Source organism: Marmota monax, unplaced genomic scaffold, assembly GCF_021218885.2.
Source record: "Marmota monax isolate L192 unplaced genomic scaffold, Marmota_monax_Labrador192_F-V1.1 WCK01_AAM20220418_F8-fsc00017, whole genome shotgun sequence".
NCBI classification, from domain to species: domain Eukaryota; kingdom Metazoa; phylum Chordata; class Mammalia; order Rodentia; family Sciuridae; genus Marmota; species Marmota monax.
Window position 1 is genome coordinate 12,471,160 of NW_026695241.1, and position 72,089 is coordinate 12,543,248.

Sequence of the window (72,089 nt, forward strand, 5' to 3'; positions counted from 1 at the left end):
AAAAAGAATAGTTAACGAAGGATTCATGTTAGGAAACTTTTGAAATGAAAAGTCATTGAGAAAACATGGACAACTGAACCAGGAAGAGATGTACCCAAAGACGTACAGTTTGAAAAACTTCTCACCCAAATATGGATTTGCAACATTGGACTATGTTCTCTTGATTTATAGGTAATTCTAGTCTAATGAGTAAATTCTCTATCACTTTTAAATATCTGGAATAGCTGAGGGATATATTGCTGTTGACTACTGGGAATGATTTTTTTAAAAGGTTAGTTGGTAAGGAAAAAATAAAAATGCACTGATCAGGTATACAAAAATAAATTATATTATAAAACCTCTTAAAGGGATAATTATAGTCCTAATATTAATATATTTCCAGGGAATGTTTGAGATATATTATTCTTCATTCTTGGCAATTATCATGTGTATTAAGGCACCTCCAAATTCTCAACTACTCTGTGAGCTCACTTTCCCTTTACACAATTTCAAACATGATAAATGTAAATAAATTAATATTCAGATAAACCCGCATATTTTTATCAAAGGAAGTACAAATATTCATTTCTAAATATCATATGCTTATTTCCCATGCATTCAATATCAGCAAGACATCAAATATTTCTGAGGGCTTATAATTTTATTTGGGGGCATAATCTCAGCTGTAAAAGTTTTTAGCATCACAGTCACTAGAATGCCTGTGAGAAATATGGTTTCCTGAGCATGGCCTCATGCTTGGTAAGTCTATATTATAAGAGACTGGAACTATAACAATTATGACTAGAGATTTGTTGTTTGATTTGCTTTTTGTCTTTGTTTCTGTGATGCTAAATCACCTGCTTGACTAAAGCATTCTATTTGTAGCTGTGATTTTCAAACTCCATCATGTATCAAAATTTCTTGGGGAGACAACTGTGATTTTTAAAAGTTATTTACCATTCTATATATGAACACAGAAAATTTCATCATTCCAGAATAGTATGCATTTCCATTTGCAATCAATCAATCTCCACCAGAGATATCCACTATTAGTTTTACCCATTCTAAACTTCATATAATTCTACTCCATGCATAGGTTTGCAAACTACCAAGGGAAAAAAAAGATTTTTTTTCCATACCTAAATTATTAGAGGGTTTCAAAATCAGGTGAACAGCTATCTTGTGGGATCTTTTAAAAATAAAAGTTGCCTATCCTTAAATCTCAATTATTTGGCAGCATTTTTATGTGGATTCAAGTACTATATTAATCTCTTTTGAGAAATTAACCATAAATCTGAATGCACCCAACTTATGAACATTTCGAAGAACAGATGAACCTTTGTGAAAAAAAATTGCCAATTCAAAAACTCTATTCAAATATAAAGAACTATTAGAATGTGCTTATTACATGAGTCTCTTTGTAATAATGAAACTCTTATCCTTTCACTTTATAGGGAGGTAAAAGTTATTCAGAATAACTTCAGAATAAGTCTTCAGAATCCCTGGGCACATGCTAAATTCAATGGACCCTTTATGTCAAGTACCTTTATGTTTCAAAGTCTTACTAGACAGAAGAAAAGAACATTTGCCCCCTGCCTTCTTGTCCAGTTCCACCTCCTGTCTAATTTATTTTCTGATTGCCGTTTGTGCCCCCAGGGACTTCACACACCGATCTACCTTGAAATGTCCCACTCCTTCTTTTTTGGAAAACCAACATCTCATTTTCCCAGTATCTGTATTCACATCATCTCTTAGAGAAGCCTGTCCTGACCATTCTCACTTCTATTTTTTACTCTTTTAGACTCCCCTCATGACTTAATTCATAAAGCCACCCTAATGTCTCTTGGTCCATACCCTTTATTAGACCATGAACTCCATGAGGCTAATGACAACAGGCTTCCTGCTTACTTTCATATGTTCAAAGTCTAACATTTTGACTGAAATATTTAAAATCCTCAAAGAAATGAAGGCTTTTCCAAGTAAGAGAACAGCAAGCTTTATTTACTAAACATTACTTGATTGCAGTGCAGTCTGAGTTCCTAGACTCTTCTCCCATGTATCATCTGCTCTAGGTTCAGAGTCATGGGGTTTCTGTGGAAGATCGAAACTGCTTATTGAAGCATTTCTTATACATTAACTCTAACATCATGGTAATGATGAGGCTCGCAGTAGTATTTATGTTGTCATGCTATAAGGGGACTGAGAAAAACACCATCTAATTTCTCCCATTAAATACAAGAAAGTATTTCTTCAGCAAGAGGAAATTACCCAAGCATTTGGGAGCTGTTTTCTCCTCAATTTTCGACCCCTGTGGATGTCAGCTTTTACTCCATTTTCTTCAGGTGTTTTATCTCTCTCATATCAATTAATCTGAATGAAGAAATGAAGAAAGGGGCCCTTGTTCTTTTAAAGAAATGAATTTTAAAAACCTGTAAAACTATCAATACTATCTTAAACTCAGCTTCATAATATGTCAATTGCCTTCACTATGGTGGAGCACAAAAATCCATCTCTTGGCCACTTTTCAAGTTTGTACATGTGCCTAAGTTCAGGAGACCTTTGACACCATGGACAGAAGCACAACAGGACAAGCAGTATGAGAGGTCCACTGAAGGAGGATGTTCCTTGCAAGTATTGCTCATTTTTATTTCATCGCATGACATGAGACAATCAAGCACTCTAATGCACTAAATTAGAAACAGAAGGCAGAGGAAAGATCTACAGTTTTTTTCTTAATTCCTTAAAAATTGGAAGAGAAACATACTTGGGCCATTTTATTCAATGAGAAGGCTGTTCTTTCAGTGACTGTATTGTGGTTCTTAGCCCAGAAGTACTACAGCCAGTGGTGGAGTGACTACTGCTATATTAGTTATAAAATACCTATGAGAACTCCAGATGTTGCCTATGAGGCCAGTGGTTAATGGGGCAAGAGAGGATTCATTCCATGCCCATTTTCTACTCTGGTGCTGAAATGCGAGCTAGTCTAAGGTCTAGATCCCACCCACATGCCAACATGCACCTGCAAAAGTCTTCAATTTGAGGGCTTTTAAATCACAAACAGACACACTGATTTAGCCTTTCATATTAAAAATTCCAATAGCAGAGAAAAATACTCCAAAAACTCACAGCTCTAATTCCTTAATGAATTATATTCATGGTGAGGGCTGTACAGACAGACATGACTTGATTTCCTGTTCAGAATACTGGAGAGCACATTGGAACGTGGACCAAGTCTACTTTGGGGATAGTATTTCAGTCCCACTAGTGAGTAAAGCAAAATGTTATCAAGATTTGTTTTAATTGAGGAAATGGGGAATTTCAAACTATTAATAAAATATCTCTGAGAACACATAAGCTCAAGATGAAAATGCACTGCTCTCTATATATTGACTCTGTGGGTCTTCGGAGACAGAGTATATGTGAATAAACAGGCACAGACTGACGGCCATATCTGTACAGATTCTGCAAGGCTTTCCTTCCCATATACATAGAGGCATCTCCTGAAATCACAAAGTTCCATTTTAGACTCCCAGTGAACCAGAAACCCAAAGCTAAAGTCATCTATAGTCACCAGCTTTCTTATGCTTTTCACCTGGAGTCATAAATCTTTCCTTTATATCCTTTGGGAGGGAGAGTGAGTTTCCCTGGAACTTAGGCCAAGTTTACCTGACACTTCTCATGAGCCCCATTAAGGATTTACCTAGAAGAAAGAAAAAAAAAAGTCAAACCAAAATGATTTTTACCAGTTTTAGATTTCATTTGGAAAACACATAGACACATGTGCAGTATCCCAAGTCACTTATTTTAACACTAATCTGGAAGACAGTAATGACATCAGTTTGGACTGACAGGACTTTTCTGAGAAACACACATAAGACTAATCCATCTCCCTAGCCCTATGTTATCTCTGAGAATGAGGCCAAAGGACATTTTATGGTAGGACTTAAAAGCACATGTGGGCACTTAGTAATCAGTTATGTCATTATTATTCACCTTCATGTAAGCACCATTAAACCTGATATTTTCAGTCCATATAAGCACAAAAAACAGTAATTGTACTGACTATGATTATCAAAGGTTGGTTTCAGGGTACTATGACTCTGAGATCAGTGAAAGCTCACAGCCATAGGGCAGGGACTTGGTCAAGGACCCTCCAGTAGAGGGCCCCAAAGGCAAGCATTATCTAAGAAATGGTCCTCTAATTCCTAGAGAGGTTATCATCATTGTTCTTCCTTTGAACCTCAACTTCCCATCCACCTCCACTGAAAACTGATACCATTGATAGATAAAATGTTAAAAGAGAGAATTGAGAAGCCACACCTCTGTTTATTACCTATATCAGATTAAGTTAAGATCTCTCTGGGGAGGAAGGTGTGGTTGGTAGCTAGGTAAGGGCACAAAATTTAAAGGTAATATCCTATTTTTCATCTGGTTTGTAGTCATGTGGGTGTTTTCAATTTATGATGATTTATCAGCTTGATTCATGTGTGATCTTCTATGTCTGCTATACTTTTAAAAATGTTCACTGAAAGTATGTATTTTTGAATCAAATGTATTGAGTTCCACACTATATCTAAGTGGAAAAGCAACACAAAGATGGTGGACAGGGTTAATTTGTAGACCCAGAGAAAACTAGGTGTGGCACTATGCAGAGCAGGACATGAATTAAAGTGAGATGGAGTCAGAAATGGGAAACATCCCATGAAAATGAAGAAATTGACTAAAGCCATGCTCACTGCATGACATTTGGGATGGGGAAAAGGCTGAAAACTGTTCCCTCTCTCTGGATCCACAGTCTATGTAAAATTGTTTACCAGGGAGGCAAGAAGAGAAAGACAAGCTCCCTAGCCAAGGCCTGCATTACAGTGCTTACATCTCATAGGTGGAATCTACTCTACTCCAGTAACATCAATAAAGTAGCCCAAACCTGCAAAATACAGTCTGGGTCTTTACTTAGAACTACAGTTGCAGAAACTGAAAATCTGAAGGGAGTAGTATGATGATAGACCAAAGACAACAAAATTGACCTTTACAGCTAGCAACAACAGCTCACTGAAAGTGCATCTGAACTAATAGCCAATAAACAAACAAGTCTATACTGATTCTTCCCTTAATGAAACATCAGAGCGAAAAGATCAAACATAACTGAGCAATAATTAGACAAGATCTTTTCTCCCCAGGAATAATACAAAGAAGATAAAGGACATCTTTTCAAAGTGTTTATGGAAAATTGTTGTCCCAAAAGAGTATACTAAAGAAAGAATATTTTTTTTTCATTATGTATACATATTAAGAGATTTTTTTTTCTATCTGGATAAATGTTGCTGAACAGCTAATAGAGAGCTACTGAAGCAAAAAAAAATAACTGAATCTTAAGGAAAGCAGAGCAAAAAATAAACAGGTTATATCTTTCAATTAAACATTGTAGTATACTAGAAGGATCTCCAATTCTTATTTAATAAAATTTTGAAATTCAGTTTTCAGACTCCACTAATAAGTGGTAGACCTAATGTTTTAGTTAGCTTTTCCCCACTATGACTGAAAATCTGAGAAGAGCAATTTTACTTTACTTTGGGGCTCATAGTTCCAGAGGTCTCAGTTCATAGATGTCCAACTCAGTTACTTTAGGCCTGAGGTAAGGCAGAACATTTTGAAGGAGGAGAAAAGCAACTCAGGACATGACAATTAGAAAGCCTAGAGAGCTCTCCCTCACCAGGGACAAAACATACCTTGAAGACTCACCCCAAAGACCTCCTCCTGTTACACCCTTCCTTCCTACACTTACCACCCAGTTAATCCCTATTAGTGAATTAATCCACTGATTAGATTAAGGCTGTCATAACCCAATCATTTCACCTCTACACTTTCTTGCCCTTTCTCACACATGAGCTTTTGTGGACACCTCAGATCTAAACCATAACATGTAACTTTGATAAGTAGTTAGATTATATAAGAGCTTTAATTTGTTTGAGAGAAGGATGAGTAAAAGACTAAACAACTATAAACTTTATTAGAAAAAAAATGTATGTCCCATCAATCAACAAAAATTTACTAAGCACTATGGAAGGTGCTGAAAGTTTGTCTGAATAGTTCAAAACATCTGCAGGCCATTGTGGGCTTAACAGATTAGGTGCTGGGAGGTAGTAGTAAAGGCAGTTTGAGAACATCTCAGAGAACCAGCCCCTGGGGAAGATAGAAGCATATTCTTCTTAAGATGAAGAATGAAGAGTCTGGCTGAATATTTTTTTTTTTTAAATACTGAGGACTGGACCCAAGGGTGTTTTATCATGGTGTTATGGTCCATTTTATATTTTTATTTTGAGACAGGGTCTAAAGTTTCCCAGACTGGCCTCAAACTTACAGATCTCCTGCCTCAGCTTCATGACTTCCTGGAATTATAGACCAGCACTACAATATCCAGTGTGACTCCATTTTTGATGTTTGACTGTTGTGAGCTTTATGCCTTACCTTTGCTTCATTCCTTTCTGCCCCACATCTGGACAACGTGATAACAAAACTCTGGTGGATCATTTTTTGGCTGGTAGTAATTTCAAACTTCACAAATTCTCCCCAAAACAAAACCTTAAAGCCCAGTCCTATATCCAATCAGGTCTTGTCTATCTGCACTCCCATTGGATATACTTAAAGTGATAGTGTATATTATTTTATACTTCTTTTATGTTTGTGTTTATATTTTCAATGATTTTTAAAGTCTTATGATTATCATTCTATTACATGAGCATTATTTTATAATGAGAAAGTTATTATAATTTTAAAAGATTATTATGACCTGGCAAAAGTAATTGAAAAAAATTTACTTTGTGATTAAGCATATAGCAAATTATTTATCAAAAAGCTGCTGAGTAAGTTATTATAATATCCTGTTAATGACTATATTAGTTTTCTAATAAATTCATCATAAACTTTTTAACTTAAAACAGCACAAGTTTGTTTTCTTATGATTCTGGAGATTAGACATGTGTATGGATCTCACAGGGCCACAATCTAGTTGCTCTCAGGGATGGATTCTTTGGGAAGGCACTAGGGGTAAATCCTTGTCCTTGCTTTATCCAACGTCTGGAGGCCTGTGCACATTTCTTGGCTCATGGATTCAAAGCCAACAGTTGCCAAACCTATCTCATGGCACCATCCTATACTGACTCTTTTGACCCTCTCCACATTTCAGAATCCCGTGATCACTTGTGCTTATTCAGATAGTCTTCTTATTTCAATGTCTTTTGATTATAAAGCATTTGTGCATGCTATCTTAATTCTTATTTGCTGTGAAACACAAAATATTCACAGGTGAGGGAGGCAGATGTGTGAGAGACCATTATTCTCCCTATCCCCATAATAGTTTGGTTTGATTTTGCATTTTTTTCATGATAATCATTGTGTCATAAGAAGGAACTTGAAGTTTGTAAGTATATTACAGGTAATTCATCATTGCGCTACAAATTATGAACGGAAGGTTGTACACTTATGATTGATCTCAAATAAATGTGGCTTTTGGACTATAAATTAGATGTTAAATTATTCTTAAAATTTGGAAAGAAAGGAATATTAATTTCTGAAGTCCTATATCCTTTTGTATATTTCTAAAATAGAAATTTGTCGAGAATGGAGCATCAATTTCAGTAATATTTATTCCAGTTTCTGAAATAAATTTATAGGAGAAAATTTAAATTTTAGGACAGGAAGTACAATCTGACCAGACACCAAATAAAACAGTATGTGAGCTTGGACTTCCAGGTCTCCAGAACTGTGACATGAAAAATAAATATTTGTCATTTATACAACCTAGTCTGTAGAATTTTTTATTACATTAGCCTGAACAGACAGAAACAATATTGTACTAAATCAAAATGGAAAATATATATGCAATAAGTAGTATGCTTGAGTATATAATCAACATAATTTACATGGGATATTTTAAAGTAAATGTGTGAAATACATTTAGCACTGAAACTATAAGAAAAAAAGTAAGTAAAATCCAGGTGATTTTCTATCTTACAAGGTTAAATACCTAAAAAAGGGATTAGTTTCCTAGTATAGGTCTCTTATTAATTTTAAGCAAGATCATATTGACCAGCTAACACTACATGGTAGGCAAGAGTTCTTCACTGCAGTCTTAAATTGTCTAGCCATTGCTTGCGATGTTACTTTAATGTGAAATCAATTATCGCACATTAGAATTTACTACACAAAATCCAATTATAGATGACAAAAAGAAAAAAAAAGCAGTCTTAATATTTTTCTTCTATCAGGACAATCATTAAACAGATTCAAAAAAAACCCAGATGATTCTATAATAGCCATTCTGTCTGGCTCCACAAAATAGCTATTTGTGTGTGTGTGTGTGTGTGTGTGTGTGTGTGTGGTGCCAGGGATGGAACCCAAGGCCTTGTATATGCGAGACAAGCACTCTATCAACTGAGCTATATCCCCAGCCTGCCATTTAATACCTATCTGAACATACCATTGGATTCTACCCCAGATGCCATCACATTTTGAGTGTGAACACAGAATGAGCCATCACAGTTCACTTGACTCATCAACAGAAAGTTTAATGATTTCTTCAAGTTCATAACCAAAATTTTTAGCCTTGAGAAAAAACTTTGAAATATAATATAAGGTTTGTACAAAACAAACTTATGAAGTAACACTAGCTCATATTTAAAAATACGTATCAGTACAGGGGGATGAAATATTTATCATTGGCTTTTGTTTTGTTTTTTAGTACAAAATATAGGCTGGACTACATTTGGACTTCAATTTCATGAGTTACTTTTCTCCATGCCTTTTCTTGGCATCATGAGCTTAAGAAACCAACCAGCTGCTCTCAGTGTTATTGTTTAAGATTTAGAGAATGAGGCAGAGTTGTTACTGAAAAATACATGAATCCATGTTGAAAAACATGGAGCATTTAATATACTTGCAAACTTTATTTAAAAATAGGACAAGACTACAAAAATATTAACAATTATTACAACAGGATAAGTTAAATGGGGAATTGGTAACAGACATAGTGGGGTCATCTACAGCAATTTGAGGGATATGGTCATGCTACCAGCCAAAGATATCAAATCAGTGGAATAAAAGGCTCTAGAAACATTTTTGTACAAACCTGTGTTCAGGCTCTGGTGTGTCACTTACAATATTTTACATAAGATGTCATTTATAGCATTAAATAATAGTGTCATTAAAGGTAAAATTGTAATCATAACATAATATATTTATATTATATATAATGCAGTTTTAGTACTATTGATATCAAGTGTATACTCAGAAAGGGTAATTATAAGTACTGATACTAAGAAGTTTTGGGTTTTCTTTTTTTTTTTTCTTTTTCTTTTTTTCAAATTAGAAGAACAAGTACTTAAATGAGAGGCAAATAACCTGGATAAGAAGATTTTGAGAAATACCTCTCTGGCACAATGAGAATACCTATCTCAGCAAAATTTGCTATTAAAAATTGATAAGTATTTATTCATTCCCGTTATATTTTTTCTCTTTTTAAATGCCAATAATTCTGGGAAAGATAGGAGGTTTGAAGCATTTTCTAGGTCTTTAACTTAATCATAAGTTGTTAACTAAGTATGGCATTAAAATAGCAGATTATATTTTGTTTAGAGTTTGAAAGATTCCTGAGCAACTTCGCACATATCATCACAATGATTTTTTTGCATATCAGCAGACACTGTCATTACCCTTACTTTTCAGCAGAGGAAGCAAAATAAAATATTCAAACCCGGAGAGTAAGCAGTAAAACTTGACTTGAACACAAGGTTGCGGGTTCCAATATCTAGAACTCAGACTCATCAGGACTAGTAAGAACTTATTTTTGGGATGCAGAGGCTGGAAAAGACAGGCCCAATGTAAGAAAATGACATGAGGGATGATATTTGGTATTTGAGTAGCTATTTCTGGCAAATGGCACTGAGTGATAAATAGAAAGGAATGGAAGGAAAAGGACACACTGAAAAATGCGGATTCAGATCATAAATGAAAGACAACTATTCCAAGTCATTTCCAATCCTTTTGGCCTTGCCTCCTGCTGTCACCAGGGCTGCAGTGACCCTTTCCTTAGAAGAGTTATGCTTGTTTCCTTCCCAGGCCTTCTCTGAAGCTGCCGCAAGGAAAACTCAATTGAAACATCTTCAACACCTGCATATGCAGAACTCAGAACCCTAAGGATGCTTAGACTAGTGGGGTCTTCATTTACACCTATGGGAAAAAAGAAAAAAAGTCACTGATTTCCTTGACTGAAAAGATTTGAGATGCTTGGTTGCACAAGGTGATTTCAGAGGTCACATGGATTGAGCTTAGCTTGGCTTTTCTTCTTTCTCCATTTCCCTTTTTCCCCCATCACTCCTCTTGCAAGATGCCAATCTAGCAGAAAATATGGTCTCTTCTCTGACAGGAAATTATTCATGCACTGAAAAAAATTATAAGACCACCAATAGGTGTCAGAAAGAAACAAAAAAAGGTGCAGTGAGTCTTGTGGGTACTGTTCCAGGGGGTCCAAGTATAATCGGGGAGTTATTGGACTAGAAGCACTTGGGACCTGTCTTTGATGGGATATAGTTTCACAGCATGGACACAGCAACTGTCTAAAGTGTCATTATAAACCAGTAGCATGAGTTTCGCCCAGCAGCCGCTTACAAAACAGTTCCATTAGGTGTATTTAATCAAAATCTCTAATTTACCATGACCTCAGATGATGTGCATATTTAAGTTTAACATACCCTGGCCAACTAAAAATGAAATACAAATGGTTTAATAGAGTATTGAGGAAGGAATTAGAGGAATCAAAAATAAAAAGAAATGACTCCCCTGAAAGAAAGAATAGTCATGTGGGGAAGAAGTCATGTATTTTCTCATCCATCACCAGGTTCATGTCTGAAAGCTCTGTGACAAAAGATAAGTAAGAGGAAACCACAACACATTTATTTAATACAAGTTTTATATAACAAGGGAGCTTTCAGAATTAAAGATCCAAATGCAAATGAAAAACTTGTGGACAGTTATGCAGCAGTGTGATTGGAAGACAAAGCAGTATGATGGCATGGTGATAAAATGAAGAAGGAAATGAACAGGGCCTGTTGGTTCAGATTCTTCTTGTCATTGCTGTCTTCATTCCTTTCCTCTTTGGATAGAGAGTAGTTCTCTGGAAGAGGGTCTTATGGCTTATTTTAGAGGAAGGTCAGAAATGTCTTCTTTGGACTGCTTGAGGGGAAATTGGTGGAGAAACCTTCCTAATTCTCATGTTTTCCCACACACCAAGTTACCATTTTGAGGTAACATTTGCTTAATTCTCTCAGTCAAATAAAAACCAAATTTGACTTGGGTAATGAGAAATTTTATTTAAAAATACTAGTGTGGTAGGGAGACTAACTATCCTTTTATCATGTTGGTGGGAATTTGTTCAGGTAGGTGAGTGGGGACAAGCAATTCAGTTAATCACGTTGAGAGAAAGGGTGCACATTTGGAGGGTCTGTGTCTGGCCACATCATAGGTAAATGAAGTCAGTTGTTCAGGATCTTACCTGGGTCATACCAGGATGGTTGTTTGAAGTAAGCCCTTTCCTACAACACAAAGTGGAGATTTTTTGACAATTGCTGTCCACCAAGAGCACAGGGCTCATGTTCAGTCCAACATCATCAATGGTCAATGCATGGTAGAAATGTATCCTTAAATTGCCTTTCTTTTTTTCTTCTTTTTCATGATCCTTATCTCACTCCTGCTCCTTTTAGTTACTTTCTAAGTAAAATTCCTGCATGAAAACTTTCTTGGGCTGATTCTTATTTTGTTTTGTTTTAACTAGGCTGAAAAGATATGTCAGCAAAAGCAATCCTCATAGCAATCCTTATATTAATGTTAAATAAAGAGTCAATGTTATAATAGGATCAGCTAGACTAGACTAGGCTTGGGGAGAACTGGTTTGCTTTAAAATACTCCTTGGTGCTAGAGAGCTTTGTCAATAAAGAAATGCCAGCTCCCTGAGGACCTTAAGACCTGCATTTGAACTACTTATAAGTTGTCAGAGTTAAGAAAAAAATGTTCAAACTTTCAGTGTTCCAAATGTTCATCTAGTGAAGTACAAGCAACAACAACTGATTCACAGGTTATCATTAAAATTAAATGTTCTAAATTAGAGAAATGGTCCTTGACTTTCTTTTTTGTAGAAGTCATCATTTGTTCCTAAACCAGTTCCTCTCTTTAATTGTTTAATATTCATACTTCATGACTAAAGAGGTGGTAAAATAAGGTAAAGACTGAGAAGCTAGCAAAACAAAGAAAATTAACTTTGATGAAAGGAATACCACGTAGTTGGGCACTACCAGCTAATAGTATGTGGCCCATAATGGTGCAAGATTATATATATATATATATATATATATATATATATATATATATATATATCCAAAAAAATTTGAAACTGGCATTCCTAAGGCAGTTCTAGAACCAGCCTCAACATGACCCTTGGTAGCAGTATACCACCTGGCATTGCCACCTCTGCAGCATCCTAGCTCTACAGGTTCCTTTCTCTGAGCTCCTAAATTGCAGTATCAGTTACAAAATTCCCAGCTGTAGACTTGTGTCTCTGATCAAGGATTCCTTCTTCCATAACAACTAGGTCCTTATTTGTTCAAGTTTTCTTCCATCCATCAAGCTACTGTGATTGTTCATACCACTATCTATCTCCTCCAGCCACCCCCTACCACTTCAGTTACCACTTAGATAACCCCTATCATGGGATTAATTCACTGATTGGGGTAAGCCTCTGACAGCTCAATCACTTCTCCTCCGAACTTTCTTGCATTGTCTCAAAATCTCAATGTGAGATTTTGGGGGACACCTCACATCGAAACCCTAACAACTTTTTAGCTACATTTTACTGTTCCCTTCATTTTCCTGCTTAAGTTAGTAGTCACTTACTTTCAATGAGAATAAAAATCTTTGGCTATCTGAATATCACTCCTTTCCATAGGAATGAATGCTCCTTCAGAAAGAAGATACTTTATTTTTAAAATTTGTCTCACATGCTCTGCTTGTTGAATCTGTATTTTGTTTATTGAAGGATTAAATACATTCATGAAGAATGTTTCATGCCTTTCTGGAAATTTGGTCTTCCTACTTTGTATTTTTTGGAGGAAAAGTTGCTTTCTCTTGTGATCTGGGACGTAAAAGACAAAGAAAATCATTTGCCAGTTGGATTGCTTTTACTATTGCTGTTGTTTTCTAGGTAATATTCACTAAAATTTGAAGCTGTGTAATATCATTTTAGGGAAAGACAACCAGATTCAGAGCCAACATTTTGTGGGGGAAAAAAAAAGGAGAAAAACTGAAATCCCTTATTTTATACATATTAACTATTTCAAAATAAATACCTGATTAAAGAAAAGACTCTTCAAACCAATTAGGCCAAATAAAACATATTATCTGAATTATCTGCATCACATTAGGATCTCAACTTGAAGACTATCTTCTTTAAATTTGTACTAATAACATTTGTACCATTTTGTAGCTGCTTCTGCCAGCATCCTCAATACTTCAAAAATACATTCAGTTGCTTCATTTCCATGTTACAAAAACATTTCTGTGAAGTTATTTACTTATTGACTTTGAGACAGGAAATATTATCCTAATAATATCATCACTAAAAATAGTTTATTTTTTTAATAAAAACTAAAAAGAAAAGCACCTGATGCCACTGGCTCAGTTTAAAATTCCAGACCCTGTATTTTATTTAGTGATGAAATATCTCAAACTTTTCTTTTGCTTTTTTCTGTGCCAGATGTATGAGCTTTAAATATTATATTGGTGTTTTTCACTGCTGTTAGGTCATAGCTGTCATTAGCTAAGAAATCCTGGAGAAAAAAAATAAAACTTATCAAGGGAAAACTAAAAAACTTAACTGCAAATGCTGTCCAAATATTCAGTTTGCTCAGGTAGTCTTTCCTATGAAAACAGGTTCCAGGTTTTGGGGGAAAAAAGCCAAATACTAAGAGACTGGTCTGAACATTGCATACTGAACCAAAAAGCCACAGATGTTTCCAGGTTTAGTTCTGAAAATCTGGAAAGATGAATGATTTATATATTTTCATTTTTATGATGGGGAGAGTCAAGTGAATTGTGCTATGAGTAACAAGTCATGAGATGTTGGAACATATGTTGAAAAGCTCAGTGAGTTAGACTCTGAAGTTGGCTACCCTGCTTTATCTTCACAACTATACAGATTAACTTCTAGGTGATGCATTTCCAATACTTGATACCATTTTCGATATTTTCAGACAATAGACACATGACGAGTAGCTGTGACCATATATTACTAAATTGAGAGTACATTTAGGGACTGTTCCTAGTTGAAAATATTATGTATACAGATAAAATTAGATTTATAATAAAAAATTTCAATATATAGTTTTTGAAAATGTCTTTAAACTATTTATAAGGAAAGGTAAATACAAGGCAATGACACTACTTCATCTCTGATTATTTTCTCCACTTAAATTTGACAATGTAAAATGAAATTCTTAAGCTCTCTTGACAGCTGCTCTATCTGAAGGCTGTTTTTGATGTTCATGGTGAATTGTCTCACGGATCAATAAATATAATCATTATATCACAATATATAATCATTAAAATCACTATAATATTCCTTTAACATGTCTCAAAAGTGTTTCTGTATTGAACTCATTGACCTACTTTGGGGGATTACTTTTTCCTAATTTCTTTCCTTATAAGTATGCTTTCCCATCTCTTTGTTTCACATCCAAATTAGGCGAGCTGCTTACTTCAGCACTACTCAGTTCCTAAAGACACACCTGAAAAATCCATCCACTCTAAAACGTCTTCCACAAGGGTGGTGGCCTTAATATCTATCCAGGGTTTACCAAAGATAAATTCATCTCCAAATACGGATTAATTATTTGGTATGGCTAATTTTATAGAAGTATTATGTTACCAATAGGGGATAGTCACAGCTGCAGAAATCTACCAGGGTTCTGTCTTCAGTCTTTCTCTCACTGTATACAATTCCTCATTTTAAACACACATTTAAATACCACCTGTGCTACAGTCCTGCTCGGAATTCCAAACCTCACCATTGCTATTTTTTTTTTAATAAAGAGAAGTTACTATGAAGAATTTGTTAATTAAATGCAAAATTGTTAAATAGGTAAATGAAAGCACAAAAAAATCATGAATTAGTTATTTCAGGAAGTTGCAATCCGTCTATATCTAAAATGTTAAATGTTTTATATGAAAAAATTGTCAATGATCTTCAGCTTACTTTGCAGTTGTCTCCCCTTTGTGGGAGCTAGCTCATCTAGAGTTCTATGTAAACCTTAATATGTATGTATATACATTTAAAAAATCTTACCTAGCCTTTTCTAATAGATGAGAATAAGCATCAGTCTACCATGATACAGTTTTCTGTTTTTCGTTTTTGGTGAGAAGAGCAAGCTGATACCCTCCTAATGACATCCTTTAGCACAAAATAGGCATAGTACTAAAAGTATATGCTATTTGTATATTAAATAGGTTTACATGTCACATACATACATATTAACTTCATATGAATATTTTATTCCATATTTCTTATGGGCTGGATATGGGATAGAACACCAGCATAGAGTTAATATAAATCACACAGAGTTGACATGAACCTCTAGACAAGATATCCACTTGACAAGTTCTGATCTGTTTTGATTTTCTGAACAATAAACCTGACTGGTCTCCACTCCTGTTTGATTATCTCATAGGCATCAAAAGTGCAATAACTTCAGAAGTAAATTCTCTCTTTCAATTTGACCCATTTAAAGTACTACATTTTTCTTAGAATAAAGACAAAAATGCTTAGTAAGGTATATAACCCCTCCATTAGTCCATCCTTGCTGCTCTGCACCTGCCTCATCACCAACACCAACCCATCTGTGTTAGCTACAGGGACACAAGTTTCCCACTGTGTGTTTCGATGGCCATACCAACATTTCTTCAGTTTATCATGTTGACTTGGGGATAGTTTCCACCTATTTTTATGAGAATATTTTCCATATCTCCATAAAATAGAACACATCTTTTTGATATGTGTTTATTTGACATAACCAGGCATTGATATACTGTAGTTTGCAATAGGAAATTTACTCTTTATTATTTTATTATTATTATCATCATCATCATCACCATTATCATTTGTTTCTTCTATAAAGTGGAACTTTTTTTTCTTTTTCTGAAAGTGGGCACCTCTTTTTGGTTTTGTTTTGTTGGTGGTGCTTTCTTATAATATTGCTTAAAACAATGCCAAGGCATTTATACACACTCAGCAGACATTTGTTGAAGGAAAAAAGACAGAGAAGGAAGGAAAATGGATCAGTAAATTGCCGTTTATTATGATTTGAATGTGACTTCAGTGCATCAGTCTTAGTAGGTCATGAGAGATCTGCCCTCACATGCAGATCAACGCCATTGTTACAAGATTGCAAGAGGAAGCTTGTTTTCTTTCTTTCTTTAATCATGAGAGTAGGTTCCTAATAAAAAGAGGAGTTCCCCGACTTCCCTGCTCTTCTACCTGTCCTCAAGGCATGATGCACTGAGACAGATATAAGCCTTTAACTTTCTACACTATGAATCGTACGAAATAAGTCTCTATTTTTTTAAAGTAACTTAGACCTAAGCATTCTGTTATTGCAGCAGAAAACATATTAAGCCAACAAGAAAAACATTCTTCACTAGAAAACATCTAGTAAAATTTAGAACATTTAAATAATTTCAAACTTCTGTCAATATTAAGAAATTATAACCTGAAAGATTGTATTCTAATTTTACTGTAATAAATAATAGCCATGTTCTAATGAAGATTGATTGAAATAGTTCAAAGAATAATAGAAACTAATTTCATGACTTCTAAATATTTGATAATTTTTACACAAAGTTTTGTATATCTTCCCATACTTTTATCACAAGATTTCCTAATTTATATTGGCAGTTATTTATGAATTTTGGAAATATAACCTACTTTCTATAAATTTAAATGTTATTTTTAAAATCTCAACCAAAACAATGATCTGCTTTAAGGCAAATTGTATTCATCTAACTTAAAATTTCTTAAAATATGTGCCATTTTGAAGAAATAATATGGCACTTAAAATCTAATTATAGTTCTTTGAGACCTAATTATATTTTGGCTATTCATCTTCACATGCAAAGGTTTAAGTCTGCTCCTATAGAGGATCACATGATTATTTTCTATAGACAAACTGTACTTCAGTGGGAACTAGACTTATATCACAAATAAGTAACTATCTTTCATAGACATGGTCCCTTATCTATCTCTTTGAAAAATATTTATCAACATGACTTTTTAAAAAAATAATACAATTCATATTAGAGTTTATAGATAAGTATTTTCCTCTTCTAGGCTGGCCCCATTTATCACAGTGCATAGACTATATACAACAATTTCTCTTTATAAAATAGATGACTGTATTATCGTCAAAGCTATGGTCTCTCGTGTTCTATAAATAGGTTTTGATTGTTACTAAGACCTTATATTTAGAGTTCTGAAGAAGTAAGTTGCCTATGTGAAAGTAGTGATTACAAAATCTGTCCTTAGAAAGCTAAGATATACTTCTTAAAATAATTTAATTCTATCTTTACATTTCTTTTTTTTTGGTGGGGGGTGGGGAGAGAGAGGAGGTACAGGTACCAGATGATAGAATCAAGGGCATTTAAGCAATGAGCCATCCCCAGCCCTTTTTATTTTTTTTCATTTGGAGACAGGGTCTCTCTAAGTTGCTTAGGGCCTTGTTAAATTGCTAAGGCTGGCTTTGAAATTGCAATCCTCCTGTCTCAGCCTTCAGAGCCAATGGGATTATAGGCATGTGCCACAGTGCCCGGCCCACATTCTTATTTCATCCAATTATCATGTTTACATTTTTGCACACTGTGGGATTGTGTAATATATCATTATTTTGACCCTCTTTCCTTTTTTGTTCTATTATTCTACTTTATTACCAGGTTTTCCTATAAACACTTCTTAATAAATGGATCTCAAATAAGTTCTGTTCTTACAAACTGCTTCTGGGAAACTTGATGTGAAAAAAAAGAGTATTAGTAACAAAAATTAATAAACTGGTTAAAAAAAACTTTTTTAATCTCAAAATTAAAAGAAATCTTATGGAGGTTGTTCATAGTTTCCAGGTTAGGTTTAGCTAAAAGTGGTAGTTATGGCAACTTTGGATGGAACAGTGAAGCAGCCACCATTAATCTCTGAATACTATTAGAATCAATGCAGAGGTGTATGGCAACTTTCTACTTCTCCTCACACTCCTCTGTTTCTCATTTCGTTCTTCTGTCCAACTGGTAGCACAGTTGACCACAGCAAGTCCAGGAGATTCACTAAGAAGTTGACTAGACCCACAAAAATCATAGATATAAAAGATCATCAGTTCCCACAACCTGCTACAAGATTTTTTTCTCTACCACTTTGGAAGCTACAAGACTTTAGTTTCTCTGAATCATTGACATCTCTCATTCTCTTCCTCCTTTAGACTATCACTTCTTCTGATCCTTTTGTAATTGTTCATAATCTAATTTTTATTTACTAAATACATCTGATGACTTACTCATATTAGTCATGTTATAAATAATTAATAAATTACGATGGTGATTTCTTTGGAAAAGGTAATTTAAAAGGCAATTGAGAAATTATCTTTTCCAAATATCACACACTTCCTTATCAATGATAAGATTAATTTAACCATAAGCTCTGAAGATAATTCACTAAGCTTAAATATTCTTAAGATGTTCAGAGAATTCAGAGTAATTATTTTTTAAACTGAGAAAACTGAAAACCTAACGAAATGGATAGAAGCAAAATATTCGCATCCCCAGTTGATAACCCAAATTGATCATTTAGCATGGAAATCATTATCAGTCTAATTGGTATATAGATAAATGAATACAAAGAAAACACAATTTGATGTCTCTACAAATAAATTGTACCATTGGAAATTTCTTTTTTTCTGCTTTTGTAGCAGAAAAAAAGAAATGTATTTCCAGATACATATACAGGAAACACTGTGTAAGTAATCTGTGGTTAAATATTTAAAATTTTGTTCATGGAAAACAAAAATTAAGCCTTTAAAAACAGAAGAGTTTGGGTACTGTATTTGCTTAGAAAAATTCACAAGTACCACTTGTTTTATTCAGGTTTGAAATGAAGAACTGAAGTAGAAATCACAATGAATTTTAATGTAGGGCTTCAAGTAGCCAAGGTGTGTAACAATGGAAAAATTGAAAATAAACAATCAGGCTGGAGCCAATGATTTACAGTATATGTAAGAAACTTTTTAATGTAATGAAAACTCATAAAAATAATTATTTTAAGGCAAATTCTTAAACTATTTATATATCAACTGTTAATACTGTCCTCGTCATTCATTCACAAAGTGTGATAAATTTTAGTGGACACATTAAACATACTATTTCCAACTCACAATAGCTTTTGCTTTTGTTATTTTAATTACACTGCCAAGGTTTACTCCTACTGCACATCTCCCACCTCTAATAATGTTATTTCTAAATTTGTTTTTTTTCAGGAATAAAAATAAATTATTGTATGTTTATGTACTAAAATATTGTTATAAACTCTTATTTGATTAAGCGGTCAAAAATTCTGAATCACGCACTTGAGGGCCTCAATGTGACCGGCAAAGAGACTTCAGATATTAAGATTTATGGGTGATTCTGAGATGAAGTCAGTATTTCAAATTATCTTTTGATTACCATAGAGTGTTCTGTAGATATGGATAGGTATAGATAACTACCTCATAAGCACTCAAACAAGAAATAAAAATCTTTTAAGAGTTAAGCAGTAGTTAATAATATTTCCACATGAAGTAAATTCTAGGAAATTCCAGCTTCATCACCTACTAAATGTGTGACTTTAACTTAATTTCTTCTAAGACATGAGTTTTCATAGACATAAATCAGAGAAATTATTTGCCAAGTTTACCTCAAAAGCAGTCTTGAATTTCCATGATCTTGAATTTTCCATGATTTATAAATCCTAAGCCTTGTGAAAAAATAGACTGTTATAAGCACAGCTAAAAAACAAGCAAATATTGTGAATTATACCAAGTGTGTGTGTTCCTTTATCTTCCTTTTAGAGTTCCCCACTCTTGCAATATTATGGAGCTCTTGTGCCTTCTCTCACACTCTCCCACCACACTTTGAATAGAATCAGGCATTTTTCACCTATTTGGGACACACTGATATACCAATAGTATCCATCTCAAGAAACGATTGTGTATGCAACACCTTTGTGGATAATGGATTTTGATACAGAAAACAAGAAATTGTGCACAATGGCAAAGGCCACCAGAGGGAGAAAAGTGTGCATATGAAACAAAAATGGAAATAACATATGATAGGTCTCCAGAAAACAGAGATTTGTTTATCAAACAAGAAGTTGCTATCGATATGGATGTGGCAGAAACTGCTGGGAGGCAGGAAAAAGGACCATAGGGTTGGCAAGACCCTCTTGAAATGATTGACAACATTAGTAGTAATTTTTGTTTCAGCCTTATTTATTTATGAAAAGAAAACTATTTACAGTTTGGTCATTATTTACCAATTATGCTTAAGGGGTTCATGATGTGTTGTGGCAATTATCTGAAATATTAACTTTCTGTAATATACTGTGGAAGTTGTAAATGTGTATATTTCACACAAAAAATATTATGGGGGAATGGAAGAAAAAGTAATCATATTTTGTTTCTCCTTTTAGCAAATAAACTGTCTTTGTGGTGTGCTAGGTGGTATGGACTTGCCGCTTAAGGAAGGCCCTAGTCATTGTTGCTCACAGGCTAGCAGGTAGGCCTGCCCATAGACTTAAAGTTGAAAGTCCTGGACCATTTGCTTCTGGTTAGAGGGAGAAATCTGTAAGGGTTGAGAAAGTGAAAAGAGAAAAGTTTGGGCTGCTTTGCTCGTGGTTCTCCCCATGCCAGACCAGGTGCCTCCCTCTCTAGCACCCCTTGGCTCCCAACCACAGCCATTCCCTGTAAGTGTAAATCACCCTATGTCCCTCTACCTCATCAAGAACTCTTTCTCGGGCTTCTTCCTGCTGAATCAGGTCAGGGTTTTCTATTTTCTTTAACAATTGAATTATTCTACTATTTCCTAATAGCTTTAATAAAATTCCCTTTACTAAAATTGTTTTGCAACATGTATGATTTTCTGAGTCCCTTAAAACACATATAGTACATAAAATACATGATGAGGTTTGCTCGTTATTCCTAATTGTTCCTTATTAATACTAAATACTTTTAATTTTGAAAATAAAAAAGGCAAATAAGAAAAACCAACAAACTGAAAGATTTATTATTTACAGAAGGGAAAATAACCTAACCAGCACAATTTTCATTCTCTCTTAGTGAAAAGAAAAATAATATGTTTTCTATGTCCTCTGATTTTTACAATAAAATCAGCTGAATAGCCATAGAAAGGGTACAGTCTTTGAAATCAGAAAAACCTTTGCTGGACAGAGAACTGTTTTTCTCTATTTTATTAACTGTTACGTCTTATTATATTCATTTTTCTCATTTGAAAATAATAATTGCTTGAGGTTGACCATTGGAAATTTTTAGGGCCGGCTAACAGGAAAGATACCCCAACAAGTGTAGGTGCTGCAGGCTTGAGTCTGAAGGCAGCCTGGGGGCAGAAAACCCCACTTGCATGAGACTAGTTCTGCACTAAAGGCCTTCAACTCATTGGACAAGGCCCACCCACATTATATAAAGTAATCCGTTTTACTCAAAATCTACTGACATACATTAATCACATCTAAAGAGAATACCTCCTGGCCACATCAAGACTAGCATTTGACCAAAAAACTGGCCACCAAATCCCAGTTGACACATGAAATTAGCCATTACAATAGAATTTCAATAAATATAGCTCAGTTGGTAGAGTGCTTGCCTTGCATACACAAGGCCCTGAGTTCAATCCCCAGCACAACAACAATAAGAGAGAGAGAGAGAGAGAGAGAGAGAGAGAGAGAGAGAGAGAGAGAGAGATTCAATAAATAAAAAAAAATGCCACAAACCGGAAAAGGGACAGTTAGAATTATCACAAGAACCCGTCCAATAAACAAAGTGTTCACACAGAGAATGAAGAAAATTAAAATGATCATTAAAAGGTAAGGAAGTATTGTGAACTGTTCATCTGACATGAAATTTATGTTTATAGTATATAAGCAATTAACAGAAAAAATAATAATTTGACTGAATTATGGAAATATTTTGAATAGGTATTTCTCAAAAGAACACATAGAAATGACCAGTAAAAAAAAATAATCAACATTACAATTCATCAAGAAAATGCAAAATAAAACCCCAATGAGCTATCATCTTCCCCCAGCTGGAATGGTCGCTATCAAAAAGACAAGGATGGCTGGGCCCTTGGCGCACACCTGTAATCTCAGCAGTTTGGGAGGCTGAAGAAGGAGGGTCATGAGTTCAAAGCCACTATCTGCAATGGTGAAGCATTAAGCAACTCAGTGAGACCCTGTCTCTAAATAAAATACAAAATAGGGCTGGGGATGTGGCTCAGTGGTCAAGTGCCCCTGAATTCAATCTCTAGTAACCAAGAAAAAAAAATGACAAAAGATAAAAATTCCCAGCAAACGTGCCGAAAAAGAGGCATTGTTATCACTTTGATGGGAATGTGAATTATAGCAAAGGCATTATGGAAAATAGGGTTCCTCAAATCAAAAAGTAGAATGACTATAAGATCCAGCAAACTCACTACTGCATGTACAAGGAAAAGGAAATCACAAAGTCAAAGAGAAATCTGCACTCTCACATTTATTTTTGCACTATTCACATTCTTCAATGTATGGAATAAGCACGAGTGTGCATCAACTGACAAATGGAAAAATAACAAGTAGTATGTATATACAATGGAATATTATCCAGCCATAAAATATCTGTGGTGACTTGTATAAACCTAGACAGTATAGGAAGTGAAATAAGACACACACAGAAAGAAAAATATGACATGTTCTAACTTGTATGTGGAAAGTAAAAAAGTTGTTCTCATAAATATAGAGAGACTGGGAAGGATGGGGAAAGGATAAAGAGAGGTTGATTAACATGTCCAAAAGTACACTTAGGAAAAAGGAAATTTTTCTAGTGTTCTATAACACTATGGGGTGACCACAATTAACAATGCTTTTTTTGGCTTTATTGTCTATTTCAAAATAGCTAGAAAAAAATGAATGTACCCTACATAAATAAATGATAAATATTTGAGATAATGAGTATGCTCATTAACCTGATTTGATCACCACACACTTAAAAGTATGTATCAGAATGTCATACTCTTCCCCATAAATACACACAAATAGCATTTACCACCCAAATATCAGAAAAACAAAAACTTAAGAAAACATTGTTCATTTCTCTAATGTAGGAGAATAAGGAAAAAAAACTATGAAATCAGTATTTAAGAATAATAGATGTGGTCATTTGCAAATTATTTCAAAGAAGGAAGATGAAGAAAGCCTGTAAGCTAGGGGCCAAGTAACATCTCACCCAGCCTATGTACACTGTACCTTGAAAGAGGAGGTTTTTTGAAACACCTGGGTATTATCTGGGTCCTTTATGTTAATTATGCTGAGATCAGCAAAGAGGAAATTCTCAAGAGAGCTCAGTTCAGAAGACAGGACATCCAGATGTTCATTAGATGAAAGTTGGAGGTTATCACAATTAAGTGATTTTTTTTTAATTTTAAAAACACAGTTTGGAAATCTTGCTACTAATATGTCATTGCAAAAGTCTACATTATCTTACAGCAAAAATTAGGATCTATAAAGGGCTTAGGACAACTGTTCAGGATAGAAAAACTGGAAGACTCTCTAGCTTTTAGAATTGGGAACAGGTAATTCTTTATTATAATCCATCCAAAAGTTTTCCCTAGAAAATTAGGAAAAAAAAAAAAAAAAACCTTTCCAGATGCATTATTTCTATTGGTCTTCCTTCACATTTCCATTTTAAATATAAAATGCTAAGTGAAGAGAGGGAGTTTCTTCTATTGTCGTTGTTACTCTAAAAAGCAGGAAAGGGACAAAGAGGGAAATTGGGATCCATGTTGCACTTTTTCTTAGTTTTGAAAGTATAGAATATGCTTATGAAGTTTAAAAAAAAAATATCCTAAAACTTTTATATGTCATAATAAAATATATTGTTTGCATTATTTCTTCATCAACAAATTGGAACATATTATCTCTAGCCTTAACATACTGATATTACATGAAATTTAATGTCATAAAGTCATGCATACTTTATTCATCTGGTATGTGCCATTCTCACAAAGGGCAGAGTAGTTGGAAAATGCCAGCTCTGAGCCAGGAAATTAATGTAAAAGAAGAAAAACAAAAGCACCAGCACATGGACTCTTAAATCAGCTGCTGTCGGGAGTGTGACAGTCCACTTTTTCCTCTTCTTGGGGTTTTGGCTTGCAGATGAACACCAAGTTACATTTGTGGACCATGAGGTTTCAGTTAAATAAGGAAAGAAATGAAGTTGGAGCACACATTTTAAAAAGTACAAGGAGAGCATGAACAAATGAGAATGGTCCTGGTCTATCTTTTATTAGATTCATCATTTGGTGATAATTTCTCCTTGTCTGAGCATCCATGTTTAGCCCTCTGAAAATTTTAAGCTCTGTTCTTTAGAGAAGAACTAGAATTGTGCTTCCAGTCAGGGTAGGAAAAAAAAAAAAGATGTATTGGTTCAGATTTCATTTATCCTTTTTTTTTATGATTGAGCATAATCTCTTGTCAATTTTCAATTTCAGAGAATATTTTAGAGTTATTTTCAAAATTATTGACCTTATAAAAATAAATCTGTGCAATAGTCAAGAGCAATAGTCAGGCACATTGGCACATGCCTGTAATCCCAGTGGCTCAGGAGGCCAAGGCAGGAGAATCTGGAGTTCAAAACCAGCCTTAGCAACAGCAAGGTGCTAAGCAAATCAGTGAGCCTCTGTCTTTAAATGAAATATAAATTAAGGCTAGGGATGTGGCTCAATGTATGAGTGTCTCTAGATTCAATCCCTGGTACCAAAAAAAAAAAAAAAAAAAAAAAAAATTCCTACAAGCTGTAGGAATTTTAGAAAGATTTAAAGTTGTTAGAATTTACAGTGGCCACAAGACTTGCCAGAAACTCCAAACAGTGAATTCAGTTTAAGACAACAAGTGAAAACACCATGGTTTCCATAAATTGAAAGAAATTTCAATGTCTTGCCATAGTGATAACAAAATTGAATACATGCAAATACCACATCCAAATTATTTCACACTTAATACCAAGAAATCATCCTGGAAGTGTTTTAAATGTGGCAGTTTCCACCACTTGGACACAAGTTTATGCACTCATTTTTCCTAGGCTAGCATTCTGGCTTTGGAAAGAATCAAAATACAGTATTTAGAAGAAACAAAACTTGTTTTAAAAAATCCCATTGATAACGTTTTTTAGCCTCTTCAGGCTATTATACAAACTTACCTTAGACTTAAGAAATCTTAATTTCCCACAATTTTGAACCTTGGGAAGCCCAAGATCAAGGTGTACTAATTCCATGGTGGTTAGGACCCCTCTTCTGACTTCTGCCATCTTCTCATCCTGCTCAAGGGGTACAAGAGGCAAGAGCTCCATGGGGTCTTTATAAGGTCTACATCTTATTCATGAGGGCTCACTTATTTTGACCTCATCACCTCCTGAAGTGCTATCTGTGGTAGCCCATTGCATTAGGGTTAGTTGCCAACATATGACTTTAATTGGGGAAGATATAAATACTCAGTCTATAGTGCATAGGGATCTTTTAATTTTTCTATATTTCTCTTCTTTCAGATTTTTTTCTTCCTATATTAATAATATACATGATTGCAATAACTTACAGTGACATCAAGTTTCATCCTGGGAAAAATATATATGTACATAATTCCCACAAGAACCACATGAGAGGAAAAGAGAGAGAGAAAGTATGAGCACATTGAGGAAGCCTTATTCTATGAAGAAGTCCCCCACCATAATTTTAAAACATGACTATTGCTGGTTTAAAGTATCAATGAATTCCATGCCCAAAATACTTTCATAAAGACGAAAGTTTTATATATTATATTTTAAAACCTACCACTGAATTTATACTATGAAAATAATGAAAGATATTGTTTCTCACTAGAGAAGTATTTATTTGACACTCCAACATTTGCAAAGAATGCTGTGAAATCTCTGTATCTCTATATCCACTTTACTATTAAGGCAATGTGGATCTGGAACTTAGTGAGACGAATAGAATAATCAGGTATTACTCTATTATCTATTTGGGTTTATCAAGTATCTATGTGGCTTAGAGTTGGAAACAGTTTCATGAAGATATGTGACTTGATATATGACAGAGGTACCATTGAGAATAAATGTAGAATTAACGGATAATTCAGTAGATTTTTTTTTCTTTCATAACCAACTAAACATGAGTTCTAAGGTGAGACCCTGAAAGACTCCAGAGTAAAGGAGTTATTTTCCTACTGTCACTTCACACTAAAGAGAAAAAGAACCACACAGACATCTACCCTACATCTTTGAGAAATCTAGATAAAGCAAAAACATAGAAAAGGTGCTAAAAACAATGAACAGGGTTGTGGAAGGAAGTGAGGGAGATCACACCTAGTTACAGAAACCAGAAAAGGGCGGACAAAGTACATGTCTTCAAAGTACAAAGGAAGAGAGATGGCCTGATAGATAAAAGCAAAATTCCTGCCTTTGAACTTCCGAAAGGAAGCAGGAAACATGGGCTGGTACCAGGAGTTTCCCAAAACAATTATGGTTTCAAGAATCAACCAGCACAGCTGATTCTACAGTCATTCTACCCACATCATCCTCTGTGTCAGAAATTCTGTCCCACCCATGCATCAGGAAATGGTGGATTAAATGACTTTTTGTTTGCTAATACAAATTTTAAAAGATATGAAAAGTTGCAAAATGTTTACCTTTTCTTAAAAATGGATGGATTTGAGCCTATGGACAATCATATTACTCTCTCACTGGAAACTGAACAAGACTGGGTGATGTTCTGCACATGTGAGTTCTCAGCCACCTGTGTCAGAGCGTAACAAATGATGGAAACCCATCACCCAGGGCTACTTTGCCTTTTATGTTCAGGGTATTAATGCCAGATGGCTTTCTAAGCAGACGTACATTCTGCAGGGTTCTACACCCATACATACCAGACTGTCTAAATGGACTTTAATCCTTTTTCCTCCAAGACTGTACCATGCAGGAGTGACCTTCTGAGAAGACTGGGAAATATCCCTGGCAATGACTCCTTTTGCAGAGGCTCAGCAGGAAAGCTGGGCATGTGTGTCCCTAACTTATTTCAAGAATATCCACAGGACCGGAAAAAATGCAAATTACTGAAAAAGGCTTTATTATTATTATTTCTTTTATTCTCTTGAAGTCTTCCTTTATGTCTGTGGCCTTGTGCCATGTTCCCCTGGGAGGAGACAGGCAGCTGTAGGGAAAAGTTAGCAGCCAAAGAATCATTTCTACAAAATGTCTCTCTGTCAACACTTTGATTCCAGCAGAGACAATTTCTGTTCCTCAAATCAGTGCCAGAGTTTGTGAGCCAAACCTAATAGTTGGACACCCAGTGCTACACACCTGAAAGGAAACCTTTGTCTTTGCTAAAAGAAAGGGGGGGGGAGAGAAAGAGAGAGAGAGAGAGAGAGAGAGAGAGAGAGAGAGAGAGAGAGAGAGAGAGAGAGAAAAAAAAAGAAAACAAATCAGGAATGTTTTCATTACATCTCACTGGGTTCCTTTAATTGGTTTATTGCTCACTCTTTTTCCATTGCTCTATTTAGTGTAGAAGGGAAAATTCTGGCAGGGCTGGTGGAAGCATTAATCTTTCATATCCATTCTAAGCGGCTGCCTTGTCTGACAAAAGGGTTTTATTCTGGGGAGGGGTGATGTTTTTGGTGTTTTGCTATTTGCTGATGTTCTTTTGTCTTTAGAAGACACTAACAGATTTCAGCAATTTCTCCAGCCACCTGAAACTCTTTTCATTATTTTTCTGCATTTGGTCTTCTTTTATGATTCTATGCTTCATGAAGAAATTTTGATATTGTGATTTTAATTTTGCCACTAGAATTTAACATAGCGGTGCTGCTTTGCTGTTCTTGAAGGAAAAATTATTTTTCAAAAAAAGATAAAAAATGATTCCTGCTAAGAATATCAGCCAAGCATATTTTTTATGCTCATTCATTTTATTTATTCATTTATTCATTTGAGTACTAGGATTAAACCCAGGATGCCCACCCACTAAGCTTCCCAGCCCTTTCTATTTGTCAATTTTAAGAGAGGGTCTTACTAAGTAGCCCAGGTTGTCCTCAAATTTGCAATACTCCTGCTTCAGCCCTCTGAGTATCTGGGATAAAAGGCATATGCCACAGTGCTCCACTGCTTTTTTCTATTTTTGTGTATTCTACAAATAATGTTCAGCTATGTCATAGAATTGAATGTATGAGAAGTCATTTTCTCATGCAAGTGCTTAAAATACTGGTAATGAGAGAGATGTATAATGTGTATACCTAATAAATTCAAAATAATAAGCCTAGAATAGGTGGGGGAAAAAGCCAAATAGTGGTGGAGATTCAAGATATCAAAAGACAACATTTCATTAGGTGGCTGTCATTGAAGGATACCATCAGGATGAGGAACCACAGGACAAGAAGTAGTTTTATGAGTTTATAAAATATGTAACTATAGATTCAAATGTCAACTATCTGCTGACTTGTTACAGTATCACAATTAAAGCTAGATACTTTAAAAACATGTCATTTACACAGCAGATTTGGAAGGAAGAATGCAATCATTTTTTAAAAAGCATTTCATAACTGAAAATAAACATATTTTCCATGGAAGAAATTGATAAAAATAGATACAAATCTGGAAATAACTTCAAAATAAAATAATACAATAATAAAAATAATGACAATGGTAATGAACATGACAAATTAATATTATGTCATGTTCCTGTATAACCTCATACCTTATAAAGGAGTTTTATTTTCACTTATTCTAGGTTTGGAGCCAAAGAAGGCCTTTCTTGGCTGACATCAACTCTCAGAGCCCTTTTTCCTTTTCTCCAGCTACCATAAACACAGGCATGGGAGTTAGACTCAGCATCCATAGCAACTAGCAGTGGCTGTGACGCATTGCTCATCCACGAGGAATTAATGGAAGCAGGCTGCAGTTATAGGTATAGGGGGAAACACAGATTTTCCTGGTAAAATGCAGTAGGAACCTCGGCAATATACCCCAGTTTCTCCCCTGCCTCAGTTGTGAACATGATGCTTGATGTAAAAGCACCTTGTAAAATCTTGCAAGAATGAAAAAGTGCAGGAGAATCTTAGTATCTCCAAGCTTGACAGTTGGGCTGCTGGACCAATGGGAGAAACAGCCCATTCTCATTTGAGCAAAATAAGTTGGGCTCAACTACTCTAAGTTATGTTTTTGATTATTTTAGTCATTGATGCAGAAGTGGAGACATGGGAGGGTTGCTTCAAGCGGACATTTATGGTCTCAGAACTGAGTATATTGGTATCTTGTGGCTAGTGGTAAAGAATGATGCTCAACATCCTACAATGCACAAGCCAGACCCCAAGACAATAGAGTATCCAGCCTATAATATCAATAACAAGTTTTTATTATTGAATTGAAAATAATTCTAGTTTGAAGACTTCTCTAAGGTATGTGATTTGCGAGCATTTTATTCTGTTGCATGGGTTTTTTTTTATTCTATCTATGGTGTATCTTTTAAAAATTTTAAGTATTTTTTTTATTTCTATAAAGTCCAATTTTTTGATTCTATCTTTGTTCTTTGTGCTTTACAGTTACCATATAATAGAGCAATTTCCCTCCTAAGTAATATCCAAGAAGAACAAAAACAGATGTCCACGAAAAATAAATATGCACAGCTGTTCAAAGCAGCATTATTCATATAAGCCAAAAAGTAGAAACAACCCAAATGTCCAACTGATGAATGAAACAAGAAAAAGTTTGTGCAACTCTAAAATGGTATAGTATTTATCAATATAAGAAATGAAATGCTGAGGGAAAAATGTCAATCATGTCACAGTGGAGAAATCTTGACTGAAGGAGTTATCTGAAGCCATTTAATAAAATATCTAACAGATAAGGTAAATGTAACAATTCTCCATTTTTATCTCATAAGGAACAAACCAGTGTGTTCTTGCACCACTCCAAACTTCCTACAACATGGTTCAGGAAGCACCTTCTATTACTTTTTTTTATTTTTGGCTTTTTATAACTGTAGTATTCCCATTTAACACTTGACACTTGTAACACTTAAGAGTTATAAAGTTTATAATTATGTGTTTGTGTTGGCTTAACTTTTGCCTGAGCTCTGGCACCTGCCTCTGGACTAGGAACATCCAGGGTGCTGTCTAACCTTCTTTAAAGATCAGCTAAGGGAAACTTACCAAATGTTGAAAATAGACCTTGGCTTCAAACTCTTAGGAAAATCGAAACAAACACACAACACACATATTGCAAATGGATTTTAACCATAAAAATGTGTTTGTAATAGTGCATTGTAATTATGAGTAAATTTTATTTCTTCTGCACTTAACCAAATCTAAACTCCTTCCTTTATGGTTATGGCTGAGTCAAAGTACTCCAGTGCTTTTTAATTTGTTTTGGTTTTCAGTTTTTCATTCTCTCTTGAAAATAGACAAATAGAATCAAAGAAATAGTTTTGATCTGACTTGATGTTGCTGTGAAATGAGAAAGCAAATTTAAAATATATATCATACTCACCCACATTATAATGTAATCATAATTTTTATGCCTGAAAATTTCCAAAACATTTTGTATTATCATTAATGAATCACAATCTAGATATTTTCTTAGAACATTTTTTTTCAAAATTAAGTGCCCTGGAAGTGAGAAAAGGTAAAAATTTGCACCTCAATTAATAAGGCAAAAATTAATTGACTGATAAAGATTGGTATTTCACTATTGTGTAAAAATATAGTATTTTGGAGTGCAATGTAATAGTTACAAAAATAATGCTTATATTAATAATGAAATGAGTCACTTATTGAGCAATAACATTGTAGCAGGCACTTTGTGGGCACTCTGCATATTATTTTATTTAATTCTCACAAAACCTTTGAGTAAGCCACTGTAATTATCCCTACTTTGAATTAGAAAATATTGTAAAACTCACCTATGAGTTTGCCCTTAGTGTGAAGTCAGTATCTGCATTCTTTTCACAACTGAACTATTGCATATAATCAAAATATATCAAATAAAAATGCAGAAGTAATTTTTTGAGAATCAGATGAGAAACCTTAGCCCCAAGGTATATGTGTCTCCTGTCTGAACTTCTGCTCTTTGTAGATTAAAAAAAAAATTCTTTTTCCTGGTAAAATGTTTCACTTTTGTTTTTATTCATTATAGTGATGTAAAGGATAGATCTTGAATTCTGACAAAACATCAAAATTGTAAGAATTTTGATTGGGATTCATCAAGTCTGCATGTGGATTTTGATTCTGACATTTATTTTTTGGGTGAGAACTCTGATGCTACTTTACATTCCTATGACCCTTTGCTTACCTTTTAAAATGGAAATCAACACAATTCTCAGTGGATGTTATTTGTAGGAAAAGATTCTGATACATTGCTAAGAATGTTGTTTCTAAGCAATATGTGGAAGCTATTTTTTTATTGTGCTTTCAGTTTTTGAATATTATTGTTCAGTTTCAGCATGACATTAATATTGCACTTACTATCTACTTATTTCCAATTTTACTCTGCGATAATTCCTATTTATCACATTGTTTAGTTACATGACTTATGATTTAACCAACACATCAGGAATATCACTGACTTACAGAAATTCATGGCTCATCTGTAGCTGATTCTATTGGCTCAAAAAAGAACATATAAGGTACTTGAGATGTATTTATGATTGATATTTGATATAAAGTATTCGGTTTATTAAAAATAAAAATATAACTATTTAGACGTTTCATAGTTCTGTTATATGTAATGAAGGTTTTTTAAATGTTTTAGATGAAAAAATATATACAAGTAAAATGTATAACCTTAAAAATAAAATGATTTTTTTGCTGGGAATTTACTATAAGTAATCTTGTAAAGTTGACTGCCCCTATTTTACATTAAAATTTAGACTACAGGGCAATTATGCTAAATAAATATACCAACTCATTTAGCTTAAATATGAGACTAATGAGGCAAATTCATAGGTTTAATTGCATTAAAGGTCAATCAGCTTTGCTTTGCTTCTTGGAAACAGATTTCATTCCAAGTACTATCCAGTCTTATCCAAATGAATGAAACTAATCATAAGAAATTGCAAGATATTAAAATATTTAAAGTTCATTATCATTACCAAAGTATTCTGGATCATGAATCAGTGCTACCACCTAAACAATGTACACTTTTCACAAATAGAATTAATAAGTTTAAATACTTTTCTAGTCCATAAAAAGTATATTTTTAGTGGGCGTCCATTACTAGGTATAGAGCTCTGTGTTATACATTATATGAAATTGGAGTGACTCTGCTGAGTATTCTGGGACTTCTCTGAACTGATTTCAAAGTCTTCTCTCATATTCCTATTTTCGTCCCTCCAGGGTCAACCTTGAACTGGTCATAGTTATACCTGGGCTCATCCTTTGCTTGACATTCTTGTCACTCTCCTTTCCCTTCAAAGGTCACAGTCTTTAGTGTTAATACATAGTCAATAACCATACAATTAAAATGAAATGTTTCTATACTTAAAAAAATATTATTATAAAATTTATTGGAGCCAGGTGCATGGTGCATGCCTGTAATCTCAGCTGCTCCCAAAGATGAGGCAGGAGAATTACAAGTTCAAAGCCAGTCTCAGCAATGTAGCAAGGCTCTTAGCAACTTATTGAGACCCTGTCTCAAAATGAAAAATAAAAAAAGGGTTGAAGATGTGGCTCAGTGGGTAAACATCCCTGGGTTCAATCTCTGGTACAGAAAAAAAAAAAAAAAAAAAGGACCTTTTTCCTCAAGTACCCAGCAGAATTAAATGTCACAGTTAGATTGAATGAATTCTAAGTCTGGAGAATTTAAAATACAATGGTGTTAATTGATTTTGTAATACTGAAGTTAATAAGCTCACCAAAGTCATCATGATTCATTTTTCTTTGCCATTTCCAAAATCTCATGCTTGATGACTTATGGCCTGTACAACATTTGGGCCTCCTTAAGCCTCTTCATGGTACAAGATCTTACATGTTGCTCTCGGGTTCTCTGTAGCCTGTGGATGATCTATCTGGGACACTGAAGTTAAGAATCACCTTGAAACTTCTATTAGATTCTCCTAAAGAGTACAGAATTTTCAAACAAAAAAGATTTCTGATACCACTTTTTTGTTTGTTTGTTTTTTGCTTTCAAATACTTATTACATATGTTATAAGTTTGTTCTGTAACCTGTGGACCAACTTTTTCAATGCAGTAGATTTTTTTTTCTAAATTTACTAAAATTTGATTCTGCTATCCACATTTTAAAATTCTGAATTTTCTTACCATTCAAACCCTTCATACTACCTTAGCAGGCACATCATATTTAGAGCATTTTTTTCATTGTTTCTTTTGAAACTACTTTATGATGTAGTTCAATATGGTTTCATAAGAAGAAAGTATGTTAGAAAAATCTGATGAAGAGCAATTCTTCTGTATGAGGATAAGCAATAGGGAGAATGGGTAAGTATAAATTAGAAATATAACAAAATTTACAAAAAATTCTTTGCACCCATTTAAAATTTATCATGAAAAAAAGGAATTGTAAAATTAAAGAAGGAAACTGAAGGACATAGACATTAATTAAAAGAAAAATAACCTACTCTAATTTCAGGGAAAACGTAAATATTATTTTTTAATAACAGACTTTTATGGGTGTGAGGGTATATGTGAATGTGTGTGTGTGCATATGATTGAGAGAGAAAGTCTGTGATTAAATTTGTCTAACATAAAACAAATAGAGCCAATGTATTCTTGAGAAATAAACATTTAGAGAAAAATAAAAAGTTTTATTTATTATACAATTCAATTACTTTTTCACTTAAAAATAGCTTCTCTTAGTCACACAGTGACTCCTCCTGCCCCTCAAAGGCCAAAGATATTAAGTTTCCATGAGGAGAAAAGTGAAGAGCAAGTTCATACATCACCCTTTCTTCCAGGAATGGGGAAAACAAAGAACAGGAAAAAAATTAAAAATTTCAGTATTGCAGTCTATTCTCTTGAATCAAAATTATACTGTCATTAAAAAATTATATATTAATTATAGTAGATACAAACATTAATCTTTCTATTTAATTTCAAATTCATGATAATCTGTTGTGGAGTCATGAGGATTTGATCAATTAATTCTCTGGTATGGACAAAGCAAGGCAGTGTTTACCAGCTTACAGAGAGCTGCTCCACAGGTTAAATTTATGCCTCTGTGGGGTACCTATTTGCCTATTAATCAACAACACAAAAGGGACACAGATATGAAATTCAATACTTCTAAATTGATGTCTTTTTCAAAAAATGGACTGTGTATATTATCAGTCCCTTCATATCTCTCTCTTTCTCTCTCTCTCCCTCTCTCTCTCTCTCTCTCTCTCTCTCTCTCTCTCTCTATATATATATATATATATATATATATATATATATATATATATATAATGTTAATCTAAATCAGACTAAGTGAAAACTATTGAGCTATCTGGCATATAGTTTGCTGTGCTCAGGATATATTGTAAATTCACAATTTTCAAGATGGATTTCAATGATAAAATGTAGTTATCATAGTGTTCAATGACCTACTAACACCAATCCTGCCTTCTAGGAAACTACATTCTAAAGAAATACAATATACTACTAAAAATGAAAGTATGTATATGTGTGTGTGTGTGTGTGTGTATAAAAAACAGATATTTAGGTGGCGATTGGTTGTATACTGTGTTTTTCTTATCTTTCCATTTTCATGAAGGAAATAAGGGAAGAAATAATAACATTATATTTATTTGGCTTATTTTTTTTTCCTGGAGCTGCTCATAAAAGAATCCAAGACAATTATTGCACACAATAAGTGTGCAATTATATTCTAAAGATGAATTTTCCTGACACCTTTGACAGTGAAACAATAAGTTGATGATAACAGTAAGAAATAAAAAAAGATCAAATGAGGAAGAAATTTGTCAGGTAAAAGTCTAAGTAATATGTGAAAGTTTGTCCAAATATTTACCTCAAAGCGTGCCTCTCTCCTTTCTGGTGAGCCTGAGGTTCAATTTAATCAACAAATATTTAAGTACTATTTACCAAGTAGAGCTTCAATTTTCTAAGGAACACTAACAGAGCATAGAATTCTATTCTTGTCATTACTGAATTAAAAATATGTGTTGTGAATACAGCATTAACTCAGATTCCATAATGAGGCAAATATATAATTATGTCATTATTAAAATGTTGTGTTGAAAAATAACAAGGCTTATGCATGGTAAGGTCAATATAATATATCATTACCCACATATACACAAGCATGAGGCTTTCCCCATTTACAGACTGCACCTTTGTGTTTTCCTCTATGTGCATTTCTCCACTCTATCTCTTCAAAATGTTGGCTCCATGTATGAGACTGTTATATTCCTCTAGATGGGCTTATTTTGGAAATTGTATGGATGGAAAATAATTTTGTTTGTTTGGGTAGCCAAAACCTGTGCTGTTTAGAAAATTAAACACCTGTGTAAATATTGGATAGTCAATTATGCAAATAAACTTATGTTTGTGTGGTTAAAGAATCCTAAAATTAGAAGGATATAAAAATCATTTAAATGATGTTCTATGTCATAACCTTATTGTGGAGCACTGAGAACCAACAATATAATATGTATATATGTATATATGCATATATATAGTTGAATAAAATATCTTTATACAAAATATAACGTGAAACTATATATTTGACACTTGTATGTGTGTGTACATATAAGTGTATGTATATGTATATGTGTGTGTGTGTATATATATATATATATATATATATATATATATATACACACATATATATGTATATATATGACAGCACAGAGGTGATATTATACTTCAGTCTAGTATATATATATATATATATATATATATATATATATATATATATATACTTCTATAAATTTCCAGAGTTCAGAACTACATTTTTTAACGTAATAAGCATGGTTTTAATATCCAATCATGTTTTCTGAGAATGTAATCAATGTCTTCCCACATCAAGCTCTGGGTTCAAGTATAAGTATTTATTCCTCATCACAGCTTGTGATATTAATTTTATCTTAAAGAGAGAATGAACTCTTTGGTTTATATATGGTTTCTAAGTATGCCTGATACCTTGTGGGCTTTTTTTTCTCATTATCATAAGACAGCTGCTACATGCCCTTGTAATTTAAACCTTGACAACAAGTGCTGAGTTATTTTAAATATCATTCATTGCATAGAATTGATAGATAAAACAGTAATTTACATGATTATGTAAAACATAGCATACATAGTTGATTTGCAAAATAACTCTGTTGATGAACTCTTCATTCAGGTTAGATAATATTAAGCAACATAATTTTCCTCAGTGAACTCATTATAATAGATTGAATTTATAAACCATCCGGTGATGCCTATTAAGAAATCAGAAAATTTGGCTTTTCAAGCCTGATCAGGTTCAAACATGAGAGTGTGACTACCTCCTTACTGATGAAGCATAATGAAATTTTGTGAGCTCAGAGATAATTAGAAATGAATGTCTGCTGTTTCTGTAAATATAAGCCAGTATTTTCTCATTCACGAAAACGTATAAAAGGAAATATGTCACCCTTACATTCTCTCTGAACATGGATTCCATAAAGTTAAAATACTACCTCCATTCTGATTATCTGTTATGGACTTCTTTGTGCACCTTACATCATATTTAGAAAATCATAATTTTGTACTGGGTAAGCATGTAGACATTTTAGCAACTATACTTGGCTTAGAATCACAGCTATGCTTTATGACTCTACAAATTCTCCAGACTTCAAATTCCTCTGCTGTGATTTGTAGAAAATAACACAAATGTTAGTGGATTTACATTCGTCAATAAATGCAAGAATTTGGAATAATGTCTGAAATCTAAATTAGATTACATATGATTAGCTAACTAAGAGACTAACAGACCTCTTGACACTTTTTTTTCAGAAAAAAATAAGGTGCGAGGCAATGACAAAGAACCTAGGTATATGTTTGTGTAAATTTGTGTGTTCTACATAGGTAAGAAGCAGTATAGAACAGCTAAGAGTGTGGTTTTAACCTAGATCACCCTGGTTCAATGCAGTATTGATTAGCCCTCTTACCAGGGAACATCACCCAGCAATTCCTACTTAGTGCCCTCATATATAAATGGGGTTTATAGTCTACCCATCTAGTAGACCTGTTCTGAGGGTTGAATAGTTGAGCATTCCCTGTGCAGATGGCTTTCTGGTCAAGGGTATGAAACTGTTTGCTACCATTATTGTATTATGTAACATGCATGTGTGGGCATTCTGGATCTTCAAACTTCTTTTGTGTTTATTTTAGTCAATATTGTTCCAACTCTCACTAGAGGAAAAAGGACATTGTGAGCTTCTATGAATCTATGTCCAGGATTGTTAACCATGCAATGATGTGACAGGAATTGTTCTAAACCTGGGAAAAAAGACACTTCTAAGTTTCAAGTTGACAAATGAGAAAAAAAAAGATTGGGCATGCTTCATCAAGGTGTTGCCAGGACAATAAATTAGGAACAGAAAAAAAATTAAAGTCACCACAACTGAAGGGAAGGTTGATTCTCTCCAAGTTAAGTATAAACAGTTGTGCTTCATTAATAGACAGTTTTCTCCTAGGACCTTTTAGCCTGAGGCCCTGTCTTAAAATAACAAAGTTGCTCATAGTCTTGTTTTAAAATACAAAAAGTCCTTTGGGCCTATCTTCTGCTTCCATCCTGATATAGATATTATTATTATTTTTGTTTTTTTATAAATTCATTTATAATTATAATTTTTGTATGAATATGGGTTTTCCTGAATAATCATATTATAAATTCCATATTTTAATGTTCCTTGAGTTCAGAATATTCTGTCATCATTGCTTTGTAAATATTTTAATACATGGAAATGTGCATTCTACTTGATTTTCAAGTATGGATATTATTTAATTATATTTTATTTTCATGATGTTAGTCTTAATTTGATATTGGTAAGCCACATATTCTTGCTTAATTTACCACCATACTTTTATTTTGATTAATATTACATAGATCTTAAAAAGAATTAGTGTGTTTTATTTGTTGCTTTTTTGTGTTTTGAATATAAAAATTTGATATTAAATGTCATTCATAATAAACTTTTCTTTATTCTTACAGATTTCTTTTGTCATTTAAGAAATAGGTTAGCATTTTCATTATTCTGAAATTGCTTATTTTACTTTCAAGTTTCTGCCCATTTGGCTTTTTGTTTTCAGAGGTTATGTTATTAGGACCATATGAATATATTATTTAATATACATGGTTTAATCACTTTTGTGTCATTTTGAGATATGCTTATTCACCTTATTAGAATTGCCATAAATTCTATTTTGTCTGATATTATTATACCTATTTGAGCTTCATTTGGGCTAGTATTTCTATACCTTTACATCATTTATTTTCTTTTATATCTTTTTATTTCAAGTGGTTTGTTCATTAGAAACACTATTTTTTTCCTTTCAAACACAGTATTACAAATTTTACTTTTTGATTAATTAATATGATTTTATGTAATTATTGACATGTGACCTTAAGGACAGTTTCTAAAGTTTTCTCATGTTGCTTTTATTAGCTTCTAACCCATTATACACTTGTCTATTCTGCCACAAATTAATTTTGTTTTTAGATGCATCAAAAAAGTTTGTATATACCAATATGACTCATCCTTAAACACTCAAGCATTTATATTTTATTACCTAAAGTTTAATATTTATAATTTCTTAAAATGTTTTTCTTTTTACTTACATACAACATGAGAATGCACCCTGACATTATCACAAAAGCATGGAACATAACCTGCTGCATTTCATTCCCCAGAACACCCCCCATCCCTTCACTTCATAGACTCCTCTTTAATCCTTTACAGTTTACTGCTTTTTTTTAAATTTAATTAGTGTCCTGTTGAAACATCCACTGCCCAACTTGGGGGCCCACAGTGCTACACCCATGCACACACAGTTGGACCAGATTTATTGCACTGTTCTTCCATTTTCCAGTCTCCCCTTTTTCCTCCTCAATCTCCTTCATCCACTCTACTTATATTTCTTCTAATTTGATTAAATTCCTTCTCCCTCTCTTTTTCCTTTTTTTCTCTCTCTCTGTTTGTTTGTTTTTAATCTTTCCTCCTCATTATTTTGGATGAGCTTCTGCATATCAGAGAAAATCTTTGACCTTTGACTTTTAGAGACTGGTTTATTTCACTTAGCATGATAATCTCCAGTTTCATCCATTTACCAGCTAATGCCATAATTATATTCTTCTTTATGTCTGAATAATACTTTATTGTGTATAAATGCCATATATATATATATATATATATATATATATATATGTATATATATATATATATCCCGTTCACTTGTTCAAGGGCACTTAGTTTGGCGCCATAATTTGATTACTTTGAACTGTACTTCTATAAACATTCTGTAGGCTTTCTCTTCACCCTCTTGTTTCCTTTGCTGTGCAGAAGCTTTGTAATTTGATACCCTTCTACTTTTTAATATTCATCTAATGTTTACTATTTTTATTGCTTTATATCTCCTTGTTTACTTATTTGTAAAATAAACCTATTATCTCTAATAGCTTAATAATTATGCACATTTTATTTTTCTTAAGTTTTTTGTAGATAACAAAATAAATTTTTGATAAATAAAGCTATCTAATGTTAGTATATTACTTTTATAACATTCCTACAATTCAGTGACTTTAAAAAACTTTACATCAATTTACATATTTCTTTTCAGTGTGCAATATTAATAATTTATTTTTAAATTGATATGCATTTTAAACACAATGGAAGATTATCAAATTGTTTTATTCATATTCAACTTTATATTACTTACTCATTTACTTTTATTCTTTCCTGTATCTCTGTGCATCTAGCTGGAATTATGCTTATGATGAACATTCTTTAATATTTTCTACATTAAAATTACATGGCAAATAGAAAATCTCAGAGCTTTTTAAATAGAAAATTGTTTTTATTTCATTTAAAAAAATATTTAAAATTTAAATTTAAAAGTAGAAATGGTGGTATTTTATATATCCAGAAACCCCCACCTCTGAAGGGCATTCCTGCTCTTTACCATACCACCACTAGCACTCATAAGCAACCACCGTTATGATTAATATTTATGTACAATAATTTTTCTTTCTTAATTTTCATTATGATATCATACAGTATACTCTTTGAATTCTATTTCACTTAGTCTAACAAGTATATGTATGATGTACATACATCTAGAAATATATATCAGTGTGGACATAGTAAAAGTCTTACTTTTTGTTATCTTTTTATTTTCCCCAATATTTTATCATTAATATTTTAAAAACTTATTTAAACTTTGTAATACTTTTGCTAATGCCTAGGCATATTCCCTTGATGAATGTATTTATTAATGTTTTTGTTATATTTGTTTCATTCATACATATGCATCTCACTAACCACCCATCGTTATATCTTTCATTTGATTGACTTCAATGAAAATTTCAGACAACTGTATAACTGTGAAAATTAATTTTAGGTGTCAATTAGGTTAGATTAATAAATCCCTAGAAAGTTGATGATTAGGTGTTTCTTGGAGTGTGTTTTCAGAGATAAGCACACAAGGCTGAGTGCACTAGGGCTGCTGAAAGAACAATACACCCCATTCTCATGCTTTCGGTTTAGACAAAAAGTTACACCATTGGCTTCTGAATGGTTCTGAGGCTGTCAGACTCAGGCCAAACCAACAGGAGCGAATACGGGGTCTCTACCCTGCAGATGGCCTGTTATAGGACTTCTAGCTGCCATAATTGCATAAGCCAATTCCCCTACTAATTTTCCTGATATATCTGTATATCTACTTCTTTATTAGTCTATGTTTCATATTGGTCTGTGTCTCTGAAGAAACCAAAAAAATACAAAATGCCTTAGCATTTATATTACTAGCTAGAGTTTAACACTCATTTACAGTTCTTTCTGCAGATAAATTATGTATACAATGATATAACTTAATTTAAAGTGTACAAAGCTAATTATTTTTATTAGGAATTAATATGTAAATGTTGGATTATCCATGTTGTTGTGTGTTGGTGGGAGATTGGGTTGCTTATAGTTTAAGATGATTATAAGTAAGTTATTATGAAGGGAATTGCACAAAGTCTCTTTGTGAAAGTCTTTATTAATTTATCTTTGGAAAGTACTAAAATTAGTATTGTGGGTTTAGAATATAGACATGTAAATTTTAAATTTTTAAAAAACAGGATAGTATCTTTCTCTTATGTAAACATCCGCATACATAGGCAAACACATAGGCACAAACACATGTGAATACACAGATTTTATAAGAAATACACTGTTATCAGAAATGGAATGTTGTAATCCATCACAATTTTTCTCCTTTCCTGGAACTCAGTATTGCTTCCACTGTGAAAATTACTCAATTTTATCTTAATTCTCCTATTATCATGTTTCATATCCTGAACCCATATTTTGCCTCCAGAGGAGAAAAATACTGCTTTTTTGAAACTAAGCCACTCTATTTGATATTTGTACATTTCCTAGAAGGATGATGCTTTGATCTTTCACCATTTAAGCATATTGATTTTTCCAATGATTTCCTGTCATCTCCCATTTTGGTTTCTAAACCACTCTTTCCTCCCTTATGACTTTCATTCTTGCAGTGATTAATATGTCCATTCTTAGGGAGAAAAGTTCTCTTTTCAGTAGCCTTATTTTCTTTTAACATTAAGTGTAATATTACCTTGAGTGTTTCAGAGAGAATACATTAATAATTTATCAATATATGCCCAAGTAATTAGAAGGCATTTTAGACAAATAATTATATTGTGAAATAGAATGATTAAAGGTAAAACACAAGTAAAACAATAAAATTAAGTATATAAAAAGTGCCTCCAGAGCTGGGGTTGTAGTTCAGTGGTAGAGCACTTGCCTAGCACATGTGAGTCTCTGCATTGATCCTCATCACCACATATAAATAAGGAAAACAAAGTTCTATTGACAATTTAAAAAGTTTTTTTTTAGTGCCTCCAATCATCTGACTCTTAATTTCCTAATAATTATTTCCTGGAAATTAAAGCAGGGCCAAGAAACACAGGGTAACTTAACAAACTAGACATAATAATAATTACCCATTCATTTATCCACAAAGACATCTTTGTTCATGGTACAAGTGTTTCCTGTGCTGATATTTGTTATTGTTGGATGAAATGTCACTTTCATGCTAGAAGTCTCAAACACAGGGAATTTGATATTCTTATTCACTTATCTAAGACTTTCAATCAGCCTTGACTCTTTGCCCTAATTAGACTGGCTTATGTGTGGATACAGAGAGGTTTACATATAGAGTTAATTTTTTCTTATACATATGTTAACATCGTGCCAATCACATAGACAATCCCTAAATTCTTTGCCATTAAACATGAAGGAAGAATTTCAACTTGAAAATAAGCAATTGAAATTCTCATTATCTCTAGGGTCTCCTTTCTTTCAGTCTTATAGTTTCTTGATGGACCTACAAGGGAGTTTGTCCTGCCATGATCACCACCAAACAATTGGATATCCTGATATTTTGGGAGGAAGTATTTGGGAATGTGAAAATACATATTGGATACCAATTCTTGAAGATAAAGTTTTATTTGGTCATAATTTCATGAAATGCTGAGCTTGAGGAAAAAAAAAAGCAATGGTTCACCCATATCATAATATTATGGGTGGTACATATGCACATATGTACATAAAACAGGAAACTTGTTTATAACTCAAGTTTGGTAACCTGCAAGGCAAAAAATATTAAGAATAAAGTATATTAAATGTTCTTTAAAACTAAGAAAATTCAGTTAATTCAAGCAAATTTTTAGTTACTATAGCCACAGAGCTTCTAAGAGAAAAAGGTACACTACTTAACAATTCGAAGTAAACAAGCATTTGAAAAAGAAAAGTCAAAATGCTAATGAAAGTCTACCAAGAAAAAGGGATAAAATACAGCATACACATTGTACCCTCATTTTTTTCCATTATTGGGCTCATGGTAATATCTAGTAATTGCTTTTATCCTGATTTTCTTGCAATTTACAATAAAAAGTTGGGGTTCAGAATTCTTCCCAAATTTTATATTGCAAATATTAAATTTCTATACATATTCTTTCTTGGAAGTATTGTAAGTCTAAATTTGTACTGTTAAATGAGAACTGTTTTTCACTCTCTATTTTCTGTATTCCCTTAGGTAATGGGATCAATACATATCTGAACAAAGACAGCATCCTGTGTACATTCAGCATTTTGCCTTAAGGTGATCTAATTTAAAACAAACTTTGGAAGAAACCATGTCACCTATGTAAGGGAGCAAATGCACAAGAAAGAAAACAACTCTATTCATGCTGAGTTTTCTATAAAAATATTTTACACTAATGAAAAATTTCAACAGGAAAATAAGAAAGGTAAGAGTAATTTAGTCGAGGAAAGAGTTTCTAAACAGTTCAAAGTGATTTTCTAATGACCTTTTAATACGAATGTTTACAAAGTAGACATTTTAAAATTACATTTTTAGCAGCTGAATCCAAATTCCAATGAAATTTTTGAATTGTGAGTGTATGTATTGTAATAAAAAATGCAAATGTACAGTTAATAAGTCTGATTGCTGTATTTTAACATATTCTAATTCATGTGTCTTAATTTATTTTAAATAAATATTCTTATTAATATTATCTCATAACTGAATATATGTGTGTATACATAAGAATTTTGAAAATAGTCATCACAACAAAATCAGAGGTAAGAAATATCAGGGAATTAATAACTAAAATGATTAAATTGTTACTGTTATATGTCTTTTAACAAGTTAGTTTTAAAATGAGAGATACCTCTATAAATGGAGGAATGAAACATTTCTAGCTTTCCATTTGGGAACACAAATTTACTACCACACTGACTGCTAGTTTTTGACTCACAAAAGGAAGAAATCAAACTGGAGAGTCATTGATTTCCAGTTTGAACATACTAATCTTATTACTTCTCTCCTCTTTAATCAGCAAAGAGTCTTCTTTCTTGTCATTGCTTGAATCATCCAAATATTGTCTTGAGGGTCCCTTTTAGTTTCTTTGAGTATATCATATTGACAGTTCAACTTCATGGCAGTTAAGGAGAAGGAAAAAATGATTCAGGAAAATTTACTATTTTCTATAATGTATGTGTGTGTGTATTTTTACACACATACATAAACATAAATACATATATATGTTAATTTACATTAACATATATATGTATTTATGTTTATGTATGTTATATGTGTGTGTATATATATATATACATATATACATATGTGTGTGTGTGTATATATATATATATATATATATATATATATATATATATATATAATGCTGCAAACTGCAGTGTATGACATTGTGAGTCTTGAGACTTATAAACTTCTCATTTGACATATCTCTATCTAATCAACCTGAACTGATTTTGTTCAATTTTGTTCACTCTGAGATCTAAGAAATAATTTATGAAAACTCAATGTACCTTGAATATACATTTTCATTATTAGTAACTAAGGAGCATATTGATATTTCCACATCTTCTATGGATTTTCTCTTGTTAGTAATTGTTGCAGACACCTCATAATCAATGAAAATAAAGCCATCATGATTTCAAGTAGAACTTTATTTTATAATCATTAGTGTCCAGTACACAATGCACACATACATATTTGCATTTATAGTAGTTTATGAATAAATAATTATATATGTATATACATGTGAATTTATATATTATCATTTACAAGTACATAAAATAGCAGTATATCATGTTTATATAAACACATGAACTTATATACAGGAAAAAAACACTGTAAAGCTCTTTAAATCAATTAGAAATTGTAAGAAAAAATAACAATTGTTATTAAATCTAAAGATAATATTATAACTACTAATAATATGCCAATAATTTATAAGCATATAATCTCAATAAAATATTTTGTGTTTTTAATGATATTATATGGTTAGCCATGCATTTTATCAGTTTACTGTGGATCAATCAGGTAGATATTAAAAAAAAAATATTTATTAGACTGAAAAGGTTGGTAATATGGTTACATATGGAACTTACTGAATAAACTAAAAAAATTCTACTTATACAAAAATATTTGTTGAATGAATTATCACGTTAATAGGAAAGATAACTGACTTCCATATAAAACTAAAAAATTAATCTCATTTAAATTTTTAAGAAGCTAAAAGTATTGATATTATTTTTTATTAATATATATTCCCAGCATGGTTTTCTACATTTTTATGCAAAACTAATTGATTTGATATTATTCTTGTACTGTTAAAGGAACCATCAATACATAGTGTGGGAATTATGTTAATACCACATCTTAAGGAAGCCAATCTTTCTCACTCTTAAATTTAATGTGCTATACTTAGTATGTAATTTCTAAATCTTTTTTCTTTTATTCCTAGTGAGATGGTAATCCAACTTTCATGCTAAATGTAGAAAAATGTACAGATGCTACATTACCTTCTGCCTTTAGTTTATACAAATGGGTGAGCCACTATCTGATATTTATTATCTCCCTCCATAGTTAATTCAACTCTTCCTTTCATAGGCAAAATGTTTAATAATTGTGCATAAAATGTCATAAATGTTCAACAGAAAGTAGTAATCTTCAGGAATAATAACAAGATATTCAGAGACCTTTCTTAATCAAAGGGATCAACTTGTATTTTTCTAGTTAAATTAATTGGAACACTAATAAAAACCAAATCCACAGTTCTTAAAAAGAGGAGTCAGTGTTAATTGGAAACTATACTATACACACAAGATAGACACCCACACGCACACACCTATATAAAAGTGCAAAGTGCCACAGTTGCCCTATTCCTATTTCATATATGAAGATGAGCTGTAAGTGTCCATATAGAAAATATTTTCATACCAGATGTGGCATAATCCACTAAATTTTGGCCACAATAATTTTTAAACATTTAGATAAGTAGAAAACATTAGATTTGATATTGACACTCATGTATTTTGAAAAGCAGAATTGTCCAACTTCTACATTGACCGAACAGCATCAGTGGAGGTAGAATTCTACAGGCTAAATGTAGAACTAGAAAAGATACATATGAACAAAAAATTGTATACATAGCCACACACTCACAGGCATACATATAATTTTGCCCATCATTCTGTATTTCAGATCATTGTTTCTAACTTCTGACACAGATATTTAAGCCAATTGAATGTATGGTGTTTTATACATAGTGACTTTTTAAAATTCAAAATGAAAATGTCGTCCACATTTTTAAAATAAATAAATGTTACCACATTGACCATTGTTTAATTAACTGACACATAAAAGTATTTGAAAGCATTGGCTATTCACTAGGACTCCAAATATTGATGGTTAGTTGACTCTGCACCTGAGCAATATTTATATTCTATTTATTTTTCTAAATTAGAGAAAAATAGAGTGATATTTGCAAACCCTTAATAAAAGGTCTTGTTTACTAATATTTGTTAGTCATTTTCTTATGATTTATCACAATATAAAAGAGGCTTTAAATTTTTCAATCTTTGAAGCTTCCTTACATACCCACTTTTTGGTTTTCCATGAGACTTGAAATTATTCTGAATTCTCTTTCTTTCTCTCTCTCTCTCTCTCTCTCTCTCTCTCTCTCTCCTTTTTTCTTTTGTTTACAGTACTAGGGATTGAGGATTGAACCCAGGGGCACTTTACCACTGAGCTATATTCCCAACATTTATTTTATTTTTTTCAATTTGAGACAGGGCTTTGCTAAGTTGCAGAGGTTGACCTTGAACTCATGATCCTTCTGCCTCAGCATCTAAGTTGTTAATATACAGAGCATGTGCCACTGTGGATGACTAAAATTGATTCTTTTACAACTGTTTAATCAATGTACTATTTAATTACACTGACTACAGTCAAAATAAAAAAACAAACTTGATTCAAAGGATTGTAGTTTCTCAATCATTTTGCCTATTGAACATGATCATTAAAAAGTTATTTAATCAAATATATTATTCAAAAAAGTGAACAAAGACCATGTCCATTTAAATCAATGAATCTTTTATACCTACAAAATAAATCCCAGGGAAATTAACCATGAACTAATCCCTGAAGAAAGTGATTTCAGGAAAAATTCCATTATCCAATTAAAAAATTCCACTATCCATTCCAGAATCCAACTAAAACAATTTATATATATATATATATATATATATATATATATATATATATATATATAATATTGCATATAGATGTATTCATATAGAGTCACTATTTATTTGAAGTGTTCATAAATACCAGAAATGCAAAATCTATTTGAGCTTAATGTGTAAGCACTGATGTGATTTCACAAAGATGTCAATGTCAATAATAATTTTCCAGACAGTAACAAGTGAATCGGTCTCCGACCTCATTTTGTACACTGTGTGCCTATATGAGGAATGAATTCTTGTAATTCTTTCTTTTTCATCCTCCAGAATTATTAAAATATGATTTTAAATACTGTATGTATTTAAAATGTACACTGTGATGTTTTATTATATTCTTGCAAATAATAATCAAGCTAATAAACATAACTCATCACCTTACAGTTACCTCTGTATGTGTGTATGTATGGGCAAGTGTGTGTGTGTGTGTGTGTGTGTGTGTGTTGAGAACAGTTGATATTTATTCTCACCAAATTTCGAGTATATAGTAAAATTGTTGACTATAGTCACCAGGCTGTATGTTGGTTTTCCAGTATTTATTCATCTTATAAATGAAAGTTTCTACCCTTTAACCAACATCTCCCCTTTTACCCCATCCTCTAGTTCACGGTAACCACCATTCTATTCTCTATTGCTATGATTTCAATATTTATTATTCCACATGTACATAATAAGACCATGCAGTATTTGTATGTCTCTGGCTTATTTCACTTAGCTATGTCCTCAAAGTTTACTCTCTGAATGTGTGTGGCATTTTCTTTATCCATTCTTCTTTCAATTGTTTTCATATCTTAAATTTTTATTTTTTTTAAATTTTAATTTGTTATATATGACAAAAGAATGCATTACATTCATATTACACATACAGAGCACAATTTTCCATATCTCTGGTTGTACACCATATGTTGACTTTTGTAATTGCAATTAACATGGAAGTTCCTTCTTTCTTTAGTATGTTTCATTATTTCTGTCTTGAAGAACTTTATTAAAATTTATTATTAGCATTATTATTCCTTTACTAATCCTCATTTGCCCATTTACATGTCTTTGTGAGGTAATTTTCTTATTCTCTCATGGCTTTTTTTCAAGAAAACTTGCTCAATGGAATTTTGTTTACAGATTGGTAACACATTTTCTCTGAAAATGAAGTCCCAGAAGAGCTCCATTTCTCTGACATCCATAATCTGCTGCAATTATCTGTATGAATCTGTGATCATTTTCAGAGTCCTTTCTGCTCTTTTCATTTAATAAACTGTCTTTCTATTGTGGGCATCTGCAAATTTCTATTCTTTCCCTGCCTGTGACACTCCTGACATTAATTCTAGGTACAATGAGAAAAGCTATTTGCTTCATTTTGGAAGCCTAATTATTTTGGCAGGAAAACACAATTGATAATACAATTTTACAGGGAAACCAAAAATCTATTTCAGTGAGTTAACAGATACATATAACATGAAATTGACTCAATCTTCATATCAATTCTAAGAGAAATATATATTTACCACACTTTTTTTTTCAAGTGAACCAACTAAGTCTTGGAGAGGTTGCACAGACTGCTCAGATCACAAGAGCTGGGATATGATCCCAGGAACTTGTAGCTCATGCTTTTAAGCATTAAGTAATGCATGCTTCTTCAGTTAAATAATAGTTCATTTTAAGGACAACCTTCACTAAGAGAAACTTATCATTCATGAATACTTCCTTATAATGTCTCAGAATTATTTTATCAGAATTTTTTGTTAACTATACTCACAGAAATTACTCCTTCAGTTTTGTAATTATGTTCAATGCCAATGTCATGTAAACATTACCACAAATCGGGCTTAAAACAACATAGAATTTATTAGTGCATATTTTCCATTTGTTAAGAGTCCAGGCACAATTATCTGAATCATTTTCTCTGGGTTTCTGAAGTATAGTATCAAGTATTGGCTTGAAATAACATTTTTAAAAATTCTATACTTCTTTAAGTGTGTGATAAACATTGATTGGTAATGACATATGGAAAAGCTTTTCTTCTACATATTGTTAAAAGTCTAAAATATATTTGTCAATCATCCAGCTCATGTGGAGGCTTACATCAGAAAGAGTGGCTTCCATCTTTCCTCAGGTTATTGTCTAAATTCATTTTGCAAAATTGCAAAATCTTCACGCATTTACTGTGGTGCCCTCTGATCTTTTTCCTGTGGACCTATCCATATACAGGTCATAGCATGGACATTTGCTTCTTCCAGAAGAGCAAGAAAGTATTTATTTCTAATATGTCAAAAACAGTGCAGAATATACAATGATCATGGGAATAAGAAGACATCACTTCTGACATAACATAACTTAGTAAAAAGTGTAAGATCCCATCACCTTTGCTGTGTTCTTCTGGCTTAGAAGCAAATTTCCAGTCCTTTCCCAAATCAGAAAGAGGAGATTGTACAAAGTCCTGAATACTAACAGTAGGAAATCATTGCAGGCAGGATTCTCTCAGGTCCTTTTCACAAAATCATTATAGCCATTTTAAATACTAACAGTGAATTTTGTCCCTTGGTTTAGCTTAAGATGAAGAATTTGGGAAATAGTAATCTCTTTCCTTGATTTGTTTGAATCTCAGTAACTAGTTGCATAGTTTTGGGCATTCTTCAGAGAGATCAACATTATAAATTAAAATTACAGTATGAATCATTGGTTGATAATTCATTAAATTTCGTCTGACTCCTGTAAGTCTCATACTCCATCTGACCAACTCGTATCTACTCAGGAAAACTTCCTACTGAAATTCTGTTCCTCTGTTAGTCTTCCAAGTGGCAAAGCTGATGGGATTAATGATTATGGTTAGTTCTTAGAATACTGGAAACAAGAAGATGTAAGTGTAATATATTTCAACTTTGATTACTTTATTGACGTGAGCTCAGTGATCGACCTACACACAATTGATCTAGGCAGCCCCCACAGTAGTCAGTCTATGCATCCAATTGAAGTGTTAGTGAACAACTCTTATGTATTGAGCATGACTTGAAGAAAAAAAAGGAGGATCCTTCTTGAAATTGTCACCTATTGAATTTGAACTGATTCATGATACTACTTAAATTACTTTTTCATGCTATCTATATTTAACTATATGTCACTATCAGCAAAGTTGTTATAATTACTTCAGTTTTAACTTTTGTAAACTGTTTTTTCCTATTTATTGTAGCTTAAGAAATTCTTACAAGACTATGATTAAGAGAGTTTAAAAGCATTAACGAATGACGTATTACCAATGAAAAGTAAGATGCAACAAGATATGTACTTTCTGTGGGAGTGCACACACAGCAAAGAAAATAACAGGAAATTCTACATTTAAATAATTTAGTTTCTTTGAAAAGAAATGAGTGCAGGTACATAGGAATATGGAATTCAGGCCATCTAAAAAAAAGTAATGTGTTTGTGCTTTGCTCATACATTTAATGCTTAATATATTATTAAAGACAGCTCCAGGCCAAAGTTCTGCCTTAAAGATTAGAAAGGCCATTTCAGGGACCAAAAATACCTAGTGCGTAATTGGACATTGAGTACCCATCTGCTCAATCACAACTGGATATAATATTTAAAAAATGCAATACTTCTTTAAGTGTGTGATAAAGACTGCTTGGTAATAATATATGGAAAAGCTTTTTTTTTTCCCTACATGTTGCTAAAAGTCTAAAATGTACTGGTCAATCCTCTATGAAGCTTTCTGTCTGTGGTTTATGCGGTGCTTTCGAATGTAATAGTAAACAAAAAAGAGAACTAGAAATAGAAGTTGAATGTACATTGTGTTCCAAGAAGAGTTCACAGATCTAATCTCAGTAGAAATACAAATGAACTCTAGAAAATAGAGAGATAATTCTTTAATTTTTTTCTAAAACACATAAAAATAATTAGAGGCACCCAACATTTGAGGATGTAACTCAGATTCTACCAACCCCACCACAATATTTATTTTTAGGAAAACATAAATTACATTGTAATTCACCCAACAAATTTGGGGAATCATTTCCCAATATCATGTCAGGAAACAGCACAGAAATTAAGTGGATATTTTAGAAACCTACATAGTTGGGGAATGTGTTTCCAGAATTAGATCTGGAAAGTTGGTATTGATACTTACCATCCCTGTATTTTTATTGCCTTCTCTGTCATAAAAATAATAGAGCATCTATAACATAGTATTGATGTATGTCATGAGTTAGACTGTATTTCATATAGTAGGTTCAATTTGTAAAAAACTCATTGCTCAAAATATTGAGCATCATTTCAGAGCATGTGAGTTTGAAAAAACTGGCTTCCTATTAAATAGAATGTTGTTAAAAGCATAAATAAAGAATGCCATCATGCATCCTGAGGCTGACAAAGTAGGGAAGGACTATGAATATACCAATAGGTATTGCTCTGAGTAAATGCTGTAGCCTGGAAAAAAGATCAAAACAAAATTATTCAAAAGAGAAAAAGATTCTACTCTTATCTCTCAGGACTCTCAGGAGTATATTGTGTATTATTGGATAATAAAGAAAGGAAAATTCATTATTTTCTCCTATTTTGATCTCCAATATAAACTTATTTGAACTACATAAATGAGAGCCTATTATATAGTTGTATCTACACGTAAGACCTAACCCCAGAGTGTGTGTGTGTGTGTGTGTGTGTAAATATATATTTGTACAGATTATGGAGATGAGCAAATATTCAGCTTCTTTAGCTACAGTGTGCATTTAACATTATTTCAAGTATTATTTAATCATAACATATGTCTATATAAATGTTAGCAGTATGATTAAAATGTATTAAGTACTATATTTTGATATAGTTCTCACATGTAGGTTTAGTCTATCTCAGTTATACAAACTAGCTTTGTGACTTAAATGATCCAGTATCTTTTAAAATGTGTATTTAATAAATTGTTTTTTACTTTTCCAGGACCCATCTTGAGGCAAGAGCTATTATTATACACTGATATGAGATATAACAAATGTATCATAAATGTTAAAGAGAAAAGAGAAAGGAAAAGGAATGATAATAGTGATCCTATCCTCAAGAAATTTATTGAATGGTACTGTATACTATTACAAAGTTATGTAACTTTTCACTGCAAAATTATGGGCACATTTTTGTGAAAACTAGATAAGATATGTAATTAGTCTATGGAAGTGGAAATGTACTCAAGAGAAAAGAGATATTAATTAAGCTTTTTTTAAAATTAATTAATGATTGCTATTATTCTGCTTGTGTATGTCTAGATGTGTATTCTCTAGAATTTTCTCTGTAAAAATTATATCATCTGCAAATAAAATTAATTTGTTAATTACTTTTCCATCTAGACACTTTATTTCATTTTCTTTCCTTATTGCCCTGGCTAGAACTGTATCACTATATTTATAATAAATGACAAGAGAAGACACTCTTATGTTGTTCTCGATCTTAGGAATTAACTTTTTAGTCCTCTAACATTAAGAATGTTAGTTGGGAATTTATCATTGGTGACCTTTAATCATGTTGCAGTGTTTGATAGCTGTTCTTAGTTTACTGAGTGTTTTATCATGAGAAGTGCAGGATTTTGTCAAATTATAATTATCAATTGTGTTTGGTTATAATCTTTCTGTAATCTATTAATATGACTTATTAAGTCAGTCGATTCTTTCTGTACTGAATCATACATATGTTCCTGGAATAAATCCCACCAGAGCATGGTATACAATTATTTTTATATACAGCTGGCTTCACTTTGCTATTATTCTGTTGAAAAGTTTTGTATGTATATTCATAAGTGATATTCTATAGCTTTCTCTTCTTGTAAAGTTTTTGGTTTTTGTATAATGGTATTATTGGCCTCAGGTGATGAATTACTAATTGTTCTTCCTCTTCTTCCTTTTGAAAGCGCTTGTGAAAAATGGGTAAAAATTCTTTAAATGTTTGATACAATTTATAAGTGTAACTCCCTGTAACTGAGGAATATTTTTTTGTTGTTTTTGCTATTTTTCCTTAAATCACAATTTTACTTATTATAAATTGGTTCAGATTTTCTGTATCTTGTCTATTTAGCTTCAATAGATTGAAATTCCTAGAGATTTGACTATTTCAAAAAACTTTTTATTTTTTTTCAAGGTGAGTAGAAACGCTCTCTCTTTCATTTTTAATTTTAGTAGTTTGGATTTTCTCTAATATTCTTCCCTTCTTTTCTAGATAAAGGTGGTCAGATTTGTTGATCTTTATGCAGATCTAAATTTTGACTTTTTTGTACTGTTTGCTGTTTTTCAATTCTCAGGTTAATGTATGCTGAGGCGCATGAATGTAATCCCAGCAACTCATGAGGCTGAGGCAGAAGGATCATGAGTTCAAAGCCATCCTCAGCAATTTAGTGAGGTGTTGAGCAATTCATCTCTGAATTGTAAATAAAATGCAACAAAGGGCTGAGGATGTAGTTCAGTGGCCGAGTGTCCCTGAGTTCAAGCCTTGGTACCCCAAATAAATAAATAAATAAATTGTGGTTTTCATGTATATCTTTTTCTATTCTTTGTCCAATTTTTGTCTTTAAATTTAAAGTTTAAAGGAGACAGTGTACAGTCAGATCACATATTTTTAACATTCTGACAATTTCTCTTTCAATCAAGAATTTAAATCATTTATATTAAGTTGAATTACCATAATGTGGATTTACAACTGATATTTTACAAAATTTTGTTCTGTGTGTCAAATGAATTTTTTTTATCCTTGATACACCTATTACTGACTTCTATTGTCCTTCTGTATTACTGTTTGTTCAGTGATTAACATTTATGTCTTAATTTATCAAAATGTTTGTGGACCAATACCAGCTTAATTTCAATAACATGCAAATTCTTTGCCCTGTCTACAATCTCTTTTATGCTTTTACTCTATAACATCTTTACACAGTGTGTGCACTTTTCATATGTTTATTATTATTGCTTTATTCAACTGGCTTTTAAATAAGACAAGGAGCCACAGAAGTAAACCACACTTACACTTTTATTTTTATCTTTATAGTTACCTTCACGGGTACTCTTTATTTCTTTCTGTGGGTTTGGGTTACTCTACAGAGTCCTTTTCTTTTAAGTTGGTCTTTAGAAATAGCTCTCTCAGTTTTGATATACCTTAAAATACCTTAATTTCTGCTTCCTTTTTGAAAGATAGTTTTGCTCCTGAATGAGTTCTTAGTTTACAGTCCTTTTTTAAAAAAAATCAGCATTTTGAATATGTCATCTCACTTCTTGTTAGCTTTTATGGTTCTTTATAAGAAATAAGCCGCTGATCTTACTGAGGATTATAGCCTGCATTTTGTTGATTCATTCTGGTTTCTTGTTAGTCTCTATCTCTATCTCTGTTTTTAACAATCTGGTTATGATGTGCCATATATATAACTCTCGGAATTTATCTAACTTGAAGAACTTCTTGGAGGTGAAAACTTTTATTTCTTATTGGACACGGGAAGTCATTTCTCCTTTATTTTTGCAAGTCTCCTTTATGTTTCTTTCTCTCCACTCCTATGGATCGTCCATTAATCATATGTTGGGATACTTGGTGGAGTCCCACAGGTTTCTGGTGTTCTCTGGGTTTTCCTTCATTTTGTAAAAGATATTTCTACTCCTCAGATGATAAATCACAGTTGACCCAGTCTTCCACTTCAATTGTTACTTTTTTCTACCCAATACTGCTATTAATTAATTTTTCATTTAAATTATTATTATTTTAATTTTCACACTTTCGTTGAGCTCTTCAGACATGGTTCTCTTAGTTCTTTGAGTATGTTTAAAACATCTGATTATAGTCTCTGTCTAGCTTTCCAACAGTGCTTCCTCCTGAAGGTTTTTGCTTTTTGTTTTTGGCTTCTTCGCCACCCCTGTGGTGTGCACTCTCTGCTGGTTGTAGTTGCCACTTGTTCAGTGATTTTTCAGAACCAACTCTACAAAGCATGTGTTTTTGTCATGTAGACACACCACAGTTTTTGTCTGGTACCTTAATGGTCAGCTCGTGATAGGATAGAAATAATCTCAAGTGATTAAGTCAATAAATTCCCTCAGGTTGTTTCCAGTGTATGTGTATGTCATGCTTTCAACACTCAGCCTGGTCTTTTACTCTCTGCCATAGCCTTCCATTCTTCCCTGTTCCCGAGTTTCAACATCCACTAAAATGTGCGCTTGGAGCCTTTTCACTTCCTTCTTCAGTGTGCACATGGCCACACAAGTGTTGAAGGAATTCTAAATTCCCAGAAATATGTTTGAGCTGTTCACTGAATGTAACATCTGGTGTGGACTCGACTATACAGTCCACCCCCCATTCGTGTGCTGAAGCCCTAGTTACCAAAGTGATTGTATCTGTAGAGAGAATAACTATGGTTCATAAAATTATAAGGATGGGACACTGATCTCATCAGAAGAGGGAAAGAGAAAGAACCTCTTTCCACCCCTTTAGAACACAGTGAGAAGGCAGCCATCTGGAAGCGATAAAGTGAGCATGGACCAGGAACAAATGATGGCAGTACTTGGACCTCAAACTTCTAGTCTCCAGAACTATAAGAAATGAATTTCTGGTGTTTAAGTCACCTAGTTCATCTTATTCTGTGATGGCAGCCAACATAACATAAGCTTCCTCAGCTTTTTTTTTTTTTTTCAGCTTTTTGATTAGTCTATTATTTTACAATTCTTTATCCTATGGCTTTAGCAACTACTACATTAAAACACTTGAATATAAACATTTTTGACAAATGCCCCTCTGGAAAAGTATTTAGTACAATGTAAGTTTGAATTATATCAAAGAAAGGCAATCCCTTCGTGTAGGGCATTCCCAGGAATCCACTAGACAGGTCAAATAATACCAAGTTATTTATTTTTATTTTCATGTTTTTGAGAATCAGGCTTTGAAAGAGCTGAAGCTTTGCTGTATTCTGTTTGATGTCAGGAATATAGTGGTCTTGTGATGGAAAGCCAGGAATGGAAAACGCCATAGAGTTCATTGTGATTATCAATATTTAGCCCTTTATAAAAATAACTGTTGGGCAATATCTATCACAGCATGGGGATGGGATGATTCCCAAGACTTAAGACCAACAAAGATACCAACATCTGGTTTCTAGACTTGGGGAGCTGGAGTTTGTAACCCAGACACAGAGATGACATTGCGGTAAGACACTGTAAGTATCCTGCCTAGAACCTTGGGGACCCAGTTTCTGCCTGGAAGAATTTCAAGGGCAGAGCTTCTGCCCCAGGGCATCTGGAATTTGAAACTTCCTACTCCAAGGAATCTAGAAGATGAGATTCTCAATCTGGAAGGCAGGAACCCTCCTTTCAAGAAAAATCAAGGTTGTCATTACCTAGCAGTTGTCCATTTTAGGTAATAGGGGGGATATGAAACCATATATTTAGCTATTAATGAATTTGCATAAAGTACATTTCCTCTCTGTTGAGAGCCACAGTTTAGTCGGAATGACACCTGTCATTTTGCTAGAGGGAAAGGTTAAGATGAAGCAGCTCCAGGATTAGGGCGGATCCTGCTGCTTCAGGCAACTGCTACTTTGAGTTCTTGCAGGGTTTGGAGAGAATTGGTGCCCTGAGCCGGTGGAGGGAGTGTGTTCCCGGGAAGTGTGTGTACAGGGCTGGTGAGAGTTCGGGAATAAAGAGTTGCTGTTTGAACCTACAAGGCTTTTTGGAGGCTCGGTTATTTGGTTATTTGTGCACCTCTCTTTATTTACCCATCATTCAGATTTGTGTTTCATATTCAAATAACCAATGTCCTATGATCTGAATATTTGTCCCTCCCCAAAATTGAAAATATAACCCCAAGCTGATGAGATTAGAAAGTGATTTTTTTTTTGCTGGAGGTGATTAGATTATAGGGACTGGGCTTTAACAAATTAGATTAGTGCCCTTGTAAAAGAGGTTCAAGATACCTCTTTCACTATTTCTACCATAGGAGGACACAACAAAGAACTTCCTTGTATGAATCAGGAATCTGGCCCTTACCAGGCACTCAGTCTATCAAGGATCAAGGAATTGTACTTCCAGAACTGTGAGAAATTAGTTTGTTTTTATAAGCAAACCAGCCTTTTTATACCTTCTCATAGCAGCTCAAACTGATGAGCATACTGTGTATTTGATAAGTCTTATCCCAGTAATTTAACTTAAAATGATTCTAGATCTGTAAATAAAATGATGATAAAGGAAATTATATTAAAAGCAAATCAAATTTAACACACACCCACTTTTTCCATGGCTTTTCTAAAGAATGACCTCATAGTAAATTTACATATTGGATAAGGAAAAGTTCACCCAAATCAACACTTAGTCAAACAAAATTAATACTAAAATTTTCTCTTAAAATACTTAGCTTTAGAAATTGTAAAAAGTAGATATTGATGTAATAATATGCTGAATATTTTAAAGGAATAAGAAAGTCTTGCATATATGAATAATAAACACTAATATTTAGATTTTAAAAGAAAAATAAATTTGATTATTAATTATTAATAAATAATATTACTAAATACACACATAATGCACATACATATATGTACACATACATAATGAATGAAATTAGTATCAGAAGTATAGTAGAATTAATGAGATGGGATTTGGATTTAAAAAGCATAGCACATTTCAGGACAGAAAAAAAAGAAATAAAAAACATGATAAATATTGATAAATGGAATTACAACAGAGTTGGATAAATACATTTTAAATTCAATTTTCAAAAAACAAAAAAATTCAAATGCATTATTAAATCATTAAGCAAGAAAATATCAGGATTATTGAGAAACGCCAATTCTTATTCACATAAGTAAAAAGTATGTTTTTATTTGTAGCATACCAAGAAAAGCAAAATCACATCAAGAATAAAATAATTAAACAACAAAATAAGAATGACTAAATATCTGTGAAACATGCAGGAAAAAATGTACCCCAAAACCCATGTAGTAGAGTTGAACAGTTTTGGTTGATAGTTGATTTATTTATAAAATAAACAATAGCCACTGGGAAAGAAGAACAAGTGTCTCTTACTTTAATGAATTTGCTCATGCAAAGAACAGAAACAAGTTTTTAGTTGATGGTATCAAATTTTGTTTGATTTTGCCATAAAAAATTTTACATTCAATATAGTTGATGCCACTGTTTTACACTCAGTAGAGGTGATGGCAGAGTTTATTACTACAAATAATAAACACTGATATTTAGACTTTAAAGTAAAAATAGATTACTAATAACTTTGGGAAACAGTACACATATGAAAAAATAGAATCAGATTAACTTTTTTATAAGAAAGTATAAAACTTATGAGAATTTACTGTAAGAGAATAAATTTATATTTATATTTACTATTATATGAACATTTAGAATACTGAAAAACATGTGTAAATTGTAACATAGTTTATCAAAATATTATACCATCACTAAATATAAAAGTAAGATAATATGCTGACATACAAAATATTTTTCTAAGTAAAAGATACAAATAAAATTATGTAACTGCAACATTATTATTATTTGATTATAGAAAAATATCTAAATAAGGTCTGAGAGACAAAAAGAAAATTTAATTTTTTTTATAACTTGCATCACATTATTTTCTTTTTATTTATAATTCTTACATGCCACTCCATGAACTTTTCTTTTTGTAAATATTTTTCATCAAACAAGTCAATCATAATCAGAATACCTTTTAAGGAATGACAAAGAATTCATAAGACTGCATTACATTCCATCTGTATTTGAAATAAATTATAGTTTATTCTATGAAGTATTTATATTTCAATGAGGACCAAAAAAATGATCAAAACATACGGATGTTTGAAATTGAATGATTTATTTACAAAGTTTCAGAAAAAAATTCTGCATAAGTTTAATAAAAATAGAATTATTAGAATTATTTAGGAGGAACTTTTTAATATAAGAGAATGTTGAAGAACCATTTGGAGATGGACAACATCATGAAGGTAGGAGGCATGGCAAGCAAATTGGTTTTCTATGGATCACTGTTATAATAGAGTACTACAAATTCAGTAGCTTAAAGCAACACAATAATTTTATGTTATATTCCTATATTTAAAAAGTCTAAAATGTTCTCGCCAAGGTAAAAATCAAGGTGTAAAAATTGAACTATTTTTTTTATGGAGGTTAGAGGGGAGAACTTATTCCCTTTCTCTTTTGATCTTTGAGAGGCTATTCAGGTTTCTTTTCCATAGCCTTTCCCCTGCATCTTCAAAGTCAACGACAACCAATGTCTTTCTTACACTCTAACTCCTCTGCTTCTCCCTCTTCTGGGTCCCTCTTTTTTTTTTATTGGTTGTTCAAAACATTATAAAGCTCTTGACATATCATATTTCATACATTAGATTCAAGTTGGTTATGAACTCCCAATTTTACCCCAAATACAGATTGCAGAATCATATCGGTTACACATCCACATTTTTACATAATGCCCTATTAGTAACTGTTGTATTCTGCTACCTTTCCTATCCTCTTTTAAGAACGTTTCTGATTATGTCAGGTCCACCTGCATTACCTATGTAGAGATTCTGGGGATTAAGACATGGAAATCTTAATTGAAGGGAAAGAAGATCATTGCTTTTCATTCTATTAAAAAAACCTCAACACCACTGTGAGGATACTCCCACTGAAATGGATCAGATCTTTTTTTTTTCCCCCTGTATTTCCCTACAAGATTTGAAATTTAGGAGAAAAATTACAATTAACCTAAGTTGGGTCATTATTACTCGTTTTTTGGCTATGGAATGAAATTCTTCTCATCAATTCTATGCTAAGGAAGTGAATTTCTTCAAGCAAATTCAGGTGCTATTACCATACCAGCTTAAGGAATAAATGCAAGCTGCTATGAAACAGCAAATTGCCAGTATTACTAATAAAATGCAAACAAATAAGCAAACCTGGCATAGAGAACGATATCATTCAGCCAGTAGTATAAACATTTATTCTCCAAAGTGTATTCCTTAGTACATCAGTAGATTGATTTGACTTTATGCAAAGAAGAAAAATGTTATTGTTTTAATGTCATCTATTTTTAAAACTATTATAAGCATATAATTTCCAGGCATCTTTTAGTTTACAAAATAAATCAGCAAAATAAATCATTATAAAATTTTGTAATGAAGAAATATGAACATGATTTTTCCTAAATTATTTGAACAGGAACCTGTAGTTTATTTATTTATTTGTTGATTCCAATAAAATACCCAAAAGGATATGCAAGTGCTTGGAGAAAGAATCCCTCAGAGTGACTTACTTGAGTGCTAATGAATGATAAAACATCAGCCCATTGATAGCGAGTCTGTGAAAACTCATACTGTACATTTAAAGCAAAATTTTAGGTATAATACTAGAAATAAAGTTGAAAAGTTTTAAACATGTGCAAATTAAAGAACACACTCCTAAATGATGGATCATAGAAGAAATAAAACAGGAAATAAAAAAAGTATCTTGAGACAAATGAAAACCAAAATACAACATGTCAAAACTTTGGAAAAAGTTTTCTATGAGGCCATTTTAGTGATAAATGTCACATTAAGAAAGAAATTTCAAATAAACAATCTAACTCTGAAACTCAGGGAACTAGAAGAAAAAACTAAGTAGAAAATCAGCAGAAGGACAAGAATAATAAGTAGTAGAGTATGATTAGATGAACCAGATATGAAAAAAGCAATCGGAAATTCAATAAAATGGAAAGTTTTTTTTTAATTAACAAATCTTAACTAAACTAAGAAAAAAGGAACTCAAATAACTGAAATTAGAAAAGAGGAGGCATTGCAATTGACAGCAGAGCAATGTCAAAAATTGGAAGAAACAACTATGAGCACTTATGCAAAAATTATTAAGTGCCTAGTCACTTTCTACAGTTTGATCACAATGTACAGGAATGGTGACACTGGACTTATGAAAAAATAGAAAATCAGAATAGAGTAACAATAAGTTATGTTAACAACATAACTATAGTAACAAGGAGAATGTAACAGTAATGGAAAACCTCCTAACAAAGAGAAGCTCAGGACATGACTTCACAGATGAATTCTGCCAAACATGCATGGAAGATTAAATATTAATCCTTCTCCAACTCTTGCAAAATTTGAAAAGGAGAGAAGACTTCCAAACTCATTTCACAAGGCCAGCATTATACTGATAGCAAATCAAACAAGGACAGAGGAGGGAGAAAAGAAAGGAAAGAACAGAAAAAAAAATACAAACCAATATCCCTGATGAACATACATGCAAAAATCCTCAACTAAATACCAGCAAACCACATGTATCAATGTATATACAGAATAAATAGGTGTAAAGGTATTTTAGGGGTGTGTGTGTGTGTGTATGTGTGTGTGTGTGTACATATATATAAGTACACACACAACATATAAAAATATGCACATACTCATATATAAATGTAATCTACCTATTCATATACATAATGAAATACTTTCCACCAATCCTAAAAGCAAGGTTTTTCTGCCATTTGTGACAGCATGCAAGACACTGAAATATAATATGCTAAGTAAATATTGTTCAACCTGTGGAAACAGAGAGTTGAATAATGATTATCAGTGACTGGGGGCATATGAGTGGATGAGGAGATGCTGGTTAAAGGCTGTGACATTTCAGTTAGAGAGCATGAATGAATTCTGCAGATGTAATGTACAACTTGTTGACTATTGTCAATAACAATGTTTTATGTACTTGATGTTATCTAAGAGTAAATTTTAAATATTCTACACACAAAAAATTCAAGTGCATGAGGAGAAAAATACAATAAATAGCATCATCACTTCATGATGTATACATATATTAAAACAGTAAGTTGCATACTGTGAATATATACAATTCACTTGTCAATTATACCTAAATGAAACAGAAAATCCAAAATATGGTATCAGGGAGTCAAAAATAAAGGAAAAACATTAATGTCAAAATATTTTGATTAATGTGAGCAGGTGTGATATCAATGAGAGATGAAGTAGTTTTAATGAAAATATGATCTAAACAAAAATGATTATACTATGGAAAGTACTGTTTGTGAAAAAAAAATAAATGTAATTCATAAAGGTAACTGTTACTTTCTCTAATGGATGCTATCCACATATTGTAACAACGTTTCCTTGATTTTGAAGACTCACTGAGGTGTGTGTGTGTGTGTGTGTGTGTGTGTGTGTGTGTGTGTGTGTGAGAGAGAGAGAGAGAGAGAGAGAGAGAGAGAGAGAGAGAGAGAGAGAGAAACCCACAGAAGGTCACTGAGGTTGCCTTAAACACATATAGGCCATAACATTTATAAACTCTTACAGTGAATGTAATTATAATATATTCTTCTAAATTAACAACACTTAATTAACATTGACTTAATTTGCATTCTTGGATATTATTTGTTATTTAGACTATGGAAATAGATGCACAGTAGGAGAAAGTGAAAGAGCAAACTCAGCGGCATGAGATGTTAATTTTAGTTTATTTCATTGTTTTGTAAATTGAAGGCAGTCCAGGTTTTTTTCTTTGGGGAAATTGTTTATCAAATATTTGGTATATAGGTTATGCATGAAGCACTGACTTGCATGTGGTGCTTGTGGGGATTATAATGATACAATTACTGTGATGAAGAGGGTTGGACCTAAGAAAGACAATGAGAAGAGGGATCAGTTTGTCCAAGATGAGAGAAGGTACAATGAAGTTTTAGAAGCAAAAGTGTTATTTTTTATTGTGAATTGAAGGAAGCGTCACTGAATACATCATGCGTGGTTAATTGGATTTTCTTTTCTTTTTTGAGACAAGGTCACTCTTTGTTTATGTTGCTCGAGCTGGTTGCCTCAGCCTCTTAAATAGTTTATTCCCCTCTTCTCTCAATTTTTTCCTCTTCCAGTTCCTTTCTCAGTTATTAGTATTTACTCTTATACTTTTATGCCATCTTCTTTTTTTTCTTTCTTTTTTTGTTAGTGCCACATGTGAGAGAAAACATGTGTATCTGGCTTATTTTCGTCAACATTTTCCAGTTCCATCCATTTTCCTGCAAATGACAGGATTTCATTCCTCTTTACACCTGCTTAGTACACCAAAGTGTGTCCACATCACTTTTTCTTAGCTGTTCACCTGTCGACAGGCACCTGGCCTGATTTCATATCTTGACTATTGTGAATGATGCTGCAATGAACATAGTATTCAGTTATTTCCTTTGAATACAGACATAACCACATAACCTGATTTGGTATAGCTGGGTCATATGGTAGTTCTGGTTTTAGTTTCAATGAGCCTCCTTACAGTCTTCCATGGTGACCGTACTAATTGATATTCCTACCAGAAGTGTATAAAGGGCTCCCTTTACCTATACAACCTCACCAGCATTTTTTTTTATTTGATGTATTTCCTCTATTTTTATTTTAGTAGTTTCAAATTTTCAGGCCTTACATTAAGATCTTCGATTCATTTTGAATTTGTTTTTGAACAGGCAAGAAATAAATGCCTACGTTCAATCTTCTACATGTTAAGATCCAATTGTCCCCGCCCCATTTGTTGAAGGTAAGGATAATGTACCATTCATCAATGGCAACAAGTTAATGTATAAATATAGAGGTCCTTACTCCAATGTATGATTTGGGCACCTTTGTCAAGAATCAATTGACTGAAGAGCTTGTAGACAATCCACTGAAATATTATATTTATACAACAAAAAGGTAATGAAAGAAAGAAAAAGGAAGGAAAAAAGGAAGAAAGTTAGTTCTGTCTCTGAGAAACCATTGGGAGAGCAAATGTTTGCAGAATTGGCATACTAATTGTAGGAGAAGAGCTGCATACTGGGGACATAGTAAACCTATTCCGTGAAATCTCAGCAGAAAACTGAGCTCTTGCTTCTCATCACAAACCCTCTGTGTCCTGCCTGCAAAACCCCCATAACTCATTATGATTTTGAATACACTGATTTTTTTTAACTTTTTGTCGTACTTCACCTCTATAATATCCTCATTTCTATTCTTAACTGGAATTCTGTGGCCCACCATCAAAATACTTTTCATCAACATACCTTCAAAATACCTTTCTTGCCTCGTGGTTCGTGTTGTTCTCTTTCAGTATCATACATATATACAGAAGAACCTCTGTAGTTTTACACTGTGACTTGTTGCCACTGATGTTATCATGTGTATACACACACAAACACACACACATACACACACACAAAATGTTATAATGTATGTGTTAACCTTACTAGAGCAAATAATTTTTCCTGCAAAGTCAATAGCTCATCTCCTCTTACCTATGCAAGTACATTTGTCTAACTTGTTCTTTTTTCAACCACCATTCTCAAGTTTTCACCAACTTCTGTTTTGCCCAAGAATGGGTGCAGTATAGAAACCATATAGCTTAAATTTTTGCTACCATCTCTATTGAATCTACCCTTATTAGATAACCAATCAACTCCATGTAATTAAAACCAATGTTTAATTATTAGTCAATACAACATTTGAAGTCTTTTTATTTGATCAATGTTGTAAGTCTCCTCACTCAGTTCTAAGGGTATCTCTGGTTTCTTTTCTTGTTTAATTAAATATTCTTAATTTCTTTTGCAAGTCTCTTATTATTGACACTTGATATTCCAGTGCACAATATGAAATGTCAATGTTTTCCTGGTAATCAACACGTGGAAAACATCTTGAAAATTAATATCTGTATTTCTGGCATAAGTACTACAGTGTAGCCTTCTACAAATCTTTCTTTTCTCTGTGGTTCTGGGGATTGAACTGAGGGACTCTGCCATGCTAAACATGTATTCTACCACTGAACTATGCCCTCAGCCATATCCCAAGTCTTTCTGAAGTCTGTTTTATGAGATGTAATAGGCATAACTGTTAATTTTTTTTTTTTTTTGGTATTTACCTGTTCATTTCCAAATCAAAGAATTAATTTGACCCAAAACATTGGAGACTGACCTTTTCATTCACTTTATAGTGCCATCGCCAAGGGGCTGTTACTGCCTGTTTAATGACATAGCCACTTACAAAATAAATGGAATTACAGGTTGCCACTTACCATTCAATTACCACTCCACCTATTGCTTGGTCTTTGGAGCTGCATTATACATTTTAAAAAGGTCCATTTAGTGAAGCAATATAATTTATTGAAGAAGGTTTTAAAATACACGTGGCATTTATCTCTTTGGAGTGTAGTGCATTGTATGTAACAGTAATTATAAACAAATGCCTACAACAAAAACCAGCAGCAGTTTGTAAGAGTTCATCCCCAAATCTATTTGCATAGGTTTCTTTGAAGAATAGAGACATCCTACTCAAAATAACGTGCAGTGTCTGCTTTCAAACCTTTCATGCGTTAATATCTCCCAACAAATTTACAAATGTGTGTTCCAGGATCCAAACAGACACTCAGAGAAGGTCACGGCTGAGGGTCTCCAGGCAGACTTCGGTGTTTTGAGACTGTTTATGAGGCAGCACTTCGAGTTTGGAAAGATCGCGTTGGCCTTTGTAGCACACTGTGTGCGCAAATAGGTTCCTTGTTCCAGTTTCTGCAACAAACTGTGGCAAAAGCTGCCTGCAAATTTGTTTCTAATAAGACAGCTTAAATGTGTCGCCACATGGGTATTCCTGATCCAGCTTTACAAGCACTCGGAAGGATGCTGCATAAAGAATCAAAGAATCTGCCAGCAGCTGTGAAGCAACCCCAGGAAACGTCAAAGGCAGATTTCAGGCTAATGTTCCGGTGAAACAGGGACATGAGCAGAGATGTGAAATCCATGTGTGTTGTTTCAAAGGATCCTCTGATACACTGGTTTTGTGCTTAGGGGAGAGACAAGTAACCAGAATCCCCAGGGTTTTCCCTTTAGTGTGTGTGTGTGTCTGCCTCTACTATTCTCCCAGGCCTGATGACGGGTTTGTGAGCAGGGCCTGCATCATAAAACTCACCCAGGGTTGTCGGCCACAGGAAATCCCTGAGGACAGCAGAGCCACAGGCACAAGCTCACACAGGTCCCCCTCCTGCTAAAACATTAAGTCCCCCCTCCCCTCCAGGGACACTGAAGTAAAATAACATTAAGTAGGGAAAATCTCAGAATTGTCTGATGCACAGGACATGTTTCCAAACAGGGCAAGACAGAGTCATTGGCTTAGTTTTTAGTAATGGTAAACAAGTGGGGATTAGGGTTTGGGTGAGAAGCCATGGGATGATGATGTGTTGACAGCCTTGGGGTATTTTGTTTCTCACATCAACACGCATGTTTGTCTACATGATTGGGAAGCTTCCAAAGTCCTTCAGGTACCCATGCTGAGACTGAGATTTAGAGCAACTAGCTAAATGCAAATGTCCTGCTCAAAGTAAAATCAACAGCAGCTGGTTTTGAATGGGAGCAATTACCTAATACACAAGGCAATGAAGAGAGGAAGGCTTGGTGTAACTGCAAGATGATGTTTTTCTTAAAATTGCTATTAAATGAAATAAAATGAAGTTACACTTCCCTGATGGCAATGGCATATACTGCTCTCTCTTCAACAAGCCACACTTAAATGCAAAGTGAGGAAGAGGATTACAAAAGGAAGAAGCAGACAATTTTCTAATTAAGGTAAATCGAGCACTTTCAAACGTGAAATCTCATGCAAAATCAGAGATCTGTGGGTATTGTCAGCTTTTTTTGCCACTGTGACCACAAGACTGGAAAAAAGAAAACAATAATTTTAGAGGAGGAAAAGTTTATTTGGCACTCATGGTTTCATAGGTCGAAATCCCTAGATAGGCAATTCCATTGCTCTGGGCTGAGTCAGCACCTCATGGCCCAGGGACATGGTAGAGGAAAGCAGCTCAAGAGTGCCATCAGGAAGCAGAGAGCACTCTGCTCACCAGGGACAAAATATAAACCCCAAATAACATCCCCAGTGTCCCACTTTATCCAGTTGTATTAATCCATTCAAGTGGATTAATTCACTGATTAGGTTAAGGACCAACCTTAAGTTTGTTGCATTGTCTCACACATGAGATTTTGGGGAACATCCCATCTAAACCACAACGTGTTAGTGTGTTAGTGTTAAAATGGCTAGTTTTTAAGATTTTTAACAACCTTATTTCTCAGATGGCTATTTCTTCTTCTGGTAATTCTGGTCTTTTTTCCACGTCATTATTTGATTTGAACTCTCTAATCTGTATGTTAATAATCACATATCACATACAATACATATGATATATATATATATATATATATATATATATATATATATATGTATATATATATATATATATATATGTATATATATATATATGATATATGACATATACTTGTACATGTCTAGTATCTCTCTATATTTTTTCCCTTAAATGTTGACCAACTGGCCAGGGATTTGGAAAGCCTTGGGTCCATCTTAGATAAGGTGTTGGCCAGCTGGTAAAGTCCTGAACCCCTGACTCCTGGTCTGAATAGTGAAGAGACTGTGCAAGACAAACTCTCACATTGGTTCCTAGTATCTTGTTACTTTGTGACCAACCTAATCTACTGTTTCCTGAGAAAATATGTAGGTATTCCTGATGTCCTTTTAAAGTTTAATCTATAGGTCACAATCATCATATCATTGGTGTGTGATCAGTGTTAAATATTTTTAGTTAACTGTTTTCACATACTCCTTCTTGTGGCAACTGTGAATGAGATTCAGGAGAGTAATTTTTTTGCTGTTTTTTTAAAGAGGATAATAAAGCACAGAATTAAGAACTTCACAGGATTTCTGTATATATATTCTTTATTCTAACTATGATTCAAGTATATAAGTAGCAACTAATTGCCATTAGCAATCAGTACAAAAATCTTCCAGGAACCTCACGTTAGAGTTTTTTGAAGTATATAGAATAACGCACATGCCCTCAAATGCAACTTACTAATTAGCCATACAGAAAGGATATAGTATTTTATTTTGTTTTGCTTTTTGAAATGGACCACCAAAATTTTGATTCATAAAGAAGGATATAGAGTTTTAACATAAGACAAATTTTAAGAATTAGTTTAACAAATGTCTATACTATTTTAAGTACTATATTAATTTTAATAAGCTATTTCATACCTTGGAAACAAACCTTGAAATTACAATGATTTATGCTGTATGTCTATCAACAGTATTCTATGGATTGTTCTGTAACATATTCAAAGATGTACTAAGTTGTTGCAACTTCTGTATAAATTTTGTCTGGGATCAGAGAGAAAATGGAGGGCATGGCTAAGTATGCATTGGCCTTTACCGGTTCTGCCCAAAAGTGATAAGTACCCTCCTGTTCACCTTTCATTAGTCTGCATGATTCATATGACTATCTGTATTTCACCTGTGTGGAAGGATAACAAACATGATAAAGACTAAAACAGTTTACCATAATTATTTTCCAATGCAAGCTAATATATTTAAAGAGATGATAAAAATTACGGAGCTACCTAGTTATTTAAATGTAATTTAAAGAGTGGAGAGGTATTGAATTCCAAGAAGTAGATATCAAATTATGTAATAAGAATTGCTACAAATCTTCTTTATAAAAGCATTGTGAACACTTTGGTACAAAACTTGTACAAAAATCTTTGTTTCCAAAACTCGTGAAATTTACCAAAAGATGTTAACAATCCAAGAATACTTTTTTTAAAAAATGGCTACATCTCTAAATGCAAATTTAGACCATTTTAACTTGCCACAAATTTTTTAACTCCACTGTTATCATGTCATTGGTAATCTTGAAAACCAAGTATTTCAATTACCTTAGCTCTGTATACCAGCAACCCAGCAGTTTAGCAACCAGTCCAGGGGATCAAATGAGTTTAGAGCTCCTTAAGAGCTGCAAGGTCCCTGAAAAGTTCTATTCTTAGGACTTGTTTATGATGACATGACTCAGAGCATGCTTTAAGCAAAAACGCTGACTTCAAAGGCATTTGTCAAAAAGAATCACTGGCAATTATATAACAGGGCAGAAACCCAAAGTAATGATACCAGCTAAGGATAATAAGGGACTCACTAAAAAACCTTAAAAGGACAGTTGAACAAATAGATGTCAGTCATAGGATTTGAAGAGTTATGACATATTTCTGGAAATTCAGAAGGCCACACAAACATGCATGTTCCCAGAAAACACCCAGGAAAACTCCAACTTTTTCTATTCTGGCTGACCTTAAAACGTGGTGAAGAATGATGCAGAGCTGTAGGGGTCTGGTGCAAACTCTGTAAGGTGCAAAGGTATGTAAATAATCCCAATCAGGAGTTGACTACAAAGCAACTGGACAGATTTCAGAGACTGAACATGACAAAGAAGATGGATTTTACACAAATACTTCCAGCAAGCAAACAGAAAAATAAATAAACAAACAAACAAAAAATAAACATCTACAAGAATCCCTGAGTAGGTACATAAATCTTATTTTCAGAGTTGTCACAGTATGTTACTTAAAATGTCCTTTAAACAACAAAAAAATGACTCATAAAGAATCAGAATATTACAACCCATACACAGGAAAAGGTATTGTTATATTTATATGCTGAAATGTTAATTTGTAAAAATTGAAATAGTGATTCATTAAACAACATACATGAACCCTGAGACTAAGTGAGAGAGTCATATTTTAGTTTTATCATTATGATCATTTATGCCATTATATTATCAATATTAAACTTATCCAAATTTTCCAGATTGATTAAATTGTTTTTGGCAAAGTTTGTTTTCAGTTTATAGAGTAATACTGAAATTCTTAATTTGTTATTGGAAAGGGATTCACTAACATTTATTATTTGATATAATTATAACTGTTCTTCTTACTTTTATTCAATCACTTTGAGAGTTTATGCCAGATTTTTTGATAATTTAAAAGGAAAACAGCAAAACCTTAAAGTGTGACATAGTACAGTCTTTGTTGTTGTTGTTTTGTTTTTTAAACCATAGCTATTATACTGAACTGACTACTTATAATTTTAAAGTACAAAAAGAAATCAAACCAAAAATTTAAGATGTGGTACTCTATCCCCACCCAACACTAAGAAATTCTTAAAAGACTCTGCACTGCCAGAATAAATCTAGGGAATTTCAATTGTTCTAGGAACAAAAGGAAATCCTTTCCACATGTTGTATGCCTAAATGGGTTTAAGTAGGATTAAAGAGTTGAATGTAAAAGTAATTAAATAAATCTATAAGCTAAGTCATCAGACAACAAAAACTATATATATATATAATTTTTTTTTTCTTCCCTCACTCAAGCAATGTGTCCATCATGAATTCTGGGTCTGGGCAGCAGTTTTACCTTCACTGCAATCTAAACTGATGGATAGTTCCTCTTTCAAATGTTGTTTTTCATTGTTCCAGAGGGAAGGACTTATGAATTAAATCAAGAATTATGAACATGGAGGAACTGCAATAAAAATAATTTCAAATAGTTTTATGATTTTTGATAATGCATGTTTTAAAAATAGAGCAATGATAACAGACTACACTAAACTTATGAAACTGAATAAAATAAAAATCATGTTAACTAAATGAAAGTGCAATTAACTATTGGAAGAGGTTACATCATACAGGACCAAGTAGGGCCTAACATCCCTCTAACTATATTAACTGACGTTAAAATATTAAAACCTTAATAAAAAGTTCAAGGAATTTGGAGAGTCAGTTTACAAAAGAAATGAAAATGTAACTGAACAAATTAAACATTTGACATTATTAGTGAGTGATCAAACAAAGGAAATGTGAAGAATATAACATGAAACATTTTTTGATCTCATTGACAAAGATTCTAAAGTTTGATAACACAGTACCTCATTCCAGACTCTCTACTTTTTCATAATATTGTACCAATTTGTTTGTATTTTTGCATCTATGTTCTCCCGTGAGATTGTTTGCTTAATGTCAAGAAGTGCATTCATTTATTGCACTGTTGTTTTCTTTTCTGCCTGGAACAATATACGCACCTTAATAATCATACCACTTAGTATATGTTTAAGAAGAACGGAAAAATATCAACGTCTTCCATAAGGCTTCGTTTCTCAGTCACACTCTCTTCTGCAGGTTGTAAGACCTGCCAGGGTAGCAGTGCCTCTGAGTTGACTGGATTCCTCAGGCTGTTTTTTGTCTTTAAAGAATTCAAAATCATTAACACACACCCAAAATTGCTGTGGCAGGTAAGGAGAGAGGAAGGGAAAACAGATCATTCTATAATGTCCTGCCCCAGGAGTGATACACATGAGTTCGCTCTGACATTTGGTTTTTAACATTTTTAATTTTTTTTTCTTTCATTTTATTAGTTTTTTTTTTGTTATACATGGCAGTAGAATTCATTTTGAAATAATTATAAAGGCATGGAATATATCTTGATGTAATTCAGTCCCCAGTACGTTCCTTCCCTCCCCCATCCCCTTCTCCCTTCCTTCTACTGATCTTTCTCCAATCTACTCATAGCTTTTTTTCTTTTTAATTAATTTCTTTTACACTCA